Source organism: Sardina pilchardus, chromosome 16 (genome assembly GCF_963854185.1).
Source record: "Sardina pilchardus chromosome 16, fSarPil1.1, whole genome shotgun sequence".
Lineage (NCBI taxonomy): Eukaryota > Metazoa > Chordata > Actinopteri > Clupeiformes > Clupeidae > Sardina > Sardina pilchardus.
Window position 1 is genome coordinate 7,746,693 of NC_085009.1, and position 72,089 is coordinate 7,818,781.

General features: G+C 42.6%; 3 protein-coding genes and 1 long non-coding RNA gene across 8 annotated transcripts in view; 3 read left to right on the plus strand and 1 right to left on the minus strand.

Annotated features, from left to right (window-relative positions):
* Positions 1-35,342: 35,342 nt before the first annotated feature.
* LOC134059942 (uncharacterized) lies at positions 35,343-44,703 on the minus strand. The gene is made up of 3 exons (XR_009935094.1): positions 44,097-44,703; positions 40,976-41,469; positions 35,343-40,257 (listed from the first exon to the last, which is right to left on the minus strand). It is a non-coding gene; the product is annotated as an uncharacterized LOC134059942 (long non-coding RNA).
* A 3,589-nt stretch (positions 44,704-48,292) lies between these two features.
* Positions 48,293-49,442, plus strand: zgc:153044 (uncharacterized protein LOC751678 homolog). Its single transcript, XM_062516377.1, has one exon. The coding sequence runs from the start codon at positions 48,737-48,739 to the stop codon at positions 49,298-49,300; it is 564 nt and encodes a 187-aa protein (XP_062372361.1). The 5' UTR covers positions 48,293-48,736; the 3' UTR covers positions 49,301-49,442.
* A 7,210-nt stretch (positions 49,443-56,652) lies between these two features.
* tmem116 (transmembrane protein 116) lies at positions 56,653-68,320 on the plus strand. Of its 2 annotated transcripts, none has more exons than XM_062516638.1 (11): positions 56,653-56,796; positions 59,957-60,003; positions 60,102-60,165; positions 60,445-60,573; positions 64,846-64,950; positions 65,137-65,186; positions 65,395-65,478; positions 65,918-66,059; positions 66,670-66,814; positions 67,010-67,089; positions 67,351-68,320. In XM_062516638.1, exons 1-11 carry the CDS (start codon positions 56,773-56,775, stop codon positions 67,531-67,533), a joined length of 1,053 nt encoding a protein of 350 aa, XP_062372622.1. In that variant the 5' UTR covers positions 56,653-56,772; the 3' UTR covers positions 67,534-68,320. The 2 variants fall into 2 exon arrangements, with proteins under 2 accessions (XP_062372622.1, XP_062372621.1); XM_062516637.1 differs by lacking the exon at positions 56,653-56,796 and adding an exon at positions 59,559-59,732.
* A 232-nt stretch (positions 68,321-68,552) lies between these two features.
* Positions 68,553-72,089, plus strand: part of LOC134060061 (acyl-CoA dehydrogenase family member 10-like) — an 8,227-nt gene continuing 4,690 nt past the window's right edge. The window contains exons 1-8 of one of the 4 annotated variants that reach the window (XM_062516640.1): positions 68,553-68,761; positions 69,295-69,460; positions 69,571-69,719; positions 69,989-70,183; positions 70,530-70,688; positions 71,202-71,358; positions 71,476-71,599; positions 71,708-71,776. In XM_062516640.1, coding sequence (XP_062372624.1) covers positions 69,325-69,460; positions 69,571-69,719; positions 69,989-70,183; positions 70,530-70,688; positions 71,202-71,358; positions 71,476-71,599; positions 71,708-71,776 — 989 coding nt within the window. In that variant the 5' untranslated portion in view covers positions 68,553-68,761; positions 69,295-69,324. The remainder of the gene's footprint in view (positions 68,762-69,294; positions 69,461-69,570; positions 69,720-69,988; positions 70,184-70,529; positions 70,689-71,201; positions 71,359-71,475; positions 71,600-71,707; positions 71,777-72,089) is intronic. The other 3 variants (XM_062516639.1, XM_062516641.1, XM_062516642.1) reach the window with 3 other exon arrangements.

Sequence of the window (72,089 nt, forward strand, 5' to 3'; positions counted from 1 at the left end):
CGGGCCCAGCTGCAGTTGATATTATATGAGTAACTTTTCTAGAGACTGACTAACGGCATTCCCATCCTGAAACGTGAGCAGAAGTGCAAGAAAAAGCTCCAAACAAAGCGCGACTGTACACAGAAATAGATCACGTCGTTAAGGACACGGCAGCCGTGTGTGTGTGTGTGTGTGTGTGTGTGTGTGTGTGTGTGTGTGTGTGTGAGAGAGAGAGAGAGGGGGGGAATGGAGGTAGAGAGCGGAGCTCCAGGAGGGATGATCCCGGCTAGCCCTCCTCAGACACGGGCGCTGGTAATGGGCCTCCCCTGAGAGGGGCGCTGGGTGCGCCGGGTGAGGCATCTCATCTGCTGGGGTGAGCACGAGGGGATGGACCAGGGCTGCCAGAGGAGCGCGGAGGTCCACAACCCTGTCAGGGGCCACAGGGGTGGGAGGGGGCAGGGGCAGGGGCAGGGGGGGGGTAAGTGTGAGGGGAGGAAGGTGCTTCACCATATTAGGAACTCCCATTGTGTGTCTTTGTGTGTGTGTGTGTGTGTGTGTGTGTGTGTGTGTGTGTGATTTCTTTGCGCGTGGGGTGTGGGAAGGCTTGGGTAAGGGGTGTCTGATGTCTAATAAAATCAATGAGTCCTAAAATATGGGAATATTCTGCTGAAATGTGCTCAAATTGAGAGCAGCAGATGACTTGTGACCTCACTTTTCAATCAATATGCACTTAAGTGGCCGCACATTTGGACAGATTGATAGGACGTCCCCAGTGGATCATTTTGCAACTTAATAATGATCCATGCCGCTATGATAAAGTATATAGATTAGAAGGACTGCACCTACAGCCAACTATAGACTCTCCTACACAATCTATACAGCCTATGCCTCCTCCAGTCCTACTGTTCCTATCCTATATTCTTGCCCACTCCTTCCTTGAGTAAAAGAGGTGGGGTACCGAGGCTCGTCTTTGTGCCTTTCTCACTGTCTCCTTGTCTGTCTTTTTGTTTTCCTCGTCTCTGATGTGGGTTAATTACTGGCACGCTCTGCGGCTGGGTTTTCCTGCGCCGTGTGGCTGTGCTTCTCTGCCTCCATCAACACCCCCACCAGCACCATCGTCACCAGCAACCCCCCTCCCGCCTCTCCTGCCCGTGATCACACCAGGAGCCGAGTGCTGACAGGGAGGTGAGAGGGAGAGAAGGAGGGAGAGAGAGAGGGAGGGAGGAAGAGAGAAAGAGGGGGAGAGAGAGAGTGCGAAGCGTCTGCTTGGGCAGGTGTGTATTAATGAAGTAGAGAGGGGCAGGGTGTTACTCACGACACACCAAGAGAGCAAAGTGTGTGTGTGTGGGGGGGGGGGCAGAGGGAAGGAGGGAGAGAGAGATGCAGAGAGGAAGAGAGAGAGAGTTTAAGATTAGAGACTGTAGCACTGTGAAAGGTTACAAAGAAAAAGGAGAGAAGATCAGATATAATTCTCCTTTGTGCAATATCTCCACTCTACCCTTTCCTTCCTTCCTTCCTCCCTTCCTTCCTCTCTCCCTCTCTCTCTATCTCCATCTCTCTCTCTCTCTCTCTGTGCTGTGGCTGGCTGCTAGGTCTGATTTAAATAATTCAGCTCAGCCCTGGTATTCTCCAGGGTCCCATTGTCTCTGTATAGCAGTCGAACAAGAATGGGTGGGGGTTATGTAAGGAGTGGTGTGATGTGTGTGTGTGTGTGTGTGTGTGTGTGTGTGTGTGTCTGTGTGTGGGTTGGGTTGGGGGGGGGGGGGGCAGCCAGAGCATAGAGGGGTCCTTGCCTGCTCGCCTGGCTGTGTAAATCAGCTCTAATGAGGCAGTAGAAGAGGAGACTCACATGCACACAGGCGCACACACACACATATGGACACACGCAACACACACTCTCTCACTCTCTTTCACACGCACGCACACACAAAGTAGACCCTCTCTCTCACTTTCACACATACACACACACACACACACACACACACACACATAGGGGGACACAGGAGAAACACATACATTCTCAGATCACATATCTTCCAGTGGCCCGAGGTATCGACTGTGAACTTCCTGATAGCCATCGCGCCGCCATTATCTCTGCCCACCTCCTGCCCATGGGGTAGAGAGCGAGAGAGTGAGAGAGAGAGAGAGAGGGAGAGAGAGAGAGAAGAGAGAGAGAGAGAGAGAGAGAGAGAGAGAGAGAGAGAGAGAGAGAGAGAGAGAGAGAGAGAGAGAGAGAGAGCCCAGCGCCGCGGCTGGCGCGGTCGGCCTGACAGTCCGTAATTACGCGCCGCTGTAGCCGCACACCTAAACGCCTCCTAATGAATACGTGTGTGTGAGGACGCGCGGGGTGATCCCTCTCTTCTCCCGCCCTCCTGCCGCCCGTACGCCGCGAGGTGTTATGTATATAGCCTGCCATTGCTCAGGTAAATTATATAGGATATCAGCCGCCCGCTGCTTTGGCGTAACTGCGTGGCTTCCATTTAGATGGTTGGAATGGACCCCCTGTATTGTTCCACTTTAAGCAGCAGGAATAGAGTCAAAAGGCATGGTGACATTCACTGGTGAAACTCATGAATTTAAGGCAAATTATCTGGTGGTAATTGTGTGTGTGTGTGTGTGTGTGTGTGTGTGTGTGTGTGTTTGTGTGTGTGTGTGTGTGTGTGTGTGTGTGCGTGCGTGCGTGTGTGCGTGCGTGCACGCCAGTGTGTATGTATGCAGTTTGTGGTTGTACTGTATGGGTGAGTGTATGTGAGTGCGTGTTCTCTTTGAGAGTTTGTAAGGACCCAAACCAGAGTGGACAATACAGTAAAAAGACACACTAAAGTGCTGGAGGAACACCCAATCCAGCTGTGATATTACACCATCCATCCGCGTGAATGAGTGGCAGAGCAGCAGTGCAGCAGCATGCCCAACACAATAACAAAAACCACACGTGGATGTTTTTCTGTCTTATTTACGCTCTCAATATCTCACTCTCGCACACAGACAGACTCTCTCTTCTGTCTCTCCCTCTCTCTCTCTCTCTATTGCAGAGTAACTTATACTTGAGGTTCAGTGGTTCAGTTCCATGTCATTATACACAAGATTTTGTACATGGATGAACAACTTACTAAGGGATAGTTTGGGATGGGATGGGATGAGAAAATTAGGCTCAAACGTGGGAGGCAGGTATCACAATGTGGGGGGAAAAAAGGCATAAAACGCTATTGAAAAACTTATCTCGGTGTTAGATTACATCTGCATCTCCGATCGGCTGCCATCTTTTTTTTCCCCAGGTGCACCAGAAGGACAAAGACTCGTCAATTCCCAGCAGGTGATTTGTTCCTATAAGAAAACGTGTCAGTAACTGCTACACCTTCAGGGACGTGGACCCGCAAGGCTGCTTTGTACTGTCTACATCGCGACTTCAGTCAAATGCCACTCGCTTAAAGAGATGGCAGTACAAGAAAGTCAGATGTTGGGGTCTTTTTTTCAGCTGGGGCTCATTTTCAAATAAAGCTTTCAAAAAGTCTTTCACATCAAAGGGATGACGCAAACGTTGTGAAAGGCCCCGCGTCGTACGTTGAAGGAAAACACACACTAACTGTCAGGCCTTTATGTAAAATAATACGGCAATATATCTCGGTACACAACAACACGGTTTTGAAAGGTAAACTTTACATAGAATGTCGTTAAACGCTGTGTAAAAATAGAGCTAAAGGAAAGCTATTTAAATTTTAATGACATACTTACTTACTTATACAAATTGCTTATTTATTTGCAATACTCATTTATGAATTTCCTTTTATTTGCAATTCCCTGTAAACAAATCTCCAACTGAAATAATTTAACACTATCATATAAAGATCATTCTTATTTATTCATATAATCATAATGTATCTGTCATTGTGAGTGATATTTAGGCACTCCTCGGGTAGATGATTTCTCCCGGGATTCTCGTTGCAGTGTTAAAGAGATAGGCCATTAACTTTATGCATTATCAATTCAGCTCTCCCGGCCGGTTGAACGTCTCTGGTTTTCACTTGGGTTTCCTCGCCGTTTCCTCCTCGAGATGCACTGACCCCCACTACCCCCTACCCCCTACCCCTACCCAGCCCCCACCCAACCCCTCTCTGATCCCCCCATGATTAAGGTCTTTATGGAGTATTGATTCGGTCATCCCGGCGAGCTTAAATTTAATATCGCCATAACAAAAGATGTTTAACATTTACTGCCATTGTTTATTGGAAGCAACAGGGCGGCACGATGCGCTGGTGGTCTGGATGAGAGAGAGAGAAAGAGAGAGAGAGAGAGAGAGAGAGAGAGAGAGAGAGAGAGAGAGAGAGACATAGAGAGAGAGAGACAGAGAGAGAGAGATGGAGAAACAGCAACTTCAAATGAGGTGGAGAATCTGGGCCATCGTTCGCACCGGCAAGAGAGAAAATGTGCAGCTGCCTGCCTGTGTGGAGTGTGAAACCTTGGAAATGCATGTAGCCTACCCGCCAAGTATGTACTGTAGCATGCTGCCAGCATGCAGGAAGATACCCGGTCTGGGCAAATATATTCCCTGAAGTACTGTATCAATGTAAAAATAAGTACTGTATCAATGCAAAATAAGTACTGTGTCAATGCAAGATAAGTCCTGTATCATTGCAAAATCACATTAATGTGTGAGCATGTGTGAGCATATGTGAACATGCCCAAGCCTCTCACATTATGAAGCCCTTCATGATAAATGTATCCACTGGAGGCTATTTGTTAAGTTACAGCAAATACTGTTAGTATAGTGTGATGTATATTTATTTGTTATTTATTTAGGCATGTGTGTGTATGTGAGAACGTATAGGAAGAGAGTGTTTTGTTTTATATATTGAGGCATGTGTGTGTACTGTTGTTTAGTGAGATGACACAATGTAAGAATGTATGGGAAGAAAGTAAAACCGAGTGTGAGAGAGGGAGAGAGAGAAATGTTGAAAAAGTGAAGATGGAGAGAGGGAGAGAGGGAGGGGGAGAAAGAACAGGGTGAGAGAGTCAGGGCGTCGCGCCAGTCAGGCAGGCCAGGGAGGGCTTGTTCAGCGTTTACATTCTGGGAAGACAACACCATAAACGAGGATTAATCTGCTCCACATGCTGATAAACACCGGCTTGCCCCCTGACGCCCCCACACCCCCACACCCACCCCCCCACTCTGTCACTGGGGTCCCCTCCTGCTCCGACAGCCCTGCCAAGAGCTCTGGATGTGGGGAGGAGGATCTCACAGCAAGGGCTGAAACGCAAGAAACGCAAACTATTTAAGTCTGCGACTGTCAACGAGCCCCACGGCACCTAATCCACGTCAATCTTGCGGTCGCATACTTCTTTACTACAAGGATTAACAAATATATTTGGGGACAAATATATTGTTGCGCATAAAGTGATCCTTCTGGGAGGCCGAGAGTAGATCCAAAATTCTCAGAAGCTCTTAAAGATAATCTGCGGAGGGTTTTTAAGATTTGATGGAAAACCCAATAAAGAAGGCTCGAGTTATTGTAATGCTGCTTCACTTCATATTAGTCGAGTTCCATAGTGACTGGGAGCTGCTATCTGCCAGGGTGAGATGAGAAGGGCCACTCACTTTCTGTGAGGTGCCCAGCTCCACCTAAGTCCACTGGCAGGGAGGGAAGGGCTGGAGCAGGAGGAGAGGAAAACAAGCCCACGATGGAGGGAGAATGTCTCCACATCTGCCTTGCAGCTGGAAGAAGAGTGCGGGGCAGTGAACAGAGGAGAGAAGGAATGAGACAAGGAGGAGAGAGAGAAAGAGAGAGAGAGAGAGAGAGAGAGGGCGAATGGCGAAATCCTGGGCGAGGGAAGCAGAGGTGCCACATTATAACGAGACTCAAAAAGATGGCATGAAAATAGAGTGGGGAATGAAATGACAAAAGGCTCGCAAACAAAGAGATGGTCCCTCTATTACCCAGCACTCAGTTGAAATGCACCCACTACACATTCCATTACCACCACCACCCTCCCATGTCCTTCCCCACTATTCTCTCATTTCTCTCTCTCCCTCTCTCTCTCTCTCTCTCTCTCTCTCTCTCTGGGCAGAGAGGAAGTGGTCCTCATGTCTCTGAGGGCTCTTGCTTATAGACAAGTGTAAGCTCATCTGGTCTGGCCATTTCCGCACATAGCTGTGGCATCTCCTCCCGCCATACATGAAGTGGCGGGTTGGCGTCTGGGACTGAAGTATGCATGAGTGTCTGTCTGTGTGTGTGTGTGGGGGGTGTGTGTGTGTGGGGGGGGTGTGTGTGTGGGGGGGGGGGGGGGGGGGGGGTCTTTTCTCATCTCCCACTAGGGGGTCCTGACAGCTGACTCCAGGAGGAGGTGGTGGTGGAGGACATGGCGGTGAGAGCTGGGGACAGGAGCTAAGAGATATAAACCTGGACCGCCAAACTCCCAGCCTCGTTTAGGGCAAATTAAGCTGATTGCTCATTCCCGGTGACATAATTTAGATGAATAGTCAAACTAATCTGTCAGCGGAGGGAGAGGAGCGGGAGGGGGATCCAAAGAGGTGTGTGTGTGGGGGGTGGGGGGGCATGTCAGAGTGATACAGTGCGTGCACATATGTGTGTGTGTGTGTGTGTGTGTGTGTGTGTGTGTGTGTGTGTGTGTGTGTGTGTGTGTGTGTGTGTGTGTGCAGGTGTGTGTGGGATAAGACCTTCTTTATGCCCCGGGTGTGAGGGAATCTCATTACATGTGGTAACAGCCCGCTCTCCTCTTTGAGTAAACAATAAAGTGGTCCTACCTCTGTGACTGTAGGGTGAGACCGGGGAGAGGGAGAGCGAGGAGGCACATGTTTTATTCCTCTGTGTGTGTGTGTGTGTGTGTGTGTGTGCGTGTGTGTGTGTGTGTGGTTGGGAGGGTCAGAGTGAGAGACATAGTAAATATATGAGTGTGTGTGTGTGTGTGTGTGTGTATGTGTGTGTATGAGAGAGAGAGAGAGAGAGAGAGAGCACCATCAGATGTGATGGATGAGCCAAGGAGTCCAGAGAGACATGATCATGGCAGGACAGGAGGTGGGAGGGAGCTCCGAGGCCCTCGTCCAGCTCCACGCTGGGGCAAGAGGGACACCAAGTGGTGGATGCGAGTAAGCGCAGCAGAGGAAGACGAGAGAACGCAGAACAGCACCAACAGAGTTCTAGTGGAGGGTCACTAATGCATTATCTCATGTCTATAAAGGTCCACAGTGGGACATTTACTCTTTTTGACTGAAACTATCTGATCTATAAATAAAAATATGAGAAGAATTTAAACAGCTGAACACAAGAGTGTACTTATCTGTATTCAAAAGATGACTCATACCACCTGCTTACAAAGCCAGGCTCATAAAGGCTGTAAACATGAAAAAGAGATGTGACTAAATGATGATTCAGTAAATGAATGTGTTAATTAACAGAAAGAGAGTGTGTAGGCTGGGGATATGATGCTGCTAGTGATGGATGTATACTGTAGGTGGATAAATCGTGAATAATGGAGCGAGGTAGAAAAATGGATGTAACGCATGTGAAAGAGCATCCACGTAGAGTGAGCATGTATATCAACTGACAATGGGTGTCTGTGTGTGCACGTTTAAGTGAGAGAGAGGGTTGCAGGGATATTTACTAGTATTTCCCGTTTACCAACAAAACTAGATGCGCACGCAGACGAGGGGCAGAAGACGCCGTTTATGGTGGCTGGTCACAATGTTATAAAGTTAACCTAATAATCAGCTGCTGTAAGCTATAATCGGCATTTTTTTTTGTATGCCACTGTTGTCTAAATGATGATAACATCTCATTTCAGAGTTTATTTCCGAGCTTGGCGTTAATTTTCGTTATAATATGATAATACTGTATGATATAACATAACTTTTTGGTGTTTTGGTGTTTTTTGGCACAGAAATGCAGTACTTTACATTCCTGAACATTCTCTAACCATCGTCATTTCGAATGGTGCTGTTTTCGGCACTAAAATTCATTTGAATCTTTTCACGGAGAGCAGCTGTTCAATGCTGTTCATGGTGCTTTCTGCCCCCTTGTTTGCGTGTGCATGTGTTCGTGACGTTGCATAGGAATTCATGTATAGCCCACACAATCGGTGTGAGCCACTTAAATGGACAACCCCATGATATTCCCACAGCCAACTACTGGGCCACTATAGAGGCTCATGGAGAACAGAGGGCCACCACACCACTACAGTTGAAGAACCCCAAAACATTAATCTAGGGTGACCAGATGTCCCCGGGTTTCAGGGGACGGTCCCCGTTTTTGGTTGCCTGTCCCTGGGAAAATACAGAAAAACTACCTTTGTCCCCGTTTTTTTGAAGATAAAAACTTGTATGTATTTCAATCAGATTGATAGTCAAACTAAAAATGTCCCCGTTTTTTTCGGCCTCTGACATCTGGTCACCTTACAATCATTCTCTTTCATGTCAAGGATCTCTCACGCCCACTTTTTGCTGTCATATACAACCTGAACAAAAGTGTTATATTCTGAGTCAGGTGTGAAGGGGAGGTCAGAAGCACTACAGGTGGGGCTTAAGAACCTCAGGACCAACTTGGGGCAAGGTCTTCTGGGCTGGTAATCCTTCTGAAGATGAAGATGGTCAAGAACAGGATAATGAGGATATTAATGAAGTAAGAAGATGATTAATTAAGTAAGAAGAGGAGAACAATGAACAAGAAGAAGATGATGAGGAAGATTAGGATGATATACGAAGGTATTTCACATTTCATCTTACCCCACCATGCACAAACCTGTTCCTAATTCTTCTATTCCATGTGGAAATCATGTTACCTCTTTTCCCGGCGCTCTTGCGTCACTGAGGTGAAATAAAGCAGTCGTGCTTCCTGTCTGGAGTTTGACGTTTCCTCACATAAACCCAGCCAACAGCAAGTTGATATTTTGCTCAGATCTACCCTATTAGGGATCAGAAAGCACCATCTTGCTCCCCTTCAAGAAGATGACTGAATTAGCTTAATCCATTGCCCATAACCCACATTACCGCAGATAGCCAAAATACTGACATCATGTGGCCAGTCATTATAGTTCAGTTCAGTTCCCAGTTGGATTTTGAGGCCTTATGCTTCTATGGTTACCAACCAGGGAACACTTATGCTTTGGTCCATTTGTCTTTCACTGTTTTGTTTTCCCAAGCTACTAACAGGAAGTTGCGAATTAAGATGCATCCCGACTCATGAGCTTGTTCGAACCCAGAGTACAATGAGTGTGAATTTCCAAGATGGCTGCACCAACAGCAGAGCTGTATTTAGAGAGAGTTTGGCCAGCTAGGGAATCAAATGATCTGAGCTATCCTGTTATGTGAAAGGTTCATAGGTGGTCACATGGTTCGTGGACACCATGTTAGATACCAACATTTATCAGATCCCCATTAGGCGTGTTCAAGTTCAACTCCAAATGACCTCTTGCAGCAGCGAGAGCTGCCGGTGGCAGCAGGGGAGGGGATACAAACGCTGCTATGAAGTTGCACACTCTCTACTTCCCGTAGTCTAGACTTGACCATGTGACGAATCACAAGGCACGGACCCGCACGGACCCTTGTGGATATGAGGAGGCATCTAAACACCTGCACATACGTCAGGGATGTAAAAGCCAATTAGGGCAAAGACCTGACGTCATGAAGGCAGGGTCTAGGCTCGGCTGCGCTCCACAGTACCTCCAAAGCTGCTGCTCCACTGCGAAGCAACTGCCTGGCCACCCCTTGCTCCCGCGATAAGTTGAGGCCATGTGATACCGACTGCCGAGTCGAAAACACACCCATCTAGACCATCGTGGACAGATTTTTAACCACGTGCATCTTGTGCTGCGCAGTTTTTGTGCTGCGCAGCCATCTTGAACGCGCCTAACGACATAGTGGCTGCAGTGCAAGACCAGGAAGCAGTTTGCAATTTTTGCCATTGAGTTGTCCTCGGCGATGGATGAACTTCGTATTGCTATATTTGCAAACAATTGTTAACAAACAACTGCACCTCAACCAACTAGTTTTTACAACCATGTGATGTGACATCATAAGTCGTTTTATTAGACAACTGGAAAGCGACATTAACTGTTAGAGAACTAATTTATTCTTGATTTCAGATTCATCTCCATAATTTCACTGATTGGCCTACTATCAGACTGACACATTTGACATGCAGTGTCTGTATGCAAGCTAATCAAGAGAAGCTTCAACTTAACTTCAACTCCACAGTACTGCATTTTCATTTAAAAATACCTTTGCTATGTATACATTATGTTCATACTTCTTGATTGTGTCTTATCAGCCTCAGTTATCCTGTGGTGGCTTTTGTAGTCTCTCTAGTGATGGCCTACCTGCTGTCCCCATCATGATCTATTGACTCATAGGTCTGAAGTTCTCAAGGGAATTGTTTGATGAACTTTGTAATCAAATTGAATAGACATTAATCCAACCTTATATGCTTGTATTGGTCCTGGGTTAACTCAAAGGCCAACTTTATAGTCTTAGACATTGAAGTCCATATAAAGTAAAAGTTTTAGCAGACATCATTTCTGACTACTATCAGAACACACAAATCACTTGTGCAATCTCTTTTCTTTTCATTAATTATGTTTCCTGGTACTTATGGAAACTTGGAATAGGTAGTATCTGCTTGTTAATCACACATGAGTTTTCTGGCACATAAGAACTTTGGAGAGTTTGTTTCAGTTTGCAGTACAACGTTACGGAGATACTGGCCGTCTTTTTTTGTGAGTGGTTGGAAAATGCTTTTTAAACATGCTACCATTACCATTAGCTGTTGTTTCCACTCATTCCCTCTTTTAATCAGTCTTTCCTGGCTGATCTTGTGGCCGTATGGTTTCGCTTTTCAAAGTGACAATGGGCCAGGAATGTGACACATGATCATTGAAACTGCTTTTTGCATCATCAATAAAAACCGGTCATCGTTTGCCAAGGTTCAATTGCAACCATCGCAGTTTCATTCTGATCTTCTCTTGGGAAAGACATTCTTCATAAGTAAAGTAATGGAGTGGGATCCTTTCCATTAGCTAATGATATTGGAATTAAAATCAGTTGTGAGAAGCATGCTGTTCCGTCAACTCCTGGCCCAGGTTTAAGTGAGATGGATTAAGGGTAGTTTGATTTTGGATGCACCATTCCTTTTCATGAACGCACACATGTGCACTCTCTCACACAGACACTGATGCACAGTCATCCTTTGTATCTGGGTCGGGATTCTTATTGAATATCCCACTATCTCTGGTTTAGGGTGTCCTCTGGATATCTACATACTGTATATTACCTGACATGAAAGGTGACAAAGCATGGTCAGTATGTATCCATGTTACCCCCCAAGTTGCTGCGATGGTGACATATTCCTGCTGCCAGATGTTTCCAGCTTACCAGAGGCACACATGAAGCAAGTAATCACTGTAATGTAAATATAGACTCTTGTGTCGAGGTAGTAAAGCACCTGTGCAGTCAATGTGGCAATTTGCCAAAGCAAAACTGTCATTATCCATGAAAGAGTTCACCATCAAGTATCCTGGAAAATCTGCAAACTCAGATGATCATTTTGGTGTTGGTAGGGAAGGACCTTTCTCTTTCTAAATAGACACAGACAAACACATGCATGCACACACACACAGAGAGAGAGAGAGAGAGAGAGAGAGAGAGAGAGAGAGAGAGAGAGAGAGAGAGAGAGACCATCAGAGAGAGATCATATGCAGGCTCTCTGAGCTCATGTACTATGTAAAACCTTTCAGCTGAGATTTCAGAGGACCTTCTTGCCTGAAGGATGTACTGAAATCCAGTTGCCCGTGGCAACAGTCTCTCCTCCAGAGTGCCTCCACAGGTTCTGTTGCTCTAATGAGGATTCTTCTCCATTCTCCTTTAGACATGAACAGCGAGGACACAGACAAGAGAGCAGAGCCTCTCCACCAGACACATAACCTCTAACATTTAGAGAGACTGTGTTGGTATGTATTCATTCTTGAATAATATGTCATTTTATTTCACATGTTCAATATGCAGGTGAGAGGGAAAATCTCAAATGCTTTAAAATTTCAAATCAAAAGAAATGTCCTTGGAAGAAGTGAATTGTTCAGTCGTGGTAATCTCACAGATACACCAATGAAACAGGAATAGGATAGTAAGAATACGTTTTCAACCAATTAGCAGTTCCATGTAATTGGGCCTGCGAGCGTCAATATCCACTGTTTTGCCCACACTGTTGCAGATGCTCACGTGGTGTTTTTCACCTCTTTTCAAACGAAAATCTCCTCACTTGTATCTCCTACAGATATGCCTCAGACTGATATGCCCGGAGGCCCTGCAATCATCTTCCTCTGGCCATCCCTGCCAAAAAAAAACAGCTCTCCTTACACACAGCCTACCCCTGGGCAGGGCAAGTGAGTCACATCCACCCAGCAATTATGGTAAAAATAAAACAATTTGCCCAAAACTGTTTGGCCTATTAATAAGCTCGGCCCGATAACCTCCATTCATTTGGACGTTCAGCCCAGCCTCGTTCACTGTCATATTAGAGCATGGAGCAAAATCAGTGTCACTCAAACTGTCGGGCTAATAGCCTAACGACAGAGAGAATTTTTCTTCCTTCCTGTCATCTTTTGTTCTTTCTCTTTTTTGCCTTTCTTTTTTTTCCTCATCCGATGGCCATTCTCCCAACCCTATCCCTGTGGCCAATCAGGTCATTTAATCTATATGGAGATAGCACCGACCACCTCTTCCTGTTGAAATGCCAGGGTTGAGGGGGTTATTAGGTGCTGTTTAATTACTGTCCATCAGAAGGGCTCAGGCCCTGATAAAAAGAGCCCGAGCCCTTATCTGCTCCAGGCAGCAGGAGGACACCCTGGTGGCCAATACCCATCGCCACCGCCTCCATGTTTGGGGCAGAGTTACTGTAGCAGTTAGGGGTAGAGAGAAAAGAGAGAGAGGAAAGACGAAACAGAGCAGAAGCCGTTATAGTAGACAGCCTTTTGACCACTCACACCTGATGCAAATATTGGCTAGTCCCATTACAGGCGAGGCCCCAGGGACTGGTATACGTACGGGATAATGGACGACACGCCGTGCGGTTATTCAAAGTTAATGCACGTTCTAGACGGTGATACGGCCCGACGCGAAGCGGAGGGACGTTCCGTCTAGAAAAGTGCATTAACTTTGAATAACCGCACGGCGTGAAGTCCATTATCCCGCTTATTCCACTGTTGCCACTTGCGTTGTGTTCGTTTCCGGTGCTAATTTAAATGTTTGTCAAGCTGGCATATCCCAAGATTCTGATGAACGTTAACTTTGAAAGATTGCTATTTTTCTTAGCCTACTGCCACCTAACTAGCTAAATGACACCTCTGTCATATGCTAAACGTTACTATGATCTGAACGTCTGTATTTTACAGCTTGTATGTAACGTGACAGTGCATTTAAACTTCACAACAAGTTTGGCGAATTAATATTCAAGTGTGATACGGCCAACAAATTGGAACTACTTCATAGCCGTGCGTATATCTAAAGTTAATGCACACCCTTATAGAACGCAGGACAATGGGGAACTCCACCGAGCAGTGGAATAAATACCAATAACCAACTCGTTCTGACTGTTAGGGAGTGCCACTAGGGGGAGCAAGGCCTGGTTACTTACTGGTTAAGGACTCTGGCGTCTTGCACTGCTTGCTGAAGAAAACCACTAAGGGGAGCTGTAGAAGACTCAGAAGGCACAGACCCAGACAGAGCTGAACATAAACAAGCAGGCAGAAAGCTCTGCTAAAGCCTACCTTATACCGACAAGATTTGGGAAAGATTCTTGAAAGATTGTAGTCTTTTAACTAATGCCCCTCATTCAAGCTTTACTCAAAAGATACAATCTTTCAAGATTTTTTCCCAAATCTTGTCAGTGTAAGGTAGGCTTTAGTTGTCTTCAACCCAGCCGGAAAACATTAAATAAAGCCATAACGCGCCCTCAGAATCACCCCCATACCGCTAATGATACGGGTACGCTGGCGAGTGATCTCCAGGTGACCCAGGCAGTTCAGACTCTTTGAGAAATGAGCATCTGTCTGAGCCAACTATTTCACATTAGCCAGTTAGCAAACTAATTACCTTCCCCATTAATTAATTTGAGGCTTGATCTGATCTTGTTTGTCCAAAATAACTGCCAGAAGCCATTACCAAGATGTAGCATTGTGTTTGCAGGGACATGTGTGGTCCAAGCTGTGAGCTATACTGGGCTTTGGGACAAAGAAAAAAAAACGACACACCTCAACTGAGAGAGGAAGGAATTGCAAAAAAAAAGCGCAAAAATAAACAAATAATCTAAAATAAGCATATATTCATGGAATTGTATTAGTTGCTAGTGTCTGTTTTCGATCCCTTTTCACCTAATTAAATCAAGATATGTGGCCTCCAGGGATCAAATCCAAGGTACCAAGATTATTTGGAATTCAGGATAGGGTCTGTGCCTTCCTAAATCTGGAAATGTCTAAGTTAGGATGGTTCTGTAATGGTCAGGTTACGTGAAGGGACCACTGACCTCACAAAATTAAATACCTCATGCTTATATCTTAGCCTAGGCCTACTTTCAGTTGTATTATGACAGGATAATGCAAACTGAAACAGGACTATAAACGAGAGAATAACCTCTTGTTCAGTTCATCGGAGACAGGAGGAAAGGATCAACTTGTAAGCCTGTGCCGCCTTTGTCACTGACATTTACTTACACTTAATCAGTGATCAGAGAGTCAAAATGAAAAAATATCGACACTACATCAGGAACGAGCAAAGAAGTGACAGTGCATTTTAAACATTCCACTACATATTTCAAAGGTGTATGATCATTTTCTATAGGCACTGTATGTCTATGGGTAACACCAGAGCCATATAAAGGGATATTATGTAATTATTATATCATTAGCAGACACGGAATAACTTTCCACTGTTATGCTGATGACACACAGCTCTACCTCAGGACAACCCCCACTTCATCTGCTCCCCTGCCAACATCCACACTGACCTGGAGGAGATAGAGGCTTGGATGAAGCTCAACTTCCTTCAATTGAACAGCTCTAAAACAGAAGCAATTCTAGTTGGCTCATCACATCAGCTCCGCTCTTCCACCATCAAAAATATCACCTTCTCTGGACAAAACGTCTCCCTGTCAACATCTGTCACCAACTTGGGTGTTAAAATGGACCCACAACTCACTTTTGACACCCACATCAAACATCTCTGCAAGACTTCATTTTACCACCTCAAGAACATTGCCAAACTCCGTCCAACTCTCACCCTGGGCGATGCAGAGAAGCTCATCCACGCCTTTGTTTCCTCCAGGCTGGACTATTGCAATGCACTCCTCATTGGGATCTCTGACAAGAGCATCCAGAGACTTCAATACATCCAGAACAGTGCTGCCAGGATCCTGATGAAGGTGCGCAAGCATGAACATATCACCCTCATTCTGAAAAGTCTCCACTGGCTCCCGGTTAATTTCAGAATAGAGTATAAGATCACACTCCTCACCCACCAGTGCATATATGGACATGCTCCCCTCTACCTACAGGAACTCCTCACCCCCCAGACATCCTCACGCCCCCTGCGGTCAACAATCATTAACACCCTCCAAATCCCCAGAACCAAGCTCCACAGGATGGGTGACAGAGCTTTCTCTGCTGCTGCTCCCAGGCTGTGGAATGCCCTCCCTGACGACCTGAGGGCCCCACAGACATTGAACACTTTTAAAAAAAACTTTGAAAACATATCTTTTTAAAAAAGCTTTCTGTTAAATGTATTTTGTTGATGTGTGTGTGTGCGTGTGTGTGTGTGTATATTTTATACACGTATGTGTGAGTGTGTGTGTGTGTGTGTGTGTGTGTGTGTGTGTGCGTGTGTGTGTGTGTATGTATATAATCTATTTTAAATTGCATTATTTTTTATCTGTCTTTATCTGTTATCCATTTGCATTATAATTTTGTAGCACTTTGAGATTGTCCATAATATAAAGTGCAATACAAATAAAATGTATTATTATTATTATTATTATTATATTTATATGGCTCTACAGTAGGTAACACTAGTCATGCATCAGACCATTCCGTTATGGTCACAAAGGTTGATTGGCAACATCATGATGTAATAGACAATAGCATAGGGAAAAATGGAATTGTTGTTCACTCTTTCTGGTGTTTGTGTAGAAGTTGGCTGGTTTAAGATTTTGTGGTAATTTGATGTTTGGATTTTAATTTCTGTCAATCAGATCTAATGTGGTTCTCTTGGTTTTTGGCCTGCTGCCTGCCAGCACGGCAGAATGAGCACAGATCAGATACAGCAATTAAGAAACGCATCAAAAAATACAAATTGGAGGAACTTCAGAATGAACTGGAGGCTTTGGGAGTCAACGTTGACATGGACGCTGATGAAAATAAAAAGAATTCCAAAAAGACCCAGAAGAAACTACAAAAGCTCCTGATACGGGAACTGAAGCAGGTTGAACAGGACAGAATCGGACTGGAAAAGTGGACGGAAGATGCTTTCATTGTTCTCAATGACCTAGACACGTTCTTGGATGAGCAGTTAGCAGAAATGGAGAGCAATGAACAGAAAATTGAGCTGGACAGTCTCCTGGATAAAGCCGATTCAACTCTGGGTGAGTAGAAGATATAAGGCAGCTCACGTTGAGTATAAGAAGTAGCCTTACAACACCAAACCCGACTTTGTCAAATCTAAACTGAACTCTGAGCAATACGTGGGCTATGTTAAAAGTGCTCACACAAGAGCTCACATTTGAAACATCAAAATTGTTCAGCATTGTGTTTTAACAAAGTGTCCTCCCATTGTGTTTAGCTTCAGAAGGATTGGAAGAAGGAGAAAAGATGAGCGTGTTGTGGCCAGCGGCTGGAGACAGCAACTAGAAGGCCGAGTGGGAAGCCAGTGTCTGGAGTGCCAGAGAGAACCACAACAGCTTCATTCCCATGAAGAGGTTTCGGGTGGCAAGGAACAGACGCAGACGCCTGACCTTGAGAAGGTTGACCAAACCTTCAATAAAACTGAAACCAATAAGTCCGATCACTGTGTTGGCATATTTCTCAATGGTGGGAACTGGGGAACCTTCTAGAATTGAAGGGACAATGAATAGGGACAGAAAAGAGAACCTGTTGTTGTCGGTTGTAAAACTAAGGCTTGGGGTACGCTTTGCCCACCAGTAGAGGAACTGGCCAAGGCAGAAGGCTAAAGCAACACCGAAATGCCTCAAAAACAGTAAGGAAAATGAAATCCAAAAGGGTGTATGGCACTAAATGGCAATTCACCAGTTCGCCCATCGGTATGATTGGTTGTGCTTGGGTGTAACGTTAACAGCATGTTTGGCTAGGTAGCTGACCGTGGTCCTGGAATGCCTGGAGCGAAGATCGCGTTAGAGCGATGGCCGCTTGCACCCCCTGTGTAAAGAAGGAGGATGAGTAACTGGGCTATCAGTGAAATGGAGGAGTAGGGGGAGGAGGAGGGATGACTTTAGCGAACGCCGGGGCGTGTGGCATAAGAGAAAAGAAGGCCGGCTTAAATACTCTTGGAGCGGGAGGAGCGGTGAGTTAATTGGTGTCAATCATCCCTAAGGGCTCCTCCCGAACTTTGTTTAGAAAACATCATAAATGGCACTACAGTGCAGGAGCAATATTCATCAACCTAGATGTTCCATATACATTTTAGATAGAGGAATTGGTGACGGGGAAGTAAACAGAATCTATGGGTTCTAGAGGGGCTGTAGGGTAGACATAGTCCAATGCTCCTCTGGTTGAATTCTGAGTAACCTTTCATGGAGGGTGGCAGTATTGCGCAAGACTGCACAGGTCACACAGATGTCACAGTCACACGCTCTGTCCAGAGCAACTCTGAGGATGTTATGGGAGGCATACTAATGAGGAGGGTGGGGCATGTCTCATGTCGTCTTAGATCGCATCCTGAGTTTATTTACTTGAAACAGTTCTCCCTTCTTTGTAGACCAAAATGTATTATGTGCACACCTTTCACCTAAATCCATAAAATCCCATGAATTTCAATGGGAATGTATTTAGTGGTCTACCAGGTACAGTGGGAATGAGTTTATATGAGGCTAAAATGAATTTGAACAAATATGCAAGGAAGATTGGCCAAATATTCCCCAATCTATAGTGTGCAAAGCTAATAGAGACATATCCAAACAGTTTGATGGCTGTAATTAAAGAAAAAGGAAGTTTTACAGATTATTAAATCAGGGGTAAGGTGACTTTTCCAACCCTGTTATTCAAGTTTTTCGTTTTATATTAATTTTCAGAACTCTTGCCCTTTTTTTCCACTCTTTAGATGTTGTATAGCTACATTTGAAAATAAAAGCGGATTCATTATTATTATTATTTTTTAATGGGTTTTGATTTCAGGCTGTAAGACAAATAAAGTAACTATTTCAAAGGGGTATGATGATTTTGTATAGGCACTGTATGTCTATGGGTAACACTAGTCATGCATCAGACCATTCCGTTAGGGTCACAAAGGTTGATTGGCAACATCATGATGTCATAGACAATAGCATAGGGGAAAATGGAATTGTTGTTCACTCTTTCTTGTGTTTGTGTAGAAGTTGGCTGGTTTAAGATTTTGTGGTAATTTGATGTTTGGATTTTAATTTCTGTCAATCAGATCTAATGTGGTTCTCTTGGTTTTTGGCCTGCTGCCTGCCAGCACGGCAGAATGAGCACAGATCAGATACAGCAATTAAGAAACGCATCAAAAAATACAAACTGGAGGAACTTCAGAATGAACTGGAGGCTTTGGGAGTCAACGTTGACATGGACGCTGATGAAAATAAAAAGAATTCCAAAAAGACCCAGAGGAAACTACAAAAGCTCCTGATACGGGAACTGAAGCAGGTGGAACAGGACCGAATCGGGCTGGAAAAGTGGACGGAAGATGTTTTCATTGTTCTCAATGACCTAGACACGTTCTTGGATGAGCAGTTAGCAGAAATGGAGAGCAATGAACAGAAAATGGAGCTGGACAGTCTCCTGGATAAAGCCGATTCAACTCTGGGTGAGTAGAAGATATAAGGCAGCTCACGTTGAGTATAAGAAGTAGCCTTACAACACCAAACCCGACTTTGTCAAATCTAAACTGAACTCTGAGCAATAACTGGGCTATGTTAAAAGTGCTCACACAAGAGCTCACATTTGAAACATCAAAATTGTTCAGCATTGTGTTTTAACAAAGTGTCCTCCCATTGTGTTTAGCTTCAGAAGGATTGGAAGAAGGAGAAAAGATGAGCGTGTTGTGGCCAGCGGCTGGAGACAGCAACTAGAAGGCCGAGCGGGAAGCCAGTGTTTGGAGTGCCAGAGAGAACCACAACAGCTTCATTCCCATGAAGAGGTTTCGGGTGGCAAGGAACAGACGCAGACGCCTGACCTTGAGAAGGTTGACCAAACCTTCAATAAAACTGAAACCAATAAGTCAGATCACTGTGTTGGCATATTTCTCAATGGTGGGAACTGGGGAACCTTCTAGAGGGACAATGAATAGGGACAGAAAAGAGAACCTGTTGTTGTCAGTTGTAAAACTAAAGCTTGGGGTACGCTTTGCCCACCAGTAGAGGAACTGGCCAAAGCAGAAGGCTAAAGCAACACTGAAATGCCTCAAAAACAGTAAGGAAAATTAAATCCAAAAGGGTGTATGACAATAAATGGCAATTCACTAGTTCGCCCATCGGTATGATTGGTTGTGCTTGGGTGTAACGTTAACAGCATGTTTGGCTAGGTAGCTGACCGTGGTCCTGGAATGCCTGGAGCGAAGATCGTGTTAGAGCGATGGCCGCTTGCACCCCCTGTGTAAAGAAGGAGGATGAGTAACTGGGCTATCAGTGAAATGGAGGAGTAGGGGGAGGAGGAGGGATGACTTTAGCGAACGCCGGGGCGTGTGGCATAATAGAAAACAAGGCCGGCTTAAATACTCTTGGAGCGGGAGGCGCGGTGAGTTAATTGGTGTCAGTCATCCCTAAGGGCTCCTCCCGAACTTTGTTTAGAAAACATCATAAATGGCACTACAGTGCAGGAGCAATATTCATCAACCTAGATGTTCCATATACATTTTAGATAGAGGAATTGGTGACGGGGAAGTAAACAGAATCTATGGGTTCTAGAGGGGCTGTAGGGTAGACATAGTCCAATGCTCCTCTGGTTGAATTCTGAGTAACCTTTCATGGAGTAGGGTGGCAGTATTGCGCAAGACTGCACAGGTCACACAGATGTCACAGTCACACGCTCTGTCCAGAGCAACTCTGAGGATGTTATGGGAGGCATACTAATGAGGAGGGTGGGGCATGTCTCATGTCGTCTTAGATCGCATCCTGAGTTTATTTCCTTGAAACAGTTCTCCCTTTTTAGTAGACCAAAATGTATTATGTGCACACTTTTCACCTAAATCCATAAAATCTCATGAATTTCCATAGGAATGTATTTAGTGGTCTACCAGGTACAGTGGGAATGAGTTTATATGAGGCTAAAATGAATTTGAACAAATATGCAAGGAAGATTGGCCAAATATTCCCCAATCTATAGTGTGCAAAGCTACTAGAGACATATCCAAACAGTTTGATGGCTGTAATTAAAGAAAAAGGAAGCTTTACAAAGTATTAAATCAGGGGTAAGGTGACTTTTCCAACCCTGTTATTCAAGTTTTTCGTTTTATATTAATTTTCGGCACGCTTGCCTTTTTTTTCACTATTTAGATGTTCTATAGCTACTTTTGAAAATAAAAGCGGATTCATTATTATAATTTTTTAAATGGGTTTTGATTTCAGGCTGTAAGACAAATAAAGTAACTATTTCAAAGGGGTATGATGATTTTGTATAGGCACTGTATGTCTATGGGTAACACTAGTCATGCATCAGACCATTCCGTTAGGGTCACAAAGGTTGATTGGCAACATCATGATGTCATAGACAATAGCATAGGGGAAAATGGAATTGTTGTTCACTCTTTCTTGTGTTTGTGTAGAAGTTGGCTGGTTTAAGATTTTGTGGTAATTTGATGTTTGGATTTTACTTTCTGTCAATCAGATCTAATGTGGTTCTCTTGGTTTTTGGCCTGCTGCCTGCCAGCACGGCAGAATGAGCACAGATCAGATACAGCAATTAAGAAACGCATCAAAAAATACAAACTGGAGGATCTTCAGAATGAACTGGAGGCTTTGGGAGTCAACGTTGACATGGACGCTGATGAAAATAAAAAGAATTCCAAAAAGACCCAGAAGAAACTACAAAAGCTCCTGATACAGGAACTGAAGCAGGTTGAACAGGACCGAATCGGGCTGGAAAAGTGGACGGAAGATGTTTTCATTGTTCTCAATGACCTAGACACGTTCTTGGATGAGCAGTTAGCAGAAATGGAGAGCAATGAACAGAAAATGGAGCTGGACAGTCTCCTGGATAAAGCCGATTCAACTCTGGGTGAGTAGAAGATATAAGGCAGCTCACCTTGAGTATAAGAAGTAGCCTTACAACACCAAACCCGACTTTGTCAAATCTAAACTGAACTCTGAGCAATAAGTGGGCTATGGTAAAAGTGCTCACACAAGAGCTCACATTTGAAACATCCAAATTGTTCAACATTGTGTTTTAACAAAGTGTCCTCCCATTGTGTTTAGCTTCAGAAGGATTGGAAGAAGGAGAAAAGATGAGCGTGTTGTGGCCAGCGGCTGGAGACAGCAACTAGAAGGCCGAGCGGGAAGCCAGTGTTTGGAGTGCCAGAGAGAACCACAACAGCTTCATTCCCATGAAGAGGTTTCGGGTGGCAAGGAACAGACGCAGACGCCTGACCTTGAGAAGGTTGACCAAACCTTCAATAAAACTGAAACCAATAAGTCAGATCACTGTGTTGGCATATTTCTCAATGGTGGGAACTGGGGAACCTTCTAGAGGGACAATGAATAGGGACAGAAAAGAGAACCTGTTGTTGTCAGTTGTAAAACTAAGGCTTGGGGTACGCTTTGCCCACCAGTAGAGGAACTGGCCAAAGCAGAAGGCTAAAGCAACACTGAAATGCCTCAAAAACAGTAAGGAAAATTAAATCCAAAAGGGTGTATGACAATAAATGGCAATTCACTAGTTCGCCCATCGGTATAATTTGTTGTGCTTGGGTGTAACGTTAACAGCATGTTTGGCTAGGTAGCTGACCGTGGTCCTGGAATGCCTGGAGCGAAGATCGCGTTAGAGCGATGGCCGCTTGCACCCCCTTTGTAAAGAAGGAGGATGAGTAACTGGGCTATCAGTGAAATGGAGGAGTAGGGGGAGGAGGAGGGATGACTTTAGCGAACGCCGGGGCGTGTGGCATAATAGAAAACAAGGCCGGCTTAAATACTCTTGGAGCGGGAGGTGCGGTGAGTTAATTGGTGTCAATCATCCCTAAGGGCTCCTCCCGAACTTTGTTTAGAAAACATCATAAATGGCACTACAGTGCAGGAGCAATATTCATCAACCTAGATGTTCCATATACATTTTAGATAGAGGAATTGGTGACGGGGAAGTAAACAGAATCTATGGGTTCTAGAGGGGCTGTAGGGTAGACATAGTCCAATGCTCCTCTGGTTGAATTCTGAGTAACCTTTCATGGAGGGTGGCAGTATTGCGCAAGACTGCACAAGTCACACAGATGTCACAGTCACACGCTCTGTCCAGAGCAACTCTGAGGATGTTATGGGAGGCATACTAATGAGGCATGTCTCATGTCGTCTTAGATCGCATCCTGAGTTTATTTACTTGAAACAGTTCTCCCTTTTTAGTAGACCAAAATGTATTATGTGCACACTTTTCACCTAAATCCATAAAATCCCATGAATTTCAACGGGAATATATTTAGTGGTCTACCAGGTACAGTGGGAATGAGTTTATATGAGGCTAAAATGAATTTGAACAAATATGCAAGGAAGATTGGCCAAATATTCCCCAATCTATAGTGTGCAAAGCTAATAGAGACATATCCAAACAGTTTGATGGCTGTAATTAAAGAAAAAGGAAGCTTTACAAAGTATTAAATCAGGGGTAAGGTGACTTTTCAAACCCTGTTATTCTAGTTTTTCGTTTTATGTTAATTTTCAGAACTCTTGCCTTTTTTCACTATTTAGATGTTCTATAGCTACATTTGAAAATAAAAGCGGATTTATTATTATTATTATTATTATTATTATTATTATTATTATTATAATGGGTTTTGATTTCAGGCTGTAAGACAAATAAAGTAACTATTTCAAAGGGGTATGATGATTTTGTATAGGCACTGTATGTCTATGGGTAACACTAGTCATGCATCAGACCATTCCGTTAGAGTCACAAAGGTTGATTGGCAACATCATGATGTCATAGACAATAGCATACGTTAGACCGGCACATTCGGGAACTTGACTCGCGACCAACGTTCCCGCCCCTTTTTGGGGGAAACAAACTACGTCTCCCATTAACTCCAATGCAAATTAGGCTCAATAAACGTAATTCATACTGAAAACGTAGGAGTAAATGATAACAGAAAACACAACGAATCAATAGGACCACTAAATATATTACCACTTTGCCGGTCGTTGACCGTGAAAAATACGTTCAAAAGCTTTATTCAATCAAAGTAAAAACATGTCCCTTCGGTCTCCCGAGTAGCCTGCTAGCAGTAGCAGTGGCCAGTGTCATACCCGAACATACTCTTATCTCATTGAATCTCCAGTTAAATAACTAAATTGTTTTCCTGTATTTTTGGCCTCTTATTTTAATTGTAATGTTGTGTAGTTGACTGACAGGCTTGGATGTAAAGTATGTTCGTTAGATAATTCCAACATATGATAATTTCTGTCATAGCCGATAGCCTAGCTGCTAGTGTTAGCCAAGTGTTAGCCTAGATTTCCGTTTTCGTTGGTCTGATTTATTTTTGGTGTAGCCTAATGTTAGGGGTTCTTAGCTTTGTGGTTGGTACACCCAAACACACAGCAACTTCTCGGCATGTCTGTCTACCGCGAACACTGATCTATAAATAATAAGTTATTCGTTATAGATCAGTGACCGTGAACAACACCCGTTCACTTTGGCTTGTTTCAGGCTTGTTCTGAGGGCTTGTTTCCCCAAAAAAGGGGCGTGGCGCAAACAGGCCTGCTCAGTGTGACGCGGCTCCGGTCGAACGTATAGGGAAAAATGGAATTGTTGTTCACTCTTTCTTGTGTTTGTGTAGAAGATTTTGTGGTAATTTGATGTTTGGATTTTAATTTCTGTCAATCAGATCTAATGTGGTTCTCTTGGTTTTTGGCCTGCTGCTTGCCAGCACGGCAGAATGAGCACAGATCAGATACAGCAATTAAGAAACGCATCAAAAAATACAAACTGGAGGAACTTCAGAATGAACTGGAGGCTTTGGGAGTCAACGTTGACATGGACGCTGATGAAAATAAAAAGAATTCCAAAAAGACCCAGAAGAAATTACAAAAGCTCCTGATACGGGAACTGAAGCAGGTTGAACAGGACAGAATCGGACTGGAAAAGTGGACGGAAGATGCTTTCATTGTTCTCAATGATCTAGACACGTTCTTGGATGAGCAGTTAGCAGAAATGGAGAGCAATGAACAGAAAATTGAGCTGGACAGTCTCCTGGATAAAGCCGATTCAACTCTGGGTGAGTAGAAGATATAAGGCAGCTCACGTTGAGTATAAGAAGTAGCCTTACAACACCAAACCCGACTTTGTCAAATCTAAACTGAACTCTGAGCAATAAGTGGGCTATGTTAAAAGTGCTCACACAAGAGCTCACATTTGAAACATCAAAATTGTTCAGCATTGTGTTTTAACAAAGTGTCCTCCCATTGTGTTTAGCTTCAGAAGGATTGGAAGAAGGAGAAAAGATGAGCGTGTTGTGGCCAGCGGCTGGAGACAGCAACTAGAAGGCCGAGCGGGAAGCCAGTGTCTGGAGTGCCAGAGAGAACCACAACAGCTTCATTCCCATGAAGAGGTTTCGGGTGGCAAGGAACAGACGCAGACGCCTGACCTTGAGAAGGTTGACCAAACCTTCAATAAAACTGAAACCAATAAGTCAGATCACTGTGTTGGCATATTTCTCAATGGTGGGAACTGGGGAACCTTCTAGAGGGACAATGAATAGGGACAGAAAAGAGAACCTGTTGTTGTCAGTTGTAAAACTAAGGCTTGGGGTACGCTTTGCCCACCAGTAGAGGAACTGGCCAAAGCAGAAGGCTAAAGCAACACTGAAATGCCTCAAAAACAGTAAGGAAAATTAAATCCAAAAGGGTGTATGACAATAAATGGCAATTCACTAGTTCGCCCATCGGTATGATTGGTTGTGCTTGGGTGTAACGTTAACAGCATGTTTGGCTAGGTAGCTGACCGTGGTCCTGGAATGCCTGGAGCGAAGATCGTGTTAGAGCGATGGCCGCTTGCACCCCCTGTGTAAAGAAGGAGGATGAGTTACTGGGCTATCAGTGAAATGGAGGAGTAGGGGGAGGAGGAGGGATGACTTTAGCGAACGCCGGGGCGTGTGGCATAATAGAAAACAAGGCCGGCTTAAATACTCTTGGAGCGGGAGGCGCGGTGAGTTAATTGGTGTCAATCATCCCTAAGGGCTCCTCCCGAACTTTGTTTAGAAAACATCATAAATGGCACTACAGTGCAGGAGCAATATTCATCAACCTAGATGTTCCATATACATTTTAGATAGAGGAATTGGTGACGGGGAAGTAAACAGAATCTATGGGTTCTAGAGGGGCTGTAGGGTAGACATAGTCCAATGCTCCTCTGGTTGAATTCTGAGTAACCTTTCATGGAGGGTGGCAGTATTGCGCAAGACTGCACAAGTCACACAGATGTCACAGTCACACGCTCTGTCCAGAGCAACTCTGAGGATGTTATGGGAGGCATACTAATGAGGAGGGTGGGGCATGTCTCATGTCGTCTTAGATCGCATCCTGAGTTTATTTACTTGAAACAGTTCTCCCTTTTTAGTAGACCAAAATGTATTATGTGCACACTTTTCACCTAAATCCATAAAATCTCATGAATTTCCATAGGAATGTATTTAGTGGTCTACCAGGTACAGTGGGAATGAGTTTATATGAGGCTAAAATGAATTTGAACAAATATGCAAGGAAGATTGGCCAAATATTCCCCAATCTATAGTGTGCAAAGCTAATAGAGACATATCCAAACAGTTTGATGGCTGTAATTAAAGAAAAAGGAAGCTTTACAAAGTATTAAATCAGGGGTAAGGTGACTTTTCCAACCCTGTTATTCAAGTTTTTCGTTTTATATTAATTTTCGGCACGCTTGCCTTTTTTTTCACTATTTAGATGTTCTATAGCTACATTTGAAAATAAAAGCGGATAGATTATTATATATTTTTTTAATGGGTTTTGATTTCAGGCTGTAAGACAAATAAAGTAACTATTTCAAAGGGGTATGATGATTTTGTATAGGCACTGTATGTCTATGGGTAACACTAGTCATGCATCAGACCATTCCGTTAGGGTCACAAAGGTTGATTGGCAACATCATGATGTCATAGACAATAGCATAGGGGAAAATGGAATTGTTGTTCACTCTTTCTTGTGTTTGTGTAGAAGTTGGCTGGTTTAAGATTTTGTGGTAATTTGATGTTTGGATTTTAATTTCTGTCAATCAGATCTAATGTGGTTCTCTTGGTTTTTGGCCTGCTGCCTGCCAGCACGGCAGAATGAGCACAGATCAGATACAGCAATTAAGAAACGCATCAAAAAATACAAACTGGAGGAACTTCAGAATGAACTGGAGGCTTTGGGAGTCAACGTTGACATGGACGCTGATGAAAATAAAAAGAATTCCAAAAAGACCCAGAAGAAACTACAAAAGCTCCTGATACGGGAACTGAAGCAGGTTGAACAGGACCGAATCGGGCTGGAAAAGTGGACGGAAGATGTTTTCATTGTTCTCAATGACCTAGACACGTTCTTGGATGAGCAGTTAGCAGAAATGGAGAGCAATGAACAGAAAATGGAGCTGGACAGTCTCCTGGATAAAGCCGATTCCACTCTGGGTGAGTAGAAGATATAAAGCAGCTCACCTTGAGTATAAGAAGTAGCCTTACAACACCAAACCCGACTTTGTCAAATCTAAACTGGACTCTGAGCAATAAGTGGGCTATGGTAAAAGTGCTCACACAAGAGCTCACATTTGAAACATCAAAATTGTTCAACATTGTGTTTTAACAAAGTGTCCTCCCATTGTGTTTAGCTTCAGAAGGATTGGAAGAAGGAGAAAAGATGAGCGTGTTGTGGCCAGCGGCTGGAGACAGCAACTAGAAGGCCGAGCGGGAAGCCAGTGTCTGGAGTGCCAGAGAGAACGACAACAGCTTCATTCCCATGAAGAGGTTTCGGGTGGCAAGGAACAGACGCAGACGCCTGACCTTGAGAAGGTTGACCAAACCTTCAATAAAACTGAAACCAATAAGTCAGATCACTGTGTTGGCATATTTCTCAATGGTGGGAACTGGGGAACCTTCTAGAGGGACAATGAATAGGGACAGAAAAGAGAACCTGTTGTTGTCAGTTGTAAAACTAAAGCTTGGGGTACGCTTTGCCCACCAGTAGAGGAACTGGCCAAAGCAGAAGGCTAAAGCAACACTGAAATGCCTCAAAAACAGTAAGGAAAATTAAATCCAAAAGGGTGTATGACAATAAATGGCAATTCACTAGTTCGCCCATCGGTATAATTTGTTGTGCTTGGGTGTAACGTTAACAGCATGTTTGGCTAGGTAGCTGACCGTGGTCCTGGAGTGCCTGGAGCGAAGATCGTGTTAGAGCGATGGCCGCTTGCACCCCCTGTGTAAAGAAGGAGGATGAGTAACTGGGCTATCAGTGAAATGGAGGAGTAGGGGGAGGAGGAGGGATGACTTTAGCGAACGCCGGGGCGTGTGGCATAAGAGAAAAGAAGGCCGGCTTAAATACTCTTGGAGCGGGAGGCGCGGTGAGTTAATTGGTGTCAATCATCCCTAAGGGCTCCTCCCGAACTTTGTTTAGAAAACATCATAAATGGCACTACAGTGCAGGAGCAATATTCATCAACCTAGATGTTCCATATACATTTTAGATAGAGGAATTGGTGACGGGGAAGTAAACAGAATCTATGGGTTCTAGAGGGGCTGTAGGGTAGACATAGTCCAATGCTCCTCTGGTTGAATTCTGAGTAACCTTTCATGGAGGGTGGCAGTATTGCGCAAGACTGCACAAGTCACACAGATGTCACAGTCACACGCTCTGTCCAGAGCAACTCTGAGGATGTTATGGGAGGCATACTAATGAGGAGGGTGGGGCATGTCTCATGTCGTCTTAGATCGCATCCTGAGTTTATTTACTTGAAACAGTTCTCCCTTTTTAGTAGACCAAAATGTATTATGTGCACACTTTTCACCTAAATCCATAAAATCTCATGAATTTCCATAGGAATGTATTTAGTGGTCTACCAGGTACAGTGGGAATGCGTTTATATGAGGCTAAAATGAATTTGAACAAATATGCAAGGAAGATTGGCCAAATATTCCCCAATCTATAGTGTGCAAAGCTAATAGAGACATATCCAAACAGTTTGATGGCTGTAATTAAAGAAAAAGGAAGCTTTACAAAGTATTAAATCAGGGGTAAGGTGACTTTTCCAACCCTGTTATTCAAGTTTTTCGTTTTATATTAATTTTCGGCACGCTTGCCTTTTTTTTCACTATTTAGATGTTCTATAGCTACATTTGAAAATAAAAGCGGATTCATTATTATAATTTTTTTTAATGGGTTTTGATTTCAGGCTGTAAGACAAATAAAGTAACTATTTCAAAGGGGTATGATGATTTTGTATAGGCACTGTATGTCTATGAGTAACACTAGTCATGCATCAGACCATTCCGTTAGGGTCACAAAGGTTGATTGGCAACATCATGATGTCATAGACAATAGCATAGGGGAAAATGGAATTGTTGTTCACTCTTTCTTGTGTTTGTGTAGAAGTTGGCTGGTTTAAGATTTTGTGGTAATTTGATGTTTGGATTTTAATTTCTGTCAATCAGATCTAATGTGGTTCTCTTGGTTTTTGGCCTGCTGCCTGCCAGCACGGCAGAATGAGCACAGATCAGATACAGCAATTAAGAAACGCATCAAAAAATACAAACTGGAGGAACTTCATAATGAACTGGAGGCTTTGGGAGTCAACGTTGACATGGACGCTGATGAAAATAAAAAGAATTCCAAAAAGATCCAGAAGAAACTACAAAAGCTCCTGATACGGGAACTGAAGCTGGTTGAACAGGACAGAATCGGACTGGAAAGGTGGACGGAAGATGTTTTCATTGTTCTCAATGACCTAGACACGTTCTTGGATGAGCAGTTAGCAGAAATGGAGAGCAATGAACAGAAAATTGAGCTGGACAGTCTCCTGGATAAAGCCGATTCAACTCTGGGTGAGTAGAAGATATAAGGCAGCTCACGTTGAGTTTAAGAAGTAGCCTTACAACACCAAACCCGACTTTGTCAAATCTAAACTGAACTCTGAGCAATACGTGGGCTATGTTAAAAGTGCTCACACAAGAGCTCACATTTGAAACATCAAAATTGTTCAGCATTGTGTTTTAACAAAGTGTCCTCCCATTGTGTTTAGCTTCAGAAGGATTGGAAGAAGGAGAAAAGATGAGCGTGTTGTGGCCAGCGGCTGGAGACAGCAACTAGAAGGCCGAGCGGGAAGCCAGTGTCTGGAGTGCCAGAGAGAACCACAACAGCTTCATTCCCATGAAGAGGTTTCGGGTGGCAAGGAACAGACGCAGACGCCTGACCTTGAGAAGGTTGACCAAACCTTCAATAAAACTGAAACCAATAAGTCAGATCACTGTGTTGGCATATTTCTCAATGGTGGGAACTGGGGAACTTTCTAGAGGGACAATGAATAGGGACAGAAAAGAGAACCTGTTGTTGTCAGTTGTAAAACTAAGGCTTGGGGTACGCTTTGCCCACCAGTAGAGGGACTGGCCAAGGCAGAAGGCTAAAGCAATACTGAAATGCCTCAAAAACAGTAAGGAAAATGAAATCCAAAAGGGTGTATGGCACTAAATGGCAAAATGGCACTACAGTGCAGGAGCAATATAACCTGACTTTCACCAGATCCTGTAGTTCGCTGTCTGCTTCACACAAGGATCTGGGACTTCTCGATAGGAGATGTATTTATGAAGGCGGGTCCTTGTAAAACATCCTCGCATGTGATTTGATAAACCACTTGCCTGTTATCCTGAATGACGTGCTAGGCTTCTTCAAGCTCTTGCCAAACCCGGTCGGAAGAAGAGTAAAAACATCCTTGCCACCAATAAATGTCTTCAAAACTATTCTCTGTTAATCTTTTAAAGAATGAATACTCGATAGATTCGACAAAACGGTTGAAATAGCAGAATCAATGTCAGCACAAGACTCCTCGCTGCGTGCCGCCATTGTTATTTGAATCAAACACTCGCTTCGGCGCTCCTGATTGGTTGCTCATTTTTTGATCACTGGAACGAGCTTGGATTGCCCTCGCGTCCAGACCCTTGTGTGGAGCTCAGCGAAACGCCTCTGGTGGAGCATGGCGGAACTATAAGGGTCTGGCGAGAGTCAGGCTAGGAGCAATATTCATCAACCTAGATGTTCCATATACATTTTAGATAGAGGAATTGGTGACGGGGAAGTAAACAGAGTCTATGGGTTCTAGAAGGGCTGCAGGGTAGACATAGGGTGCGTTTCATGCAGCGTTTATACGTCCTCCCTCGCTCCTCGATGCCTCGATCCTCACTGATCTACATAAAGAATGATGGGGGGGAAACAATGGGATAGTCTATCCAGTGTTAGTTATAGATCAGTGGGAACGCCCCTCGAGGATCGAGCATCGAGGATCGAGGAGGCATGATGAGACGCACCCAGAGTCCAATGCTCCTCTAGTTGAATTCTGAGTAACCTTTCATGGAGAAGGGTGGCAGTATTGCGCAAGACTGCACAGGTCACACAGTGCAACCCCACACACAGATGTCACACGTCCAGAGCAACTCTGAGGATGTTATGGGCAGCTTACTAATGAGAAGGGTGGGGCATGTCTCATGTCGTCTTAGATGAGTGTTTTGTTTATAATAAACAAACAAACGGCCATCGCAACTTAGTTATACTTTCCTTTGCAGCCCGGTCTTGCTACCCCGTTGGCCCTGTTGTGTGGGATGAATACCAGTATCCCACAGTGTGAGAACAGCCTTGTTTTGAATACACCACTGAGTAGTTGTTGTACATTTTGCCAAGGGGTAATGATTGGGCTTGGGGCTAAAGTCCATCACAACCACGCTTTTGCCAACACACCTTTGGCATCATGGTTACACAGTATGATACTGGAGGGGGAGATATACTTGTGATCCATAATGAATGACAGAAATCATAAACACGTTCACGTTCCCTATCTAATCTTTCTTTGCCCATATGCTTCAATACAGAAGAAGTGTGCACTGCTACAGTTGCACAGATTTTCAGATGATTTCTTTTCAATGAACCATAAGCTACACAAAGACATAAGACGTAGGGGAGATGAATTGATGATCTGAAGCTGGAGAAAAGTAAGGTGCATCAGAACGTAAACACAAGCTGACCTCAGAAAGCAAAGCATTGGAAAAGCACATTTTATTTCAGAACAAAAGCCCCTGAAGAATGAGGTGAATGGAGCCCTCCCACAGGTTATCATACATGGTATCTAAAAATCAACCGTAGCATATTCTTGACTAGGTCTCAGTGAGTAAACTTTTTCTGAACAGACTTCACTGGTGTGCATACATCCTTGTCAAAGGTATACAATAAAATGTGCTATTAATTGTATTTCATAAACTGAAACTGAAATAAAGCTTTTAAGTACAATTGATATCACATTTGTGCTTTTCCATTCATAAAAAAAGAGGTTTTCCTTTTTTGCATATGGGAAGAATTTTCCATTTTCAGATAATGGCATGAATTTGTTTAAATATTTAATCAAATTGTGCATTCAGAATACCAGTAGTCTATTATAATCAAGAGCAAATGACCCATGGTCAGTGAACAATAGCTTGCCTGCCAGAAGGGAAAGACAAAAAAAAGTCATCTTTGCTTTCCATGGTTTAGCATAAAAGGCACTTCTTTTGACAGACTATGTGTGTGTGTGTGTGTGTGTGTGTGTGTGTGTGTGTGTGTGTGTGTGTGTGTGTGTGTGTGTGTCTGTGTGTGTGTGTGTGTGTGTGTGTGTGTGTGTGTGTGTGTGTGTGTGTGTGTGTGTTTCTATTTTCACCCATCAAACATTTAATCTCAAGATTCCGTCCACATGGAGCTATTCAGTGTGGTGAATTATGGGGGGGAAAGTTTGGCCTTCGCCGCAGCCTGTCGTATCACTTAGGCCCAAGCCTAAACACATCTAAATGACTGGAATAAATGAGTCACTTGATGTATTCTATTGTTCCAGTGAGATTCTTTGAAAGGAAAGGATTAGATTTACCCAGAATGCCTGAGACTTCAACACAAGGCTCTCAGCACATTATTGGGTGTTGTACTATTTTTGTCAGTGTAATATTATACAATATCGCTACATGGTTATGGCTATAGTATTTAGAAGACGCCTATGTCCAAAAGGACTTCCAGAATATGAATATTTAAAATAGTTAAAAAAGGACAGTTTTTGTTACATGTCCAACTCTCTGCCCTGAGCCAAAGCTAGTCTATAGTAAAGACTCCTCACTGTGAGATGCATGCATACTCAAACAGCACACTGACCATGCAGTCTCAGTGGAATTCGGGTCTTGTTCTGAAATCACCTTGGATGCAGGTAGAAGGCTGTGTGGTATTTCAAAAGGCCCTCACGATTTGGAATGTGTCCAGCTTCATCTCTCCAGCATACAATCTGGTGCCACCTGCTGTCACTACCACGTGATACCAAATTGCATTCCTTTTATTGAAAAGCCGGAGTGTTGTTGCCAGGCTGATTGTTGTGGAGGAAGCTTTGGTTCAAGAAGAGGTAGATTTTTAAAGTTAAAACTCAGGCACTGTGTTCTTCTCTAAGAAATGTGCTGAAATAAAGTGGCATTGTTCAGAGACACTGTTTTATTATAGTTTTGGTCACTACAAAGGTTGTCCCCTAGAGGGCAGTAGTTCTCTATCTTGAGATGAGGAATGTGCAAACCATACTCAACCAGGAAATTTGTGTGCTATTTGATATCATCACTCCTGTGCTTCTGTAAGCCATGTAAAATAACAAGCTGAACTGCAGCCTTAGTATCTGAGATAAAACCCTCACCAAAAAAATAAGATTAATGAAATACATTCTCTCCGGAACAGCCTGTTTGGACCATTATTTTTAGATAACAAAAGATGGCACGAACCTGCATTTTCACTGCATTAGAGGACTTGAGGGGAGGAAAGTTGAAGAGTGGTTATTCCGCTCAAGCTCCTATGTTTTGATATTAAGTGTTCTCTGTCTGAGAAATTGCCTGAGAGCTGCTCCCTGCCAAGATAATTGGAGCCGTTTGATTACTGTAATCAAGGAGTCAAAAGCACTATGATATCTTGCTGTCAGTCAAATCAAAAAGCATGGGAAGGGGGGTTGCTGTGCGGCACACAACTCGTATTTCAGATCTTTTATACCTAGAGGCAAATGTGTGTCTCAGCCTTGGCATCTCCACAAAGAAAGAATATTACATACTCAGTATGTTTTCACTTCATTTGAGTGTCAGTAAACTATCTCTCTACATTAAATATGATGCTTATTTGAGAATAAGACAATTTACCAGGAGGAAAAATACAAGGCATTACTTTGGGAAAATAGTTTATTCACATATAAAGCCATATTTTGGGCAGTGGTTTTATTTATTTATAGTTTCACAGTTCATAGATCACTCTTTCACAACTGATTTTAACCCATAACACACGCTGTGAGAGTGAGACATACCCTGTTGGTTTCGTAAATAGTTGTAAGGTGAAGTATGTAGTAAACTGCAATTCAGAGTATTTGTGTGTGTGACGCACATACAGTATATGAATATGGAACTCTCATACAGATACACACACTACAGTCGACACTGCAAGAACAGTGTGAAATGTAGCTCTCAAGACTCATTTTCAAAGAGTGTACAAACACAACCACAGAAAACATGCCCAGACTCAAACCATCCAATAACCAGTGAAAATATTTTGGATCAGGATTTAATTCCAAATCTATCAGGGAAGCGGCGTGGTTCTATTTACAAGTAATGCTTTGTGCATTGTGCATTGTGCAACACAGAGATTTTCTCCAGGTGCCAGTGCAAACTAGACTTGTGGTGATTTCAAATGCAAGAGGTGAGAGATCTCTCAAGGTGAGACCATTAAAAGCTGACAATATGGTCTCCATGGAAACTAGCAACCTTTTGCGAGATTGATCAACAACACAACACACTTTAAGCTCTAGGCATTAAAGTGCAATAGTGTCTCTTGGTTTACAGTGATCTTATATGCTGGAATGTATAGTTGTGCTCAATCTCATTTTGATTTACTCAGAAATCATTTTGGAGGTCTTAAGTTGAAAGTCAAATTACATGTTGATTATTAAATTGATTTGACTTGAAATCAGCATATAGTCATGGGAAACTCACATTCGCCATCTTCACACAGGTGTCCATTCAGGTTAGTTTATTAGAATTGTTAGTTAGTTGTTAATTGATTGTTAGTGTTTATTTTGGTTAGTGTTGTTAGTGCCACACCTCGTCTGACTAAGTTAGTAACACTATGTTGTGCATAAGCCTAAGGGTAAGTCAAGAGAATCCACCTGTTATTCACCATGACAAGGAGGATCACCCCGATCACTCAGATTACACCACTACATTAATAGAACTGTATGCTTTTAACAACTATTCAAATAGTTCTGATTTTTCATTAATTTCATCAAATGACATTCTTTTTTAAAATTTAATTTACATACTTTGTATATATTTATTTTCAATTTGAATCAGGTGCTAAAAGCATGCAGAACCCTTAAACGGTTGTTGATTGTGGTGCTAGATTGAGCACGGTTTAGAATGTTAGAGAGTAGTAAATGCAAGTGGCGTTCGACTGAAAAGGAGATGCAGGGAAGTGTTAGGTAAAGAAGAGACAGGTTAGTACCAAAGCAAGGAAGCAAACTGGCAAAGCAAACTTACCAGCTAAAGGCCTAAGACGTTAGTCATGTCATTTCCACTACCCACAAAAGAGCAGGATTTCAGCACAGCACGTATTCAAATAACACTAGCATCAGCTCTTAGCCTTCCGAAAAGGTCACACACACATTAAAACAGCAGGGGTCTACAGCAGTGTGCGAGTTATACCACAGTCTCCGGGGGAGCCGGGGGGCGGGGCGGGGTCTTTTTTTTTGGGGGGGGGGGGGGGGGCTAAGTTTAAATGCCGATCCTGCAACAGCATAGGCATAGGCCTATTATAAAGAGAAAATTCGTTGCACACGGGTGCGATAGGTCTAACAGCTACAGTATATAGCCATACTTAGACGAAACACCCTGATGGATCACGTCAACAGATTTCCCGAATGGGCTACGCAAACTTCAGTGAACTTGATAGTAAATAATCCACGGACCACCAATAATGTGTCCTCTGACTGTTTAATTGAATCAACTTAGAATTAGGCTACTCAACAACTTACATTGTTTCACAACCACATGGGATATCCTGTACACAGAGCCAAACACTGCTTTTTTCTTTTAGACATTCTTTTCTTTTAGACATTCGACTGTGAACGAGCTTGTGTGAGTGGGTAGTGGGTGGAGCTGCGGGCAGCGTCCCCACGTTTCAAGCGCGAAAGCAGGCACTTTTTTCATGAATCATGAACTCAAAATACAATTTTATTTATCTGATTTTACACCTTTGAGGGAAAACCATGGTCAAAATATAATTTATTTGGCAATCATTAATATTTTAGAGCTCCCCCAAAATTTCACAAACCATGTTTCCAGGGGAGCTCAGGTGGCCACTAGGGGAGCCATGGCTCCCCCTGCTCCCCCCTAACTCGCACCCTGGTCTACAGCAAGGCCCAGAGAAGGCCAGTCCAGAGCTCCGGGGAGCATCTGCTGGGATGTACCCTTGGACAGACCCTCACAATATATTCCTGGGAGACTCTGTGCCCTGCAGATATCTGATTTGCTTGAGCGCCATGCAGCATCTACTGATTACTGATTAGACTGCTCTACCACCTCGGGCTAAGGGAATGTTCACATTACTTTGGTGTCTGTAGAATATGGGGCCTTCAAAGGCCAGCATGATTGAGCGTGGTTACAAATGATCATAGCTTAATGAAGATCTCACTGGGAATCTAACTGTGACCCTGTGTTTAGTGTGTGAGACTACTGATATGGATGTTGTTAATAAAATCACAATTTGTCTGCCACAGATATATCCTGCTGAGGTTTTCTTTCATCTACTCAAGACTGGCCTTTAAATTAATGATTTAATAGATGTACTTGAAGATCTGTCAGCCAAATCCGAGCACAACCAAAACAGAGCTATATTGGATAGCAGCAGCTTTAGAAATGCAACTACATGTGATTTCTATATAGCTGGCTATTGTCACAATGAAAGGCAAATTATATGATCCTCAGCAAGACACCTCCGATACAGATCATTCTGTTAGTGGTTAGTCAGCATTTTCCGGGTCATAAGCAACTTGAAGCAAGAGCACAAACTACAGTGAAATTGTGGGTTAGTAAGAGCGCAACTATAGCGCAGTGAGATTGTGGGTTAGTAAGAGCGCAACTAGAGCGCACTGAGATCGTTAGTTAGTAAAAGTGCAAGTATAGCGCACTGAGATCGTTAGTAAAAGTGCAAGTATAGCACACAGGGATCATTAGTACAAGTGCAAGTATAGTGCACTGATCGTTAGTTAGTAAGAGTGCAAGTATAGTGCACAGGGATAGTTAGTTAGTACAAGTGCAAGTATAGCACACTGAGATCGTTAGTTAGTAAAAGTGCAAGTATAGCGCACTGAGATCGTTAGTTAGTAAGAGCGCATGTATAGCGCACTGGAATCGTTAGTAAAAGCGCAAGTATAGCGCACTGAGATCGTTAGTAAAAGCGCAAGTATAGCGCACTGAGATCGTTAGTAAGAGCTCAAGTATAGCGCACTGAAATCGTTAGTAAGAGCGCAAGTATAGCGCACTGAGATCGTTAGTAAGAGCGCAAGTATAGCGCACTGAGATCGTTAGTAAGAGCGCAAGTATAGCGCACTGGGATCGTTAGTAAAGGCGCAAGTATAGCGCACTGGGATCGTTAGTAAGAGCGCAAGTATAGCGCACTGGGATCGTTAGTAAAAGCGCAAGTATAGCGCATTGGGATCGTTAGTAAGAGCGCAAGTATAGCGCATTGGGATCGTTAGTAAGAGCGCAAGTATAGCGCACTGAGATCGTTAGTAAGAGCGCAAGTAGCGCACTGAGATCATTAGTTAGTAAGAGCGCAAATATAGCGCACTGAGATCGTTAGTAAGAGCGCAAGTAGCGCACTGAGATCGTTAGTAAGAGTAAAGTGTTACGCAGACATCAGTCCACCAGAAAGTGACAAAGAAGAACCTTTTACAAGGCACAAGAATAAGGTAGAAATGCCTTGGCAATCATCATTTAGTACCTCACACACCCATAGCATTCACCTACACAACATACAAATGATACCCACTCTGAAGACACGTTAACATCCATGCACGTACACACACAAATACCCAATATACCCAACGCATGGCATGTCAGTTTACCAGAGGAAATAGGCAAGGTGGATGCAATTAAGGAGGTGTGACTGGAGGCAGAAGATGTTAAATAGACACAGCAAGACTGTGGTGCACCAAAGTTAGTTTGTTGGTTAATCGCTGTTAGTTCTGGTTAGCAGACCAGGATTGTCCTGGTGTGGGTTAGTTTTACATACAGTGTTCCAAGAGCTTATGGCAAAGCCTGTTGTCTCATGCAGCATTCCATTCACAGTTTGCACAAACACTCACACGCGCACACACACACACTCACACACACATACACACACAGAGTACACGCGTGTAAAGAAGGAGAATATGCACCACGGGGAGAGAATATGATGCAGGGTACTCTAAGTTGCATAGCCACAGTCTTGGAAAGAACAAGCTGAGCAGAAAACATTCTCAAAACATTCTGGAACACCAAAGGAATGTTTGCATCTCAGAGGGCCACTCTTGTTCTGAGAATGTTCACCTCCAGCTAAGACAGCAAGCAAGAAGTAAGACGCGATAGGCAATCTACAGTAAGCTCATAAGCAACCTTGTTAGTGGTGTTAGGCATCATTAGTATTTGAAGAGGGAAAGGGAAAAACAGTTGTTAAAATCAGTGTTAGCAGGGAAACAGCAAAAGGGGAGGAAATGTGTTGCAGCCCGCTACGCAGGGACATCACAGAGAGAAAGAGAGAGGTGTTAGTCTCTAAGATGTGCGATTAGTCTTTTAAGATGTTAGTGTTGTCATCAGCCATTGCAACAAGGGAACTGTGAGCATATCCATGTTAGTTGTTTTGTCGCTATTTTCATCATTTCAGTTGCAGTGCACTGATTAGATAGCAGCTTGCCATATGTGGTCAAAAATGTATTGTGCTTTTCTGCAAAGAATGCTAATTAAGCGTACTGAATCAAAGATCTTAGACTGTATGTTGGGTCATGTACTCCCTACGTTAAAACATGTAATTTAGGTTCTCATTTCATAGACATCTTGGACAAATGAAGATGTACTGCTGATCAAAACCATAAATTGACCTCACAACATGAAAATCACGACTTAAAATTAACCTCAAGCTCTTACATCAGCGAAGCAATCCATTAATCCATTACCCTAACGCATTAAATTACTGACCGCAGCATTAATCCAAATCCAAAAGGATTAAGCCAGGAATATATTTAGTCAGAAATCTATTAAATCTAACCTACCACCATCTATGGGGGGAGCTTTAGAAGGAAACACTTTTGCATGCAAGTAAAATGTTACCTGTCACCTATTCAGTGCACTGCAAACGAAAGAGAAAAGCCATCAACATTTCTGTTTAAAAGGTGGGGATAGGGTGCCTGTCCTCAAAGAACACAAGACATGAGCACAGAAAAGTGTGCGAAGATTCCAGGTCATTGAGGGTTATCTCGACACAATTCGGCAGAAACTTATTTCGCTCAAACAAACCACATCAGTAAACGCATGGAAAAACACTGTACGAATCCAGTGATACACAACAAGAGCTTGCAACCCTCCATCACCTGGTTCTTCTTTTCTACGGTTATGCAAATGGCGAGCGTACAAAGCAGTCACGCAGGGTGTAGTAGACAAACAGGTATGCAAATACACTGCAGACAACCAAGGCCACAGAGGGGGTGATGAGAGAGAGGACAAAGAGAGATGCGAAAGGCATGTAGGGGAAAAAAAGAGAAAAAGAGAACCACCACGCAGCTCCAAAAACACACACTTCCACTTCTCTCACGTGTACTTCTCTCTTGCCAGTCTGTGTGACACACTTTGGCTTCCTCAAATGCGGGACAGCAAGTGAGATAGGAGATTAGAGGAAGTGTTTGAAAGGTATAGTTCAGTTGGTGCAGCTTTCTGTGTAATGCTCTACCTGTCAGCGGTAGGTCTCACTCTCACAAATACAAATGATTTCACTATATGCCATAGAAGGAGTTCAACCTTAAAGGTCACATATTGCATACCGTTGAATATGTAGTAGGGTCGCAACAATGAATCGATTATCAGATTAGTTGTCAACTGTTAAGTTAATTGCCAACCAATTTGGTAGGCAGTTAATCAGTTAGTGTCACTTTTTAAAGGAAAATATCTCTCAATTCTCTGATTGCAGCTTCTTAAACTTGAATAATGTCCATCTTTGCTTACTCATTTTACAGTTAACTGCATGTCTTTGGCATGTTGACTAAACAAGGCATTTGAGAACATAAAATCGTTAAGTCATTAGTCGGGAAAATAATCGACAGATTAATCGACTATGAACATAATCGTTAGTTGCTGCCCTAACACATGTGTATAACACATTGTCTGTGTTTCTTGATGCACAGCATAAAGGAACAGTCTTAAAAGTGTGGACATTAAGGTAAGATCTTTTCAAACGTTTTGCGCTTGTCTCAGTGTTAGTTCAGTGCGGCTATTTGACATCAGTAACTGGTTGACCGTCTTCCTGAAAGCACCATGTGCTTTCTCCCCTTGCTGAATTCCTCCAGAGTGCTCAGGAATGGGAACAACACCTCCATTTTCTGCAGTAAACAAGGGCATGGACTGAGTCACTGCAACTGCAACATTTTTTTATGGAACAACTTGATATGAGAAGGCTAAGAAAATGTTATGGTTTAAATTCCCCACAAACATTATCAAATTATAGCGCTCGCCTCTATGCTTCCGTGACAGGAAAGTGCTTAAATTCACGTGACTGCCTAAGCAAGGATTCAAACCTTGCATATAGCCAGCGGCAAAAGTGTTGCTCAGAAGTGTGACTAAATTTTAAGCCTTACTGAGGGTAGGTAATCAGCTCATCCTGACATTTTTTATGAGCAGCAGCATCAGCATTTGCCCTTCCTGACCTGACAAAGAAATCTTACCCCTCAAATATGAAACTTCGCCAGCCATGGAAGCAGATTATAATAATCTGATTTAACAGTCGTGCCTAGCTTCAGGTCAGACTTTTCTAGCACAGCTGATAGGTACAGTAAAATACGGTGCATTTATAAATACACCACACTCAACCTAATCCTTCTTTTCTTACACCCCAACCCCTCTGGGATCTAATTTCTTTTTCCAAGGACCAACGTGACACAAACCTACACTGAGGTAGAATTACGAATCCTTCGTTTCAAGCGGCTTGATTGAATTTAAAATGAAATTAACATAACATCACACCATTTTGTGCTGAAAAAAAAGCCGTTCAGTCCCACAGCAAAAAAAACGTTTACGTAGCAGTCTCAGTGATATTTGTACCGAAATGACGGGGCGCCCTGGTAACTCCTCCGAGTGGACAGAAGCACGCAGGGGGGGCCAGGTAAGGACGCTGATCTCCTCCCGGTGTGGACATCCTTCGGAGCCCTGTAGGGGAGCAGAGAGGTGGAAAGCAGCAGAGAGTGGAAGGCAACCGTGTGCGTCACAGCTAAGTGTGACACTACGTGTCGGCCACGGCTGATTTGGCCTTAAGCCATAGCCCATCTAGAAGGCAAAATTGAGACTGAATGGATAGAGCACACACGCACGCACACATAGTAAACATGCCTAGTCGAGTGTATGCAGTGCTCCGAATACTAAAACTGAAAGACGGAAAGACAGTGTTGTGTATAAAACACACACAACACAAACAAGTGTGTGTAAAAGATATTTAATATACAGTACTTGTACCTGGGTAATAGAGTTCACAGTCAGGGGGATTCTGGTAGCTGATCTTCATCCATTCTCCATTTCTGTGGGGTCAGGGGCTGGACTCTCTAAATAATACAAATAAAACAATCATTACAGTGACTCAGCACATGGAAAAGCCTATGCAATGTCGCTTATGTGAAAGGACAGCTATTTACAGTTGTATCTCTGAACATATTGACTTTCTAGCATGTGTATGGATGACATTGAGACTATTCTTCCATAGAGATTTGATCCTGTATAAAGATTGATTTCAGTGACCTGACCAGTACAAAGGGGCATATGGTGTCATAGTCAACCTTAGAGCTGCCGAGCCCCTGGGGGAAGAACTCTGTAAATAAACGAGGTGTCAAAAATATGCCTTTGGCCTCCTACACAATGACCTACACCTCAAATGTGGTGTAATCCGCAAAAGGTGAGGTGAGCATCAGGGAGGCGTATGAAAAGAACTGCAGCGCTTGCAGTCTCTTATATACCAGTTTCCGTTTCGGTTCTCAGGCTCAGGATCAGTTGCTGGGAGACTTGGCAAAGACTTTGCGAGATGATTGACAGCTATAGGGCATCTGCAAATATTTTATGAGGAAAGAAAGACTGCAGTGCTGTGGGAAATGGTGTGGGTCATAGTAGATGTGAAATATCCATCTGCTGCAGACCACAGCAGAGAAGTACACCACTGATTAAGACTGCTGCTAGAGCTGCACCGTCATGGAGGTTTCTATTTTTACGTTTTCTGCTTTTTTTTCCCCCTCCCACCAGTTTTTGGTTGCCGATTCCTCGGACACTAAAACACATGAAACCTGGTAGGCATCAACCCCCGCTAGGCTGATTCAGAATAGAAGCTTTTGGTCTCTGGGGGCCACCCCACCTCCAGACTGGAACCCCAAAAACCAGAGAGACAAACAGCAGTTTTTTCATGGACTAACTCGCTAACTGATGCTCCCTAGATTACAAAATGTGTCTGGTATGTTGGCCTCAAGGAAATGCATCAACCCAGACCATAAAAACTCCTTTGCAGTGTTGCGCCACCTAGTGTAAGGCGCAGATGCAGAAATTGGGAACTTCAATCCCCAAGAAGGTGTGAACTGCGCAGCCACCACCACAACCTCTGGACTCAAGCCAAATTTTGTGGAATTCTGGCACTTGGCAACTTTTGATCTTCTTAAGTTTAATTTGGTCCAATCAGCAAAATAACTGCCACGACCCAGAATCAGAAATCAGTGGCAAAAATGTATTTGTGCCAAAATCTTGAGATGTGCGAAGTAAAACAACTGCATCAATAGGGGGCACCGCAACTAACATTTCAATAACTGCTTTGATTATGACTGCTTACTTGCATCTAGTGTGTGTAAACTTACTATGAGCAGAGAGGGTTAAAGCGGAGATAGTAATGAAGGATCTTTGCTGAGTATGGCTTAATTAGAACACATACATTTTTTAACAAATTTTTTTTTTGTGAAATGTACATGTACAGGCCTACATATACAAACATTTGTATATCTGATGTATTCAATGCTTTCTCTCAGGACGCTTCCCTCAAGAAGCTATCTGAATGTTAGGTAGCCTAATTGAACATATACCAAGGCATAATGCACACTCACATGTATTTGATTTTATTTGTATTTGATTTATTTATTTATTTATTTTTATTTATTTATTTATTCTTTTTTTTGGGGGGGGGGGGGGGGGGGTACAGTGACACAAGATGGTCTCAAAAACCCATATGAAAGCCACAAACTTTTTGAATGCAAACATCATGGTGTGCCAAGCGATGGATTATAAAATATAAATAATAATTTGTAAGCCATTGGAAACCTAAACCTGTTAGAGAGAAGCCATTCCCCACCTTATGGTAACCGAATTTTCTGAGAAGTAGACCAATAACTACAGCTGACCAGCACGCGCCTTCATTTGGTACGCGCGCGCCTCCACCACCACTGCAGGCTACTGTGCATATCCTGTCAACTCCAGCTATTCATCTCGCATTCTTAATATTCGTTTCTACTATGGAAAACGGTGCTTCTGCATTCACCTGACAATTTCCTTGGCTCCAATTCAATATTCCACTGCCCTGAAATACTTAACAAATACGCTATTTTAGAAGTAGGCTAGCCTATACTGCTACTATAATAGGCTATACACAATGGAATAAATGCTTTGTCCTAATGGTAGTAAGATAATAAAAAAAATGCGTAAAAGGCAGGATGGCGCTGTTTGTATGGCCCCGGCATTAGTGAGAATACAATTACGCATAGTCTGCGCGAACCAATTATGTTGCTATTAGTATTGCCATTATCACTACGACCACTACCACGGTGGTGACAATCCGACATCCAATAAATAGGGTATGATCTTTGTATTGTTAATTACTCTAACTTCGAACCCAAATCTTTTACCACAGGCCGTACAGCCTCTTTTTAATTGCGTTGTAAGTGATCAAGACATCATTAGTCCGCTGTCAGAACACAGAAATCGATCACAGGAGTGTTAGGTCGCAGTAATTCCAAATGAGGTATTATATTTCCATTTATGAAGGATGCGAATATGGAGAACAAGAGGGCTAGGTCTATTCGTGAAGCCAATAGCCTAAATACAAAATAGTCGAGGTGCCTTATTACAACTAGAAAATTATCGCAAAGCATATGTTTGTCAGCGTTGTGTCTACGCGTGTGTGGTAAAGGTTGAATTGATAACCTACCTTTTCCTGCGTTGAGGTGTAATATCTGCATTTGCCAAAATTCGAAGGTTTCTTCCATCGCATGGGCGTATTCGCGAAGAACAGAATACGAAATGTGGTCAGAGATTGAGTGGACTGCTGTTGAAAATGATTCAGATCACCGTCCGCTGGGAAAACTCCTCCCAGCGCAGCCTATCTCAGCATCTCTTCTCTTGGTGGTGTCGACCAGCTGCTTTCAAGAAGGCTAGTTGTCAGGCTCAGGCAGGATTTTTTAGAGACAGGTATCCAAGGCAACCGTATGGAAATCAGCAGTAGCCCATAATACGCGCAAGCTGATAGATCTCCAGCGGTTCCTTACACATTTATTTATCAGACCTCGGTAGTGTTATTTTGAGTGCTGAATTAAATTTAGTTGGCTTGAAATAACGCATTTATTCCACTTTTGGCCTAGCCTACAAGACTACGAACTATTGTGAAAAATTAGGTGATTTGTATTAGCCAGCCAAAAATGTGTAGTTTAAAGAAAGTATGGTCTAGTCTTCTGTCTTGGCTTGTTTGCTCAAAACATTGCGCCTGTCAATGAGTTACCTGCACATGTGCTAATGAAGTTTGTCAAACTGAGCACTAAACTGTGGTAGCTTATGTCTATTTTGAGACATAAGTTATACAAAGAATGGTTGAACACGAACGATCATGGTTTCGGAGTGAAGAGGTAGGCCATGGTAGGCAGGCAGGCAGACATCATGTTGAACGAGTGGTTGATGAATAAACAATGGGTGTAACCCGACGAACAAAGGAGGTTAGGATTACTGCTCCAGTCTGCAGATGTCAGAGAGATGCAGCACGTGCGAGTTTGAGGAGTCCAGCTGGCACGAATGTTCCACCTCACACAATGCAAATGAGCGACTGAATGGGTTTTGTGCTCGCGGGCCATCTGTGTAGTCCAGCAAAGATGAATGAAGCGTGCTCGGGGCTATGTAGGCCATTCAGTCGCAAATTCAGTCGTCAGAACCGAGAGAAAGTAGGCTGTAACAGTGTTGCCCATAGCCTACTGCACAGACACTGACAAACGTTTAGTCACATCTTAAGTAGGACTACACATAACTTTGGCACAAAGGTTACTGAACCCAATCAATTACTGGTAGTCCGGTACACATTTGTAAGCTACTGTAGTGTAATTGCTTAAGGCTACTTGTTGGCATATTTAGGTGGCGCAAACTGATTGGTGTGCGATGTACCAATCTGGATGAGTTTGACATTCTCAAAATGTTAAAACGCACCCTTGGCGTTCCTGGGTTGCGGTTCACATGTAACTTTTCAATAATGTATTAAACAAATATGAAACCATATCAGGGAAGTCATAGACTGTTATGAGTAAGGTACAGTGCCCTCCAAAAGTTTTGGAGCACATGCTTAAAGTTAAATATAAAATCATCTTTTGGAAATTGATCTTAATGCCTTAAATTAAAACAAATATTTAACATTTAAGGACATTTTCTTTGTAAATGAATAATGTATTGTAAATAAATAAATGTTTTCCTTAAAATACAGGGTTCATAAGTATTGGAACGCCCATGTTAAATTTCCATAGAGGCAGGCAGATTTGTATTTTTAAAGGCCAGTTATTTCATGGATCCCGACACTATGCAACCTGATAAAATCCCCTTGGCCTTTGGAATTAAAATAACCCCACATCAACACTATACCCTTCCCCATACAGTTTCATTCTCATTGAGCTCAATGCAATTCAAACCAGCTAATAGGCTAACTGAAATAAAACCATGCCAATCTCTTGGTATGGTGAAGGTATAGTGTTGATGTGGGGTTATTTTAATTCCGAAGACCAAACTCAAACTCAAACACACACACACAAACTTGATTTATTTGAGAGCCTGAAACACACCTGCATCTGTGTGAGGGGGATGCAGAAAACAATGAACTTTCCTATCCCATCTGTCCGTCCTCTGTTTGTTGAACACAAATGCATTGTCAGATCTATCTCTCTCTCTCTCTCTCTCTCTCTCTCTCTCTCTCTCTCTCTCTCTCTCCCTCCCCCTTATCAAATTCATATTCAAAAGGTGCTTTCTTGGCATGACAAAGGTATTTGTATTGCCAAAGCAATCATACAGAAGTGCTACAAACAAGCTATTCAGGTGTGTACAGTATAAATGTAGCTTTAAACTAATAACCATAAGGTAATAGAGGATAAAAAGAATAGGACAAAAGGTACAATATATATCAGTGCATACATATACATTTATATACAAAAACATAGATCATACATGCTCCTCAGGTTATGGCATAGTGAAATATATTTTCACGTTTGACGTTTGATGATTGATGACATTGATGACACAGGTTTGTGGTTTTCGAAGCAGAACTGGTCTGTGGGTGTGTTGTGCATTAGTTCTTGTTATGGAGTTAGTGAGCTTCAGTATCAGCTGTCCAAGGGGACTCCTATCTGGGTTCAGTTTCTGAGTTTTTAGTGCCTCAAACTGGAGAGTGTTTTGGGAATAGATTTCATATGCATCCCAAATTTAAGAGATATTCTTTGAATAAGTAAAGCCAATGGATAAGGGCCTAATTCAGACCTACATGCGTTATTGGGTGTTTTAGTTTGAAACCTTCAATCAGATCCGCAGAATTCGGCATGTAAGGCCTCTAGGATGCTTGTTCCAGTGCAGTCCTGCATTCTGTGTGGACCCCAAACCTCACTTCCATAGCACAATAGGCTGTATTATACTGTGAAATAACTTGCAATTGCGGATTGGTTGATAGGCTATCTACTGTCACATTTGGATTTGTTTTAGTATAGAGGGCTCAAACTTTTTCTTTTTAGTGGATTCACTGCCGTGCTGAAACTTCCTAATGAAGTAATGGCTAGACCAAGGTGAGTATTTTGCATCATCCTGCAGATAGGTAGCCTGGCATAGCCCTCCGTAAGCTTCCGCTCAATTTTCATTTCCCTTCACCATTACATTCACCTCTGTACGATATTAGTACGAGGGTTTGGTAGGACCAGGCCAGCATAAGCTTACTGTCCTCAAGAGACCTTCCTCTGGGAATCTGTTGTTATGTACTGATTCAGTAGCAGACATAGTACGCAGCCTTGGCTTACTGCTTGAATTAAATTTTCAAGCCAGAACACCTCATTTTGGTCAGTAATTCGAGGGGAATAAGTTGATTTTTGACAAAGTATATAAAATATGTGATAGAATTGCATTTGGGATAGCTTTTTGTGTTTTATCAACCTTATGTATTTTATGTCTCTGAGATATATTACAGGTAAATTGGCTAAACACTAATTGATATTCCCAAAAAGCTTTCACAGCTGATTATTTACATTAAGTCAAACTCTTTTCTTTTCTTTTCTTTTTTTGTAGGCTTTTGCAAGTTTTCTGAAACTGTATGCTACATGAGCCACTACTGAAATATGCAATAGTGTAGACCTACATTTCGAGTAGGCCACACAAACACCTTAATACTGGATGACGTCAGGTTCAAAATTATTTTTTATTCTTATTTTGGATTTAGAGTGAAATGTTTTAACAGTGGTTTTTTCAGTTTGGGTTAATAGATCAAAAATACTGCCAACAGCCATTAAAAATCTATTTTCACCATATTCACAACCCAGTTATCTCCACTTCAACTGTAGCCTACTTAGCCAACACACTAATATGTAATCAAAAATTTCAAAAGGAAAATGTTGAACCTGACTTTATCAGATGTTACGATTTCAGTATTGAATTGTATCCAAATTAGGCTTGCATATTTATCATTTATATAGATTAACGTTAGGTCCCTGAATAGAAAAACACAAAATGTTATCACTTATTTTCCAACTCTGGGGTGGTATAGCTTGCCTACCAACCCCCTGGGCCTAAGGTTGAAAGGAAATTTGAATGTGAGATTCGAGAGGTGCTGTTAGTCAGCCTACAGAATTGTTTGAATTTCTTGAATTTCCCCTCGGGGATCAATAAAGTATCTATCTATCTATCTATCTATCTACAGGCCTGGCTGTAAAATACCTCTGGAGGCAATTGTCGTTGATGGCTTCTTCACCAGCAGGGGGCAGTGGAGTAGCGTAGTCTAACCAGCAGGATGTGGATGATCAGCCAAATGCGTTTTCTATTAAAATTGTCTCGTCCGAGATACTGTAGTCAACAATGAAGTACCTTTTTACAGGAAGTACTTTTTTACACTTGTACCTTTCAACAAAGTCTCATAAGTGTCTCTGCTTTCAAAAAGGAAGTTTCTTTTAAGTCTATGGGAAGTAGCCTACAACATCGACAGTGGGTGCAAAGATTGTAGCTCGATTGAAAATAGCTGCCGTGTGGTCAATGTTTTATTCTTGAAATTTTCACCGAAATGAAATGTTCACGACGTGTAGCCCATCGTTTTGAATATATGTCAACACAAGGAGAAGTAGACTTAGAAAAAAGGCTGCTCTGTAGCCTACCTTATCAGCTGTCTAATCTGGGCTGCTACTGTAACAGGCAGCTAGTTCACGTCTACTGAGTTTACGTTTTATCAGGCAACACGGTGGGCTTACAGAGACTTTTAACACAAAACACGTTATCTGCTACTGAAAGTGTGTTCTGTTTCAGGAAAATTAGGAGGCTGGAATTGTTGAACATACACTGATATTGAGGGGAAAAAACATGGCATTTCCACCAGCTACACAGAAACTCTCAGGTCTGGCCCAGATCACCGAGAATCTTTACCTTGGAAGTGCAAGGGCAGCTAGTGAAAAGGCAGTCGTGTCCAGCCTCCAAGTCACCTGCATCATCAACGCTACCGAGAATGTTGATAACGACGTCGCATCAACTGTTGAACACATTCGTGTATCAGTTTTGGACTCACCATCGACCTCTATTATCGACCATTTCGATGCCATTGCTGATAAAATCCATCGTGTCAAGGAGCAGAGTGGTCGGACGCTGGTACATTGCAACGCCGGTGTGAGTCGGTCTTCAACGCTTTGTCTGGCATACTTGATGAAGTACAGAGACATGTCGCTGGTCGAGGCCCACAGTTGGGTCAAGGCCCGCAGGCCGCTAATCAGACCCAACAGCGGTTTCTGGAAACAGCTAATCGAGTATGAACGCAGGCTTCGCGGAATCAACACTGTCAGTATGATAATGTCATCTGTTGGAGAAGTACCTGACCTGTATGAGAAAGAGGTTAAAGATATGGTAGCCCTGAGAAATCTCTTTACTTTTTAGACATTTCACAGTTTGCACTTTGCTTGATTTTATAAGAACTTTTAGAAATTGTTAATGATTCTGAGGAAATGATTTTACTCTATTTTTTTTACATTGTGTGTGTATTATGTGTTATTTTATAATTAAACAACATGCTCATTTATTTAAAACATTTTGTCATCTTTTCACCATTAGATCGAACTACTGTAGAGCGGTGACTTCTGGTCAGTAACTTTTTTTTATGGATATGCCCTGCCCATATGGCAACGTGATCTCAAAGTCAAGGAAGTAAAACCAGGAAAATTCATGGATAGATAGTAGGCTACTACATTGGTTTTGAGATCAGGCTGCATTTTGTGCTTATTTAAAGGGATATTCCGCCATTTTTGGAAATACGCTCATTTTCCACCTCCCCTCGAGCAAAACAATCGATATTTACCTAGCTCCCGTTCATCCAGCCATTCTGTGAGTCTGGCGATACAACTTTTAGCTTCAGCCTAGCATAGATCATTGAATCGGATTAGACCATTAGCTTCTCGCCTGCTAGCTTCATGTTTAAAAGTGACTGAGATTTCTGGTAATTTTCCCATTTAAAAAATGTCTCCTCCCAAGTTAGAAAGTGCAATAAGACCAGCTGAAAATGAAACCTGGCGTTTTTCTAGGCTGATTTGACATGGAACTACACTCTCCTCTGGCGTAATAATCAAGGCAACTTGCAAACGTACCATAGGCGCAGTGATATCGTACGCAGCATCTGAAAATAGTCCCCATAGACAACAAGCAGTAGTAGTTCCAGTAGGTTGCAAGTTGCCTTGATTATTACGCCAGATGAGAGTGTAGTTCCATGTCAAATCAGCCTAGAAAAACGCCAGGTTTCATTTTCAGTTGGTCTTATTGCACTTTCTAACTTGAGAGGAGACACGTTTTAAATGGGAAAATTACCAGAAATCGTAGTCACTTTTAAACATGAAGCTAGCAGGCGAGAAGCTAATGGTCTAATCCGATTCAATGATCTATGCTAGGCTGAAGCTAAAAGTTGTATCGCCAGACTCACAGAATGGCTGGATGAACGGTAACAAGGTAAATATCGATTGTTTTGCTCGAGGGGAGGTGGAAAATGAGCGTATTTCCAAAAATGGCGGAATATCCCTTTAAGTTTGCCCCTTTTTATCAGGGCTGTTTTGTTCAGAATGCTCTTGTGTGTTTAGGGGCGTCTAGATTTCTAGGCTATGTTTTGCATGCAAATACCTGTAAAACTGAAACATAAAAGTCTATGCAGTTTTTGTAATGTCAACAGTAGCCAGTATTCTGACACCTAGTGCACTCTAAATGACTGCATGTATCTTGTGAAGTGAAAACTTCTTCATTCTTTCATTTTGAGTCAGGTTTTCAGTGTTTTTGGTAAAGTTAATGTGTGCAGAGAAAATGTGGTGTAACAACATGGAATGTGTTTTTGAGAGGAAATCCATTTGGCCAATTGTGTTTTCTTCGCGGAGCCACTGATCAGGGAATGGCGCGAGGTTTCTCCAGCAGCGGGCCCTAAATGAAGAACCCAACCCATCTGGCCTAACCCAAATAGGCCCTAGGGCCACCATGGAACCTTAGGACAAAACTAGCTGGGCCCCATATAAGTAGCCCAGTTGAGACTCATAACATTTTGTATACAATATTTGGCAAAAAGGTCAGGAAGGCTAATTGAATGGTTTCCTGCATGAATGATGTATAGAAATTGTGCAGATTTTAGAAGCTAAAATCTTTCAGGCAAATCACACTGCATTTATGCAAGGGGTCTGCGCATCAAGCTGTTGCTGGTATATAAACACATTGATGTCCTTTGTAATCCTGATTTCCTGCACTTGCAGCATTGAATCCTTGCATTGTTTCTTGCATGCAGGCTAGCATTCCTGATTCCAAGCCTCCATCCCATCTCAGAGGGTGCAGGAAGCTCAGGTGGAGGGAAATGGGCATTGTTGGGTCCATAGCCTCTGAGTTCCTCATCTTGGGGAACAATAAGTGCCATGCTGCATCAACAGAGTCTGTTTTGTGCGCATTGATGTACATTCTGCAGACAAATATGTTGATTTGTAGATTTGATCATTTCCTCGGCGACTTCCACTGATGCCCAAATTCTTCAGCTATTCATGGTACTTTTTTGAAAGACCTTCCATGATGATTATTTGGTGTGACTTGCAAGTTAAGAGGTGGTGTCACACCCAGTCAATGCATGAAAAGCTAGCCAGGCTACAGCTGAGCCTCTTTGTAGTTAGCGGAAATCTGCATCAGCAGGTATACTGCTGTTTCCTAGATGTGCCTGACATCATCCAGATGCTTACATTGCATACCTTGAAAATAATATACCAAATGAATGCAGGGGAACAATAGTATCCCTTGAAGACACAACGGTATTACAGTAAACTAGCATGCAAAAACAATCTTGTGTCCACTTCCTCATGTGTGGATTTCGGGGTGCCAAATCGGTTGCACTTTTTGATAACCTGCCTCAAGTTCCTCTCTAAATCCCCCTGCAGCTACAATTTCTTTATCCTTAGGCACTAACGAACACAGTTCCTCTGATAAGAAATGTGCCAGATCTGCTTTATTTTCTGCTAGTGAAAAAAACATTTGACTATCTCTTTAGAAGAGGTACATCACGACCTTACACAACCCGTCTGAAAAGCTGTGCTGCTTTACTGCGATGCGATCTGGTACCCTTGAACGCCTCTTACTTTTACCTGCATGTCAAACACAACATAAATTCTTTGATATTTGGAGCCAGGCTCCACAAATGTATTGGCTAGATCTCCAAAGGTCACAGCATCATCAGGCTTTCCAAGAGCTACACTCATACTTGCTCATCAATGATGAGGCTATATTAAGTGTTAAGACTTGAATTTCCCCTTGGGGATCAATAAAGTATCTATCTATCTATCTATCTATGAAGATGAATGGTCTCTAACATCAGCAAGTACAGACTTGTTTCCTGTTTAAAGTACCATTCATTTCGGCAAGGGATATCAAAGTACTGGAAGAAGCTCATGCTTGAGTACAGATGGCAAATCAACTGACTGACACACCTCATAAGCAGTAGACGTCAGAGGACATTTTCTGTCTGCCTTCAGAACCTGATCTGAACAACCGACCAGACAACTGACAACCATCAACGCAGCGTAGTAAAGCAGCACTGCCTCAGACCTCCGCCAAAGATCTGGTCCCATTTTTGGTAACACTTTATAATAACTGCTAAATGAATTAATGCAACTGTAACCTTTATAACTCATTTGTAAATATGTAGCAAGGCATAACTTAGTCCTCACACATATCATTAACTAACCACTTGTAACTCCTGAGTTAATCATGAATTATAGTATTAGGATGTGGTTTACAAAACATGTATTCACATCCTTACTAATCATTAGTGCATATGTAACAACTGTTAAATAATGAATAGTATTTAATTAACAAAATGTTATTGCATGATATATTAAGTATCAGCAACCATTTATACATAGTTTAGAAATAGGCATATATGAACAACCAAACATAACTTTATGAACAAATGCTTAAGTGATGATAAATTATGCATGAACAATAAATTACTAATGATGAACAAACCATTAACTAATAGTTAACAAATGCTTAATAGATGATGAATTGTGTGTAGTTATTATAAAGTGTTACCCAATTTTTTTGTCACTAGCAGAAAATGAAGCAGATCTGGCACATTTCTTATCAGAGGAACTGTGTTAGTAGCACCTGTTGCAGGGGGATTTGGAGAGGAACTTGAGGTCAAGTTATCAAAAAGTACAACCGATTTGGCACCCTTGAAATCCACACATGAGGAAGCAGACACAAGACTGTTTTTGCATGCTATTCACAGTCAGTTTAATACGGTTGTTGTGTCTTCAGGGGATACTATTGTTCCCCTACTTTTAGTATCCCACTGTCAAGGTATGCAATGTAAGCATCTGATGATGTCAGGCACATCTCAGAAACAGCAGTATACCTGTCGATGCAGTTTTCAGCAAACTACAGAGAGACTCAGCTGCATCCTTGCTAGCATTTCATGCATTTGTAGTGGACTGGAAATTAATGTGATTGAAATAAAGTAAAAACATTTACATATCATATTTAGAGAAGAGAAACAGACACCCCTACAAATACAAAGATATTATTATCTTACTCTTAGTTATGTATTGTTAGTAGTCTATAAGGTAAAGTCCATTTCAATGAGATTTGATTTGTTTACTACCACACCTGTAGATGGCGCTATGCCAGTTAGTGATAGGGAAGCCCGGTTCTGACACAGAAATAAAGCATTCGTCAGAACATCTACACATAAACTTGTGTTCGGTTGTCTCTAATTCTATCACTCTTATCAGGTTGGTAAACATGAAAATATTACATGAACTATAAAGTTGAAGTGAACTATAAAGTTTCAATGACGTGCAGAGATGGTTGTAGTGAAGTGAAACGTTTCTACAGTGTTTATATTTGGTAGATTCCTGAATGCTAGTTACCGCGAATAACAGCTAATGTATTTGTACGGGGAAGAGAACTAAACCATTGATATTAATGAGTAGAAGAGAGAAATTCTGAAGTCACTACAGTAATATGTAAGAGCATAAGATAAGTGTGTTATTCAATGTGTGTTTAAGGTAAATGTAATTAGAATGTTAAGTGTAACAGGACATTTACCGTTCGTATCTGAACGAGGTTGATGGCACGTCATAGTTCTAAGATGGCAGCTCCAGTATTCTACACGTGTGCTATGTGTGATCCACCGAAATGGATTATGATCACCTAGTAGTGGTAAAAGTGTACTGTGAAGGTTATAAACCTAAATTTGAATGCATTATACATTTCTAGTTGAATGTTGGTAGTACTGTTCATTAGGTACCCAGTAAGCACAAGAACGTCTGCAAGGCGTCTTGCAGATGTGTCCGAAAGGTCTGGAAGGCGTCTTGCAGATGTATTCTAGAGAGCGTTTGCTCATCTGGCAGACGTATCTGATACGTCTTGCTAAGTTCTTCAAACAGCGTTTAGCAGCCGTATCCCAGATGCTCATCAATACGTCATAATAGGACATCCATCTCCCTAACGTCTTACAAAGATCTTATAAAGGTATTAAATATGATAAAGTTCTAGAACTACGACACACATTCTCAGTGAGATGCCGCCGCTGTTTGTAAGATCAAAATAAGACGTTCTAAATGGAACGCGATGTAATTAAGCTGTTCAGATCTTTTCCAGGCGTCTCGGAGACGTATTTGTCTCTATTTGTGCTGACTGGGTATGTACTATTCAGTTATGTGAGTGTTAATTACAGTATTACCACTTGATAATGGTAATGAGATGTGGTACTATATTTGATATGGGCATGTTAAGATAGCAAAGCAATTGAAGGAATAGACATGGGACACATGTAATGAGAATGCAGTTTATTATTTTTGTACAGATTGAACATGCAAATGTAAACCTGTGGAAGAAGTTGCTTTGTTCTAGTTTTATGATTTTAGATTTGTATTACTGAATGGGTTGTTCATTGAGGAAGAATACTTAAGTGTAACTGTGAAAGAGAAAATGATTTAAATGTCAGAGGAAGAATACTTAAGTGTAACTGTGAAAGAGAAAATGATTTAAATGACAGAAATAAAGCATTCGTCAGAACATCTACACATAAACTTGTGTTCGGTTGTCTCTAATTCTATCACTCTTATCAGTCCTCAGGCAAGCCAGTCTGGGACCGGTAATACATTGCGTGTGACACCTCCTCTTAACTTGCAAATCACGCCAAACTATCATCATGGAAGGTCTTTATGAAAGTGCCATGAATTGCTGAAATTTGGGCACTGGTGAACTCACAGAGGACATGATTAAATCATCAGGCACATTTGTCTGCAGAATGTACAATGAGCACAGAACAGACTCTGTGGATGCAGCACAGCACTTATTGTTCCCCAAGATGAGGAACCCAGAAACTATAGACCAATAAAAGTGATGCACTCGATTTTCATTTGATGAGAGTACACTATAAAACAGTGATATTGACAAATGCATTGGCCCACACCTGAGCTCCCCTTTTTTCAAATATGATAGGTAATTAGCATGATGTAGGCATAAAAATGTTTTTTTTTTTTATTCACAGCCTGTTCCTTTGATTTCTTGCCCAAGGGAGATTTGTGAGATACAGACATGACAATACTTATACATGGTATGCCCGCCCAAAGAAAGTGCCCAAAAAGGCATTCTGTTTATGCTATGATTATACATTTGTCCAGTTGGTGCATCATCATCATCGTAAGATTTACTCAATTTTTTTGTTTTTACTGTTTTCTAAGCAATGAAAATAACTCAAAGAATATCTAGAACATCAAATCATACAGCACACAATTTCAGTATGTGTGGCTTACACCACTAGGCTTCTAACCACATCTGTGGGTGTGAGATCATCATCTCTCAATGGAGTGAACTTCATATTCAGAAGAATTACTCTCGCTGTCAGGTATGACTTTCACTCTCAAGTCTGCTTTCCTCTGAATCTTTACGAACTGTCTGATGAAGTCTGTCTAGAGTTCATGAGAACAGGAACAGTGTCCATTGTTCCATTGTGATTTGGTCATAAGTGGGGTCTTCCTTGAATCATTTACATCATTCCATGGATGTCTTGACCTTCTGCACACAGGGGTTTGCTGTTCACACTTGCAGTGGTTTGCATAAGGATAGTCTGCCTGATATAACAAATTGCAGTGATTACCATGGCAACCTGTGAAAGTGATTCAAACCAAATTCAAATGGCTTGACTCACTGCTGATAAATGACTGCAATGGCCAGTTTGGACAACTGTCATCTTAGGTGACAGACACAGGAGGATTTAGACACAATATGTTCCCCATGTGGTTTTGATGGTGACAGTTTACAGTATCAATATTCTGAGCATACTATCTAGGTTCCTCTTTTGAAAACATTAGAGCTGATATTACAGAGTTTGAACTCAGAAAGCTCTTTGTTGAATCCCTGTGCTGTAGCAAAATGTTCTGCTTTTCCTGAAGCATGTTTCTTATTCATCAAAATTCAGCCTTCGTCATAATCTGGCCTTCATATGAATATAATCAGATATATTCAGAGTTTTGCATTGTCCAGTTTGCAGACTTGGCATTACCCATAAAGCAAATGCCTTTAAATAACATTTGTTGCATAAATTACTGCTGAGATTCAAATGAGCACAGTTTTTTTGTCAATCTCTATGTTACAGGAGGGTTTTGGACATTGCCATTATACCTATCACTAAAAGTGTGTGCTTATTGCCAAAATTAATTGTGACTGTTGAAGTGTGAACTGAAGATGCTTTCATATCAATCATTTCTCAGGCCATTGTGTGCTCTCTGAACAACAGAGGTGTCCCAACCAGAATGAGAGCCACAGTGCATGGACCTACCCTGTAGATTTCACGACTGCTGTCACACAGGATTGACGCTGGACACTCTGGGCCCCCCATGACAGAGAAGGGACCCTTAGAGGTGAGGTCGTGTGAGGTTGTTATGTAATGCCGCACTCACATGTCGGCAGCACACTGAGCCTGTTTGTGTCGCTCCCCTCTGACCGTCTGGTCAGGGGCTCTCTGTGAAGTCTCTGTTTAGGGCCGGTCCCCACGCAAGGCTACCGTCCGCGCGCCTCTGATGTCCGCCGGCGCTGTCGGGCGCCCACGTGACGGCATCGCTGCCCAGTGTTGTGCCCATGTTTGTTTGGGTTTGGGTTTGAGAGCACATGCAGTCATGTCACGTGACCATTATGTCACGTGACCATTACTGGGGTACCAGTTCCCAACTTCACTCTAGAGGGACACCCCCAGCCCCTACAATGGGCTTGATATTATATCGTGTTCTATAACCAAGCAAACAGAGGAGATGGTTGCCGTTTAAGTACTGATAGGGAGCATGCTGTGGTCGGTAGGGCCCTTGATTTTAATCCTGACATTTCTTGCCATTCGCTCTGTTGGTAAACAGGTCAATGTGAAGAACGTTCCTGACTCAAAATGGTGTATTGAGAGTGAAATATTACTACCATGACTTTGCAAATAACTCTTTTGTAATGATAGTAGTTTCAAGATGCTTCTATTAGATAGTCTGACTATCACCATAGCTCAATCTATTATTTGAACATTGGTATGGGGAGTCAGATAGTCCTTCAACCAATCAGACCAATGATCCGGTGCGTCTTTTGGATAAGTTTGTGATTAGACCCAAAGGTTGTGGACAGGAAGCAGGGGAGATAGATATGCAGGTTTCCAGTCTGAGCTGCCTGGCGAAATCCAAATTCACCGGCATGTCAGGCAGGGTTCACCCAACCTATCTATTAGGCATAGCTTAATACAGTATGTAGTGATGCGCTAAAATGCAAAGAGAAGAAGTCCTCCTTTCACTGTCACCACTTCCTCATTCTCTGTGTGCATGACATTATGTCTTTAAATGATGTCATTGTGTTTCAAACATTCCCTGACCAATGGAAAGTACACCCACCAGTCTATGGAATCCCCTCATGCTGAGTCTGAATATTTGTGTGTGAATATTCTGATTCTGAAGTGTTGATGCCAGGGCTGTGCTACATCACGTTAAATGATGTCTCAGAGTGTGATTTAAGGTTTGTATGAGGGTAGTGAAGGCCCAATGGGTTTTGTAAAGTCGGCATAAATCCATGTCCAGATGACATCTAGTTAGCCTTTCTTTTTTCCTCTTAAGAAAATTATTTTCTCTACCAACATGAGAGGCAAAGACATTGGTGTTCAAATCTAAGATACATTTCAGACTGACTGAGGCTAGATTCACTTACTGTGTGCAATGATTCAGTTAGATCATTTTAGTGTCTGTGACGACACTACAAGGCTCACAACAATTAGATTAAAGGTGGAGATTTATAGTCATGTAAAAACTGAAACATGAAAATACAGGTTGTAGCTTTGCTTGGGGTTAGCCAGACTAAAATACCCAAATAAAAGACAACGATAATCTTGTCATTCTTAATTAACACACTGCATGACAATGTGAATGGTACTGTATCTATTAGGGACAGAACTCACAGTCACAGGGCCATTTCAGGCACAAGAGTAGACTGCTGCAGACTACTCAAACATATATTATCATCACTGCTGCACAGCTCTACTGTGCTGTGCTGTAGGTCCATGCCCCCAGTGCATCAGCTAGATGTCCGCTTATCTCTCTGCTGATAACACTTGAAAGTGAAGGTGGGAGAGAGCTCTTCTACATTAGGCTATCTAGACCTCTGGTTTTAACCTTGTAACCTATACGATTTTCCCATGGCTTATACGGATTCAAAAATGTTAAGTAAACAAATAAATAAAGCAGATGGTACAGCTTCAGTACTTAAGTTCAAATGTGTGTGTACTCTATTCTTGGTGTTTATGGGGAAAATAATAATAGTTAATTAATGTATAATTAATAACGTAATTAATGTAAATATGAATACACATGCACAATATCAAATACCATTCATTCCATCAGAATCTGACCCTGTGTGTAATCTTGTGGAATGTTATGTAGGCCTATAAAAGGAGTCAGTGAACCGCAATCACCTCTCGTTACCTCATTATCCTACAACTCCTCCTACATGTTCCCCATATTGTACTTGTGTGTCCACGGTACTGTATGTTTCTGCACATGATCGTGTTTGGGTGTGTGTGTGTGTGTGTGTGTGTGTGTGTGTGTGTGTGTGTGTGTGTGTGTGTGTGTGTGTGTGTGTGTGTGTGTGTGTGTACATTTGAACAAAGCTGCAGTATGCCTATGCTGATGGTGAAGTGAAGTGTTCACAGGCTCAGGCTCCTGTTGAACTGCAGGAGAGCCCATCACAGTGTGCAGGCATGGATATGATGCATGAAGGTCTCTGAACTAGTATTAAGTTGCCTATTGTTCTCCATCAGTAATGAGACTGGTCCAGTCTCTGAGAAAGAGAATGTTCCTTTTTAACATTTAAACCCTAACCTGCTCTTTTAAGATGCAAAGAAGCTGTCCATGTGTAACTTTTGAAGTTCTTGAGCTTTACTGAAGAGTCAACATGAATTCATGTTTTGAACGATCAACGATGGTGTTTATTGAGTGGTGGAATTCTCACTTGTTGGGAAAGCGTTTGTGTTCCAACTCATTCTTTGCGCGTCAAGCGGGTGGAGCTAGACAGGCGCATGCTTTGATTTTGCATGACTGGGTTGACGCCTCGCCTCCCCACATATAAATGCCAGCGCAACCACATTGATAAAATCTTTGGAGAGGACTCTTAACAACGTCTACTGTACAAGACAACAGACAATTTAGTTGAATCTTAAAGGACTATTTATCGAAATTCAAAGTTAAATCGGATACCACGCAGATTATAATTAGCCATGGAAAGTTTTATTTCCAACAACACCCAACACAATACAACATCTCCGGATGAGAACTGGACTTCAGTAAGTCACATTTTGAAGTTTTCTCTGGTTCTAGAAATCGTGCCGCATGCTCATTTTGAGGTCTATGTCATGTGTGAGACTGATGCATAACCGTGTTAAATTGGAGTTTACATTACTTTCACGCCATGTTTGAAATAGCCTAGCCTAGTTTCACTAAATGATAACAGTGTAAAATAAAATAGAGGACTCTTTCTCTGACCTGTCGTGCTGCATTCGCTCTGTAGGTGTACTCAATAGTGCGATGGATTCAACTGGTCATGGCAATTCTGAGGTGAGAATTGATCAGCACATCAGCGATTCTTGATTAATACAGTCGCCACTTTTGTCAAAGAGTTAATTGCATCCTTCTTTCCTCTTTGTTTTTTTTAGCATGCTGGGTGCCGGCTCTATCATTCTGTACACGTTTTTCCAGAATCTGATGACAAAACCCGAGGTGAGTAGAAAGCTATTGATGCAGTAGCCTAATTAAATCAATTGCTAAATTGCATCAGTTTACTGTCTGGCAGTCAGGTAATTTCAACTGTCTATAGGCTATTTATACTAACATTTTTGCTTCAATTTTGGACTTTGGATTTTGTTGCTCAAGTAGTTTCTCATGTTTCTCATTTCACATTTTGGACTAGCCTACTGCGGTGGTTTCTAGACTTCATTCATACTGTATCTCTCTCTCTCTGTCCATCTCTGCTCTCTGTCTGTCCATCTCTGCCCTCAGGTGAAGCCCTTGGTCCTGCTGAGTGTGACCGACCTGCTGCTGGCTCTGAGCTGGCTCACCGGGGCCTTCCTCTTCAGCCAGGGCTGTGAGAGCAGCGCCACCTGCTACAACCTCCACACGGTGGAACAGGTATGTGTCTGTCTCCTAAAGAGTTGACCATGCAAGATGCAGCACTTGTCTGGAGAGTAGGGCTGCAACTAACGGTTACTTTCATACAGTCTTATAATCTGTCGTTTATTTTCTTGATAAATCAATTAGTTAAAATGTAAAAAAAACCCAGAAATGTCGATCAGTGTTTCACAAAGCCCAATCATTTCTCATCAAATGCCTTATTTTGTAAGTAAGTACAGCAGAAAATGGGCATCCTGCTTTGTAGCCTACATGATTTGAAACCATGTGATTGTGGGCCATGTAATAATGCCGTTATTAAACCACAAAGCAGTGAAATGCTTGGAGATGGGATGTGTTACTGTATATTCGGCAGGTTCCATGATTAACATGCACTGTACTGCAGTACAATGTGTTGTGTGTAGTTTTCTGCAATAGCCCATAGTGCTTCATTTTCGTTTCGATTTAGGTGCCACTAGTTGTGTGCCACACCCCCATCACGAGTTCTCTTAAGTATTCTAAGCTGGCACCTTGTACAAGTATGAGCAAGTAGCTCACTGTCTGTGCCAACATCTGCATCTTGTTTGGGAAAACCCTGCAGAGTAGGAGGAGACTATTTAGACCTAGTTGTGTGGGTGGGTCATTGTGTCCTTAGTGCTTTCTCTTGTTCATATTGCTTTGAGGGTGAATCAGGTCATCCTGTCTACACTTTCATCTCATATTATGAAACAGTCATACTGACTGATTTTAGGTGTCTTATGCAAATGGCCCTACAGTACATCTCCCAGTCCAGACAGACACTCGGCTCCCACAGAAGATCCCTCCAAAGTGCCAATGTTATCCAGTTTGTATTAAGTTGGAATTGGGGCAATTGGTTGAAGTAGAGCAGCAAATGTCCTACTCCTCTTCCTTGTCTCCTCGCTCTCTGATCAGATAATTGTTTCTGGTGAAAAAAAATGGATAAATGATTTGACCCAGTTCTTAAGTTCCCCTCATGTGCTCTCAGTGTCATTGTGGGTGTAGACAGGAAGGATGGGTTTGCTGTTCAGCGTAGAGTGACGAGGAGCTTTGTGTTTGAATTTGTTATTGTTGTTGTTATGTGTGTGTGTGTGTGTGTGTGTGTGTGTGTGTGTGTGTGTGTGTGTGTGTGTGTGTGTGTGTGTGTGTTATTGTTCGTATTTGTTTGTGTTTGCCAGTTCCCACAAACGGGAGTGTGTGTACAATCTCATAAGGTCACAGGGTCATGCAAAACCTGTCACAGTTCACTGGTCTGAAATGTGGGTCCCAACCACAGGCTGGTGATCCCTCTGTGTTTATCGGGCATTTAGACTGACATGATTTTGTCCAGTGAACCCTCTTTATCTGCTGGGAGAGCGTTGATTCTGGAAGAATGCTGTTGTGGAGTGAACACACTAGTGTTTTTTTCCCTCTCTCTAAGGTCAGCTCTCATCCAACAACTTTATCCCAGTTTGGGGATTTTGCCCCACTAAGACAAAAGAACAGAAAGTCCAATAGGGCTGGTTTGATTGAACACGGCTGGTGCTATTGCTAGTGGTTATTTTGACTTACTGAAGGCCACATGAGAGCAGTTCCTGACCTACTTCCTGATGAATCATGCCGCAGGGCATGAAGTTTCCTGGTCTGCAGGATGACCGTAATAAAAATGACCAGGGCACCGGTCACGTCAGTAGGGAATATGTTTGCCATGTTTACTTTGTCTTATCTGTATTCGTCAATATTGAGGTGACGATGTTACCTGAACCATGTTCAAGCTTTTCAGTTGTGGGTGATGTTTTAGAAGGTTTGTGATTATGGTACGATGAAGAACATATGAGATGCTGGGCATTTTGGAATGCCAAGAATCCAAATAAATCATATTTGTTTGTGCAGGATTGTTTTTTTTTTTCTTCAAACAGAAAGGGATCGGTGTCTTGGATGAAGGTTTTTTTTAACTCATCCATTTCTCTAGGTCCTAATTTCCTGAACAGGAATTAAGCCGGAATTGAGCCTGCACTTACCACTTCCACCTCATTCCTTATCGACAATAGTTGGACTCCAGGGACTTTTTCCCAGATACACTGAGCTTTTTTATCCACTGTGAACAAACATTCTCAGGTGACACTCAGGTGACTCGGCACACTGTGTTTGACTTGCTGCACGTGTCCAACAGCAACAATTCACCCTTTAGTGATAAGTCGTATGTAAACATGGTATCCATATGGACACATGAGGGACAGACGTGTATAGATGAATGCGTAAAGGCCATTGCTCCCTCACATAGGCAGTAAATGCCTTATCAATGCACGTGTAATGTAGGTTTTAAGGGCTGTCCAGTAAGGAGTTCTTTTTTATGCCCTTTGTTGTATGTGACATTGTCTTATCACGCTCCCGGGGCATTCCAAGACCAAAGAATTTTTCCACCTGTCTTGTTTCCTTCTCTACCTCAGTGTTATTTGTTCAGTCAAAGTGAAAGTCCTTTTGGATAGAAGGATACAAGGAGTTTTATTTGTCACATGCATATCATTACTAAAGTAAAGAATGCAGTGAAATATAGATATAACTAGAGATAGATATCTCAGAGTCCTTTGTGATATGTGAGCAATGCATGGAAACCATGGCAACTAGGAATCAAAAGTCACAAGTCATATTCATTCCCTTATTGGGGTTATGCACTGGGTGCAGAGGTCTCATAGCTAACTTAAAGATGCAGACTGCGACCAGTCAATTAACACCCCTCTCCTCTGAGCCCTTAAAGCACTGTGTGATTGGTTGGGATTGTTTATGTCTCAGTCTGAGCCGCTGTGTTTGTTTCATACTCTCAGAGCCAGGATTCTGTACGACTCTATTTGATACATTCTGTAGAATTCTGGGTTATTCTTACTGTATTCTGAAGTGTTATGTTATTATGTAGAATATTATATATGTGTGGGAAGATACCACTGTACATGACTTTCTCTGTCTCCAGAAAGGCTGACATTCATCTCTGATATGAAGTGCACATTTAGGCCTGTTTACCACAAAGAAAAGGCCTTTCCCAGGAACATAGGAGATAGCACTGTGTGTCTGGATTTGCCATCTGGTCAGAGCAGGTTTTGTGCAAACGTTACCACCTTCACGCGGGCATGATTCATGTTAGAATGTTTTAGTATAACTAACTTTGTCTCAGCTTTTGACTCTGAGATGGATTGAGGAAGCCAAGCGCATATCATCTTTCTGCAGGGATACTCTGCCACCACTTCTGCAATCACGACTGTTAGACTTTGTTCAGTTTTACTGTCTGAGACGCCTGTGTGCTGTTATCTACTGATTGTACCATCTACAATGAATCATCATCTTATAGCTGATCCTGATCCAGCCATGAAGCTTTATTGCTTTATCTTCAATTCAGACCTTAGAACTAAAACACAACGCAAACCAATCCAACAAGAATGAAACAAGTCTATGATACCAAAAAATGATTTGAATCACAGACCAGCCTTTAATTTCAGACTTCTGACTGTGGAGTCCTGTTTTCTCCATCCTCTCTGTCTGTTTTCTGAGACACCAGGGAATTCCAAGCTCTTTGTTTTCAAACTGCTCTCATTTTGACGGGCCGGTTGAGACAGAAAGACAGGAAGCAGAAAAAAGCATTTTGGAGATCATTATCATAACACAATACTTGGGTAGTTGAGCAATCTGTGAAATTCCTGTTGGTGCCATGTGGCATTTTAAACCGAAAGTAAACAGAATGGACAGCCTCAACCCATCTGGTCCGAGAGCCAACTGGGGAATCCCAGCACCAGCAGCCTCTTCAAGTATGGAAATCTCCATTGTAAAAAAAAAAAAAAAATCTTCTTTTTTTTGGTCTAAGTTCATGATTAAAATGGCAGACATAAACAGCACAACTACCCTGGAAATCTAGAGTCCTCGCGAGGGCACAATTTGAATTGTGTCTGCAAGATACTCTGGCCACAAGCAATGATGTACGTTACGTTTACCCCAACCATCTGGGGTAATCAAAAAGGTTGTGGGCGAGCTAAACTGATGACAACAGCGCTACAACTTTCGTTTTTGGTCGTAGTGTTATCCAATTGCGTCAAAGTCCAGAATCAGTCATAGTAAACATTGGTTGTAGTGTTATCCACTTGCGTGCAGTGAGATTTTCAATGCATGCTTTTTTTTCGCCTCCATCGGGTGGCGAATTCCACGGTCTAGTTTACTACCAGGCTACAGCACAACAGCGATAGGCTACAGTAGGTGTTGAGTCACTGATTATTAATTTGCGTTACATTTGCTTGTTCTCTGTCCCCACAGGTGTTGTACATGGCGTCGTTCTTCTACACTCTAAACTACGTGGGAGCCCTGTATACTGGCCTGAAGAGAAACTATGACAGGCGAAGAAATGGATTTCCCGCCCAGGTACAGCTCCTAGAAGTGCTCTGGTTGTACCACAGTGAGAGCTCTGTAATTGCTCATTCATTAATGCCATAAGTGTTGTCACAGTGACCTTTAATCAACTGACCTCTTTTTTATGGTTTTATATTGATATTATGTAAGCTAATGTTATGTAATATTTATATTATATAATTGTTTTTTCCTTCTCAGAGTGCAGCCAGTTCCAACTCATTCAGCATTATGACTGCTGTTGTTTCATGGTGAGTACAGACATTGTCATATTGTTTGAAGAGCTATAAATTGCTCTCTACTGTACACCACAAATGTCAATGTTACTTCAACGTGAAAGCAATGGGAAATGTTATTTTAGTGGCTATGTAACGATGGATTCCCCACATGCTTCTGCAATAACAGATTGTTGTGGTGTGTGTGCTCTTCCCTCTTTTTGTCTCTGTTGTCTAAATTTAGCGTGCTGCCTGTCCTGCTAACAACTCCAGTGTTCGTCACTGGCAACATGAACCGCTGTTACACAAACTACACCAAACCCTACAGGTGTGTGTATGAAGGTCACATGACCTAATGTACAGTATTACCTGTTATATTACACCATGTACACACAACAGACACACACACACACACACACACACCCTCACACCACCACCACTCCACACCACAGACATACACATGCACTTAACGTAACTGTTAATGCCCTTACCCGTAATTTCCCGACTATTAGCCGCAGCTTATACATTGATTTTGCGAAATTTCTTCAGCTATGAGGTTAATACAGGGGGGCAGTTAATATGGTGTTAATATGGTTTAGTTTCTTTTAACTTGCATAAAACACTGTCGTGCGGCTTATACACAATGCGGCTTATATGCGGGAAATTACTGTATAAGCCTAAACCTGCTGGCATTAAGAGTGTCACTGATATCATGTACCTGCTGGCATTAAGAGTGTCACTGATATCATGTACCTGTGTCTCTGCAGGTGTCTGCTGATGCACACCGACGCGCTCTACCTGAGCTCTGGGCTGGAGGGGGAGGATGTGGCCACTGCCTGCAAGTTCACCCGCGTGTACAGCACTGCCATCTTCCTCGCTACCTTCCTCATCACATTGCTGGGCATCGTGGTGAGTGAATGAATGAATGAATGAATGAATGAATGAATGAATGAATGAATGAATGAATGAGTGAGAGAGTGAGTGAGTAAGTGAGTAGATGTTCTTTTCCATCAACAGTTACTTTCAAATGGGTTTTGTAAGTTGCTTTGAGCAAATCCATCTACCAAGGACTTTAAAGAGAAACTATGCAGGATTGCATCTCCGGTTTCGGTTTAATTTTTCGTTTTCGCTCGTTTTATGCTTGCATATTTCTCTGCATAGCTTCCCCGACAGCTTTAGCGTGTATATGTATACATATATAGGCTATACAGTATATATATATACAATTTATATATGTATATATACATATATAAATTGCAAGCGTGGTTCTTCTTGTTCCTTACGCGTCTCAGCCTTCCAGATGTAAACAAGGAGCGATCGCCTCCTGAACAAACTGCAAGGTTGCAATAGCGGATAGGGACACGGGGGGGCGGGAGGAAATATTACTGTTTTCGATAAAACAACGATTTCTAAGCGATTTTATGACTATGAAAGCAGCTTCTTATTCAGTTGCATCACTTGGATGTCAGTGACTCTACTTCACACTCATACAGGTGCATTTGTCATGTCTTTTGTTCAGGTGCTCATGGCCAACGCTCGTTCCCTGTACAAGCGCTTTGTCACTTGTAATGGTTTCCTTGGCGACCAGCAGTGGGCCACCCTGAGAGTGCTGAAGGGCCGCATGCTCCTCTACCCCACCGCATTCTTCTGCTGCTGGGGCCCAGGTACACACCTGCAGACACAGCCAAACGCATACACTGGCAGCAAACATAGGCGCACATACAGAACACACACACACACACACACGTACACAGACAGACACAGACACACACACACACATGTTGTTGACATATGTTTCTGAAATAACCATGGACACAAATAGATAGTGCTCCCTCTCAATGATTCCGTGTGTATTACAGCAACCTTCTTGGCCACCATGATGCTTATTAAGCCAGACGCTGTAGAGGGAGGCGTGGGAGTCTTCCTTTACATCTTACAGGTCAGTAAACGTGACACAAATACTAATAACAATACTTTGGAACGTTTTGTTTTTCTGTCTGTTTCCTCTGTCTTGCTGCATTTGTTTAAATACCACCTCTCCCGTCTTCTTTCTTGCTGCATTTGTTTAAGTACAACAAATCCTCCTTTACTTTAGTAATGATATGCATGTGACAAATAAAACTCCTTGTATCCTTGTATTCCATCTTCTTTCTTGCTGTATTTGCGTAAGAATCACCTCTCATGTCTTCTCTCTTGTTAGACTTTCACCTCCGCCTCTCAGGGCCTGCTGAACTGTTTGGTGTACGGCTGGACGCAGAAGCACTTCCGCTCCATGCACACCGGGAACAGACAGGACGCGAACACTCAGACTCCCCTCTTGCGCTCGCAGAAGACGAGAGGTTACTCTACCCTGTGCAATGTGGACAGCTTCCGGGACGTGTGAGACTGCTGACCACACTCACGTCTGTGGGACTGAAAGGAAAGGGACTCCCAGGCAAGTGGTCTAGCTGTCATTCGGACACAACAGTAGTATAGCAATGCTGTTGTGTGACTCCAGTGTCGACAGCCATTCCACACATGGAGAAAGATATAAATGTTCAAGGCTATGTGAAGCTTTGTGCAGTTGAGTGAAAAGGGCCGTTTGTGTCTCTGGGGGGCACAACTTGGTCCGTGTGATGTAGCACAACCGAAGTTAGAGGCAGCTGCTGAGAGCTCTTTTTTACTCACGGCTGTTTAGCAGTTTAGACTGCCTGACTGCCATAGCGAAACTACAGCAATTAGAAGTTCAGAGAAAGGACCAGTCAGAGGGGAAAAAGGGGAAAACCACAGACAGCCACAGACAGCCACACACACACACACACACACACAAGGGAAATTTTGTCTTGAAATGAACTGAGAAAAATGCTGCTGAACATGAATGTTGCAGTCCGTGTTAATGTGCTTAAATGTGTATTAATGTAAATTGTACATACTTCAAAATGGTGTAAATTAAAATGTTGTACATTTTGTGTGTCATTACATTTCTAGTTGTTCATGTTGCTTTGTTTAATTGTCGATGTTTTTTTAGAAACACATTTTGCACAAAATAGTTGGCATCTCTATGATGTAAATTTACTAAATAGCCTACAGTGCATTGAATTCATTTTGTTAATGTATTTAAAATGTTTGTATATTTTTTGTAGTTTATATTAGCACTCAACTTGACTACCAAAATAAACATGTTTACAACAGTTGTGTAGAATATTGGTAACTTATGTTCCTCTCAACTCACTCTTAAAAACATTTCAACACATTCAGACATTCGTGAACAGACATGAATAGTTCATGAACAGACATTTTCAACCAATAAAACAGGCAAAAGCCAGGTTTATTATGGGAACTTGCAGTGAGCCACAGAGAACTCTTATTTTGATACTAATATTGGAAGCAATTAGTTTCACGTGACCAAACATACTACCACGTGACAGCACTTGAGCTTGTGTTGTAGTTGTGTCTTGGAACGTCTTGACAGATGTTGAAAGGTTTTGGGTGAACCTGTGTTTCCGTCTTTGTCATGTTTTAATGAAAAGAAGTGAAATGTGAAAACGCGACACCATACGGTCTTCGGTAATCCCATTTAACAGTGTCTGGGAGTCCTGTAAGGAAGTAGCTCAGTTGCTAACACCAGGCAGGTAGTCCGACAATTTACCATAGCACATGTTCAGAACTTTTTGCCATCAATTTTGCAGTTATCGAAGGTGACATTCGTCCCAGGCATTGCAGTAACAGCTGACTCCACTGTAGTCTAGGGCTATTTTAGTGGCGTAGGCCTAGACCTACAGTAGCCTATACCATTTTATAGGCAATGTCGTGCACTGTCATTTCGGTGGTGAATCTGCTAGGTGCGCGTCCTCAATTTTATGTAGACATCAATTTAAGAAATGGCAGTTTTCTATTGCCTTAGTTGGCTACTTTATTCATGGCCTTTTAGGTGTTCTTAGCCACAGGGAGAATATAATGTGTCTGGCATAAGGTTTTATTTACCTGTGCTGTGCATGACATTGTTCAAAATCACCTGAGACGATTTTTAAAAGTTTTCTTTAATGATGCAGTCTGAATTGATCTGATCAATACGATTGTATAACACTAATGTAGTCAGTGCAATTAATCTGTGAATATAGGCTACTAAATTTATAGTAATCAATATGTTCAATCCATTTCATAGTGTGATACAGGGTGCACCAGTATTAAGGTGATGCTTCTCTCTCGTCGTGTTGTGCGCCTGTGCGCTGTGTCATGGCACCTACGCCACCTGAGCTCTCAACCTTATAAAGCTGTCATATTTGACATGTATGGGGTGCTGATACCATCCCCCATGCCAAAGGCTAAAGGTGAGTAAACTAAGAAAGAGACCTGAAAAAACTGCAACTGCAAACTATAACTGACTAAGTCTAGTAAGACCAAAACCCTAGGTGCCTTTTAAAGCCTATTTTTGTTGTAGAGTGGGAAGAGAGGAATGGAGTTCCGCTCGGCACCATTGGTCGAGCCATCAGGACGGGTGGTGAAGCCAGCATCTGGAAACAGTTTATGAGAGGAGAGCTGGGAGTAGAGGAGTTTTTGAAGGCCTTCAATAATGAATGCAGCACAATTGTGAGTCATACTAAAAAAAAAAAAAAAGTTCTGAAGGCATGGTGACTTATCTGTATTCTTGAGTTACATATCAGGACAATAATAATAATAAAATACAATATATTTCTTAATGCTTGCAGACTTTAGCATGAGGGTGGCTCTTTTGCCTCCACACACACGGTTTCATTGCATTACAATCCATTTAATTCAATGCTCTTTGAGTTCTTTGAAATGATACGTCCAATCTCATAATGTCCTCCTCCATGCCTTGTCCATGTCTGTGTGTGCAGGCTGGTTGTGCGGTCAGTATGGACTCGTTCCTGGAGGCTCTGACCAGCGGGGTCATGAGGCAGCCTCTGCCGGGCATGATGGCGGCGGTGGAGAGCATCCGTGCCCTCGGCCTGAAGACGGCAGTGCTCAGCAACAACTTCCTCCTGCCCGGCGGGGGATCCTACCTGCCACTGGACCAGAGAATGTTCAACGTGGTGAGCGGTTAAGACAGAGAAACCGAGAGTTAAGACGGACAAAAATAGATCTGGCAGCTGATGGGTTTTTCTGTGGTTTATTTCATTCTCTCGCTGATTAACAGCCACTACTTCCCCTAATTCTTTTCAGTTTCTTGAGCTTTGTTTGATGTTGCACGTTATTGTGATTGTGAGTGTAGGAGTAGTATGAAAAAAAAGTCCCTCTGAGCTTTGTCCATTGTGTGAATTCTATGTCGATTCTTTTGGAGTTTACCCTTAAATTATTCCTCAAACGTATAATATCCTGAAAGGCTCTTTCTAAAACCATAACGGAGCTTTTGGTGTCTGGTGTCATGTTCATGTCCAGATAGTCGAGTCTTGTCGAGTGGGTCTGTGCAAGCCTGACCCCAGGATATATGAGCTCTGTGCAGACAGACTGGGGGTTTCGCCACAGGAGGCCGTGTTCCTGGATGACCTGCCTATGAACGTGGAAGCGGCTGCCCAGGTGGGCATGCGGGGCATTCAGGTGAGACACTTTTATCTGCCTCTCCTGACATGTCTAACGTCCCCTGGCCCCAAATTAGATTTGGCCTCCTTAAGGCCAGTTCAAACCAAAGATTCGCGACGGTCTGAGACGGTTGCGGAGAGCAGTTGCGGCGGTGTGAATCAAAAGTTGCAAGCAGTTGCAAGCAGTTGCAAGCCGTCACTAAACATTCAACATGTCAAATCTTAGTTGCAGAGTTTTAGAACGTTGCTGGTTTTTAGAATGTTGCAGCTCGTCTCGTCGCGGATCTTGTGTTTGAACTGGCCTTTAGACATCTTGTGACCGTGTACTTTGAATTCATTTGCATATATCATTTTTATTTTGTTTCACTTGCATATTCGGTTCCCTCCTGAAAACCCTTCTAAATGTATTATGTCCCACATTACTGTGCTTTCTTTTACTTTATGCGTGCATGAACACAACAGCTGTGTAAAGTGGACCATTTATTTCTATGGCTAATTGGATGTCATATTTTGTGCTGTTTCGTCTCCATAGGTGGCAGATCCTGCAGTGGCCATACGTGAGCTGGAGAAGTTGCTTCAGTTCTCGCTGTCTGACTGTGTCCCTGGGATCTACTTGATGAAAAAGCATCAGCTCCCTATGGACCAACTCAATCACTACCTCAGGGAGGCCATCCAGTTAACTGGCACAGGTACTGTTCAGAGAACAGTATCTCTGATGTAAAATGTGCTGTGCTGAATGGAGTTGGCATGGGACTTGCAAATTATTAATCATCTCAACCAACACTGTGATTGCGGTTTTCTCCTAGATCCAGTGACGGTGCAGAGAATCAGCCATATCTCTTCACAACACACATACCTTCTGAGTAGCAGGGGGCGAAAGATGGTCCTCAAGATGTCATCTCACATACAGGCAGCGAAGAGAGAGCAAAGGTTAGTGATAACTGCTCTGTGAATGTAATTAAGTGTTTTGCCACTAGTTATTTCAGTGTGTGGTGTAAAGCTTAATTCACTGAGATTAAGTGTTTTTTTGTTCTTCAGGACACTGACTGCACTCAGAGGATCAAGAGTTCCAGTTCCTGACGTTTTAAAGCTCTGTGAGGATGCGAGGTAAGCTGGATGGTCACACACACACACACACACACACACACACACACACACGCACACGCTTGATGGTGTTTTAAGCCCCCAATGTCGTCTTCCAAGCAGCGCTGCCACCGTCAATTTAAAGGCACCTAATCCTAACCCTAGCGCCATACAGAAAGCGCTGCCTTGAAGACAATGTTGGGGGATTAAAACACCAAGAAACCACACACACACACACACACACACACACACACACACACACACACACACACACAGATAAATAGACTGGAAGAGTCGGGTGTCCATATTGTGGTGTAGTACAGTATATTGTAGAAAC

Bases quoted from the DNA above. Each gene is read 5' to 3' on its own strand.
- tmem116 (XM_062516637.1), top strand. From the start codon at position 59,667: ATGGAAAGTTTTATTTCCAACAACACCCAACACAATACAACATCTCCG. The intron at 59,733-59,956 runs GTAAGTCACATT...TTCGCTCTGTAG, and splicing joins CGGATGAGAACTGGACTTCA to GTGTACTCAATAGTGCGATG. The intron at 65,479-65,917 runs GTGTGTGTATGA...GTGTCTCTGCAG, and splicing joins AACTACACCAAACCCTACAG to GTGTCTGCTGATGCACACCG.
- zgc:153044 (XM_062516377.1), top strand. From the start codon at position 48,737: ATGGCATTTCCACCAGCTACACAGAAACTCTCAGGTCTGGCCCAGATC.